The sequence below is a fragment of the Helicoverpa armigera genome, chromosome 12, assembly GCF_030705265.1.
Source record: "Helicoverpa armigera isolate CAAS_96S chromosome 12, ASM3070526v1, whole genome shotgun sequence".
In the NCBI taxonomy this organism is placed as follows: domain Eukaryota; kingdom Metazoa; phylum Arthropoda; class Insecta; order Lepidoptera; family Noctuidae; genus Helicoverpa; species Helicoverpa armigera.
This window is the reverse complement of record NC_087131.1, coordinates 8,446,111-8,518,199: the sequence shown is the minus strand read 5'-3', so window position 1 is coordinate 8,518,199 and position 72,089 is coordinate 8,446,111. Positions and strand designations below refer to the sequence as shown.

General features: G+C 36.1%; 1 protein-coding gene and 1 long non-coding RNA gene across 2 annotated transcripts; both read left to right on the top strand.

Annotated features, from left to right (window-relative positions):
- Window positions 1-38,684: 38,684 nt before the first annotated feature.
- Window positions 38,685-43,624, top strand: LOC110383956 (uncharacterized). The gene is made up of 4 exons (XM_021344946.3): window positions 38,685-38,842; window positions 42,631-42,799; window positions 42,908-43,064; window positions 43,149-43,624. Exons 2-4 carry the CDS (start codon window positions 42,637-42,639, stop codon window positions 43,528-43,530), a joined length of 702 nt encoding a protein of 233 aa, XP_021200621.3. The 5' UTR covers window positions 38,685-38,842; window positions 42,631-42,636; the 3' UTR covers window positions 43,531-43,624.
- A 14,590-nt stretch (window positions 43,625-58,214) lies between these two features.
- Window positions 58,215-70,011, top strand: LOC135117622 (uncharacterized). Its single transcript, XR_010277005.1, has 2 exons — window positions 58,215-58,328; window positions 69,763-70,011. It is a non-coding gene; the product is annotated as an uncharacterized LOC135117622 (long non-coding RNA).
- Window positions 70,012-72,089: the final 2,078 nt, after the last annotated feature.

The window sequence follows — 72,089 nt, the reverse complement described above, 5'->3', positions numbered from 1 at the left end:
GTGAAATAAATGCCTATGGCATACAGTAATCAACCTTCAACTGACACTGTTTCTGCCACCATCGGTTCAAGAGCTAGGAAACTAATTGCACTTTTGATTAACCTGTCCTGAAACATGACTGTGATTATCGTGATGTAGAAGAGTATCTTTGAAAAATTGACTTAATTTCTAACGCGATCCCTTTACATAAATAAAACAAAGTTAGGGTTAATTTACACAATCTCCAGAAATGTATCATAAAATTCAATTGTGAAGCAACACACATTTCAGGTTTAAAAGATCTTGAAGATAGGCAGTTACGTGGTACAAAAGTGTCAGATTTTAAGTGTGAGATCAATCGTTACTCTCCCAATAAACTTACACCTACAAGATATTCAATTGTGTGGTGTTTATTACTTATGAAAGTCGTCTAAATCGGTCTGGCTGTAAATTAAAGTGCCTACGTATATAGCAATAAATCAAGGGAAGATTTACGTCCACGTTGTGTGCTGACGATAAAACAGCGACTAGAGTTACCTTGTTGTTTGAGTATTTTTAAATATCTACCAATAGAATATAGAGATTTGTGATTCATGATTACACAATACAAAGCTTGGTGGAAAACCAAGCTACAGTAAATATTTCTTAAAAGAAATTGCTTGATATTTTGCGGAATAGTCTTTTGAGATTTATTTTTGAAAACATGTACTTGTAAATGGAGGGAAGAATAGGTTATAAAAAAATTGCAATTCAGTCATAATGGCTTCGTTATACCCAGAATAGAACCCTGTGGTACACCAAACACACCCCAGATTGCTTGCAGTCGATTTCAACCAGCCAAATTCTTTAGCAGTCATTAGAGGTTAACAGACTTATTCCACAATGAAAACAATTTATAAATACTAATTCCAAAGTTAAATAATTCAAGCATTGCATCATCGATGCGTCGATTACAGGTTAAAAGCGCACACCTTGTAAAAATAAACAGCCAATGTTGTTTGCAACTCGACGGGGGCTCGCTCCACATATTTTCATTCGATACAAAATCGATTAGTAAAATCGAAAGTCATATAAAATTACTGAAATAAAAGAAAACGAATTCGATACTGAAATAACACGCAGCGTTAACGCTTGCCATAAGGTAAACATTGCGCCTCCAGAAATAACGTTTGGTCAAGGTATTTAGAATGCACACCTTGTCTACGATTTCTATTTGAGTTTTCTACTGAAAATTGATATTGCAGCTTTTATCTGCGTAACAGTGATTGTATATTACTGATACATAGTGATTGGTACCTAATGTTGTAACTTAAGTTCAATTCAGAAAAGATTTATTTACATATTATTAGTATTTTAACATTCTTAATTTAACGATTGTAACAATTACACAAGTTGACAACTTCAAACAGAAAGTAACTACATTGTAAATCTGTCATAGCTTTGTAAAACGATAAACAAAATATTAGTTGCTCACAACTCCCGCTACTCGCTACTAGATGGCGCTAGCAGTCTGTTCGGTAACAATATTTCCCCTCCCCCATTTCACAAGTTGCCACCAAGTTTTCACACTACATTCGGTTGGCAGGCTGCCCCCGACAAGTTTGGAAAGCTCGGATTTTCTACGAAAGCTCTACACTTTCGACGTACTAATTGCTTAGTTTAGTACTGAGGGTTTGTGTACATTGGTCATTTTTGTTGTTTTGAATAATTTATTATTGTATAAAAATATTGTTCATTTTTTTTCTTAAAAACTAAAATGGGAGCTAGTTACATTTCAAAAAGGTATAAAAGTAGCCTTGAAGAATGTAGGTAAACGCACGTTTAATTCTTTCTTAATTAATTCAATAAACAAAACTTCAATAAAATTCTTACAAAACAAAAAACTAAAAGTCACAAGTAGCGCGCTAGTTTCGTGAGCATTTGACGTCACAGCAAACAAAATAGTTGAGCAGTTGCTGATATTATTGTGTGTTTAATATTTACACTACTACATTTAACTGAGCGCTATAAAAAGCCAATATAAACCTAAACGCCGCTAAGATCGGCCGCATTATCTTGTGATTATCGCGTGTCAAAACATCGCCACGCTCGCGATACTTCGCATGTAATCTGATAAACGATGTATTCTGCACGCTTCGCGCTCCTCACCCATCTCTTTCGTACCCGCGCAATGTGTGCAGCGCCGTCTCTGTCGCGCGGTCATCCATTTCATTCATGCGCGATACACCTCGCCAGGCCGCTGTTTACAGACACAAACAAACAGTACAGCAAACCGCTTAGCTTTAAGTACGAGACCGTGAAAGTGATATTGTCAAGTACATCCGTCTCTTTCTAGAAGCCGAGTGTTTAGTTCCGAGAGTGTGGATAGATGTCGCTGGCGGTTCCGTTCTGCGAGCCGTATGGTATAAATGTCACAATAATTTGGGTGCGACGTTGCCGGACCTCGCCACCCGGTGTGGTGGCGGGAGCAAGCAATAAACTGGCGAGCATGAGGTACGGCGAGAGGGCACTTATGAAGCTAGTGTTAAGGTTTATTTTTGCATGTGTTGTTGGTAGATATAAGTTTGTCTGAGTGTGTGCGCGTCACGTAAACGTAACGAGCTCGGTATACACACGTACGCGAGCTGTCAGTAGCTAATGCGATGCGCTGTGATCGCTTATTGTGGAGCGCCGCGCGGTTTATACCGTTTAATTCAATTTAGTAATTGATACGTTTGTCGGTTGACTTTATCACTTTTCATCAACGTCCACCTAATGCTTATTGTAATGTAATTAAAATTGTTTGTTTTGAAGATATGAGTGTTTTATTTTCGAAGAACAAAAAAATATTTACTATCAAAATCATGATCAAAGAAATAAAATTGTTAAAGTTTATTTATGTAACATAAAAAAATAAATAAATCTAGATTAGTACATAATTAACATTAGAGCAAGATAAAATTGAATTAGAATTAAAACATCTTAATCACCAACCTCTTTTAATCTTTTATTAATCTTAACAAGCGGCGCGAATCCTTACAAGAGCAAATTGTCAAACTGACAACTCCCTAAACACAGTAATTCACGCTCCGCATTCTTCGATACTCCGCTTGAGCCGTTGCGGTGCACACATACGCAAACACACACTTATTGCCTTAATACGTTCTTCTAAACATGCAAAAATGATCATTATTCCTTCGACGCTAGAGTTTTATTTCGCTTGTGTGGCGCTTACGACCTTCCTACAATCGATTAAGCTCACACATATGAAACATTTATGAGTACAGTAGTAGAAGTGTATACAGTATGACGTCTGCTATTGTACCTAATATTATAAATGAAATGTGTAGCTTTCACGAGGGCACACAAGCGAAGCGGGTTTCGTCAGCCACGGTACAATGGAATTTCAACTCTATAGCTTGGAAGTTAGGGTTGGTTGTTACAGTGGGTTCGTTGGTCGGGTTATAATCTTTCTATTTGGCACAAAAACGAGTGTCGGTAGTAGCCTGACCCGTAATTGTGTGTATTAGGTTGGTTTAATCACAATTTGGAGTGGCCGCAGTATGGCTTTTTAGCTGACAACATGGCAACAATACTGAATTGATTTTTTCTTTTAATGGATTTAGGATTAGCTGGGCAGCGTTATGGTTTATTAATTCAGTCGTGAAAAATAAATTAATAATTTTCATTATTTTTTTATTGAATCCCTATGGCTTGTGGACGCAAGAGTTGTTGCTGAGCGTGAAGTCCCAGGTTCGATTCTCGAGTTGGGATTTTTTTTAAGTGGCCTTCGTTTCCACCGCTACATCACGGAGATTTTTTTTTGAAAAAATGCATCGTGGGTGAATTTTACCTAGTTAAAATGTTTCCCGGTATTTTAGGTAGTATAAGGTCAAACGCTCATGTATGGGACACGGCGGTTAGACGCGGTTCCGGGTTATTGTGCAAGCATTGTTAGGGCTAATCTGATATGTTAGTCTAACAAGACAACTTGTTTAAGATTTTTTTTTTTACTTGACTATTATGCAAATATTTGAAAATTTTAACTTGAATAGGTTTTTTTTTAATTGAATGTCATGCAAAATAAATATTTCAAAATTAATGTAAATTTTTGGAAAGAATATAGATATTTTACCCCCTTTTTTCTAAATACTTTTTCTTTAAAAAATCAATAAAAAATATGAATGCATTAAGTTTTGACACATCAAATCTTCAGATATCAGATACATAACCAAATTGCAGCTTTCTTCAAATACATATAGATTTCAATAAAAAATCCAACCCGTTCATGTAAGCACAGGTTACACTCGTACATTTTCAAAAAGCTGCTCGGTAAGTTTTAAAATAAAAACAGATCTTTCAGCTGCGCGTGAGCATTTGTCACAAATGAACTCCCATTACCCAACAATATTGATCTTCAGATTCTTAACTTACGTAAATGTAATTGCACTTTTAAGAAGCTTGCGCAAGCGCAGAACGGTTAAGAGTTCGGAAGATGCACGGTGGTGCGTTACTCTTGGATTGATGGACATATTTTTTTTTTAAGATGCTTATATTTTTTCTGGTCATTATTATTTATTTGGTATTAAGAAAAATATACAATGGGTTTTATTAACTACTCACTGTGTTAATCTTATGTGTTTTTTTCCCTTAATTTTCAATGCTACAATGCCTTATATACTTAAGCAAGGAATCATATCAACATACATTTGAAAACTAACTTCAAACCCAGATCTAATCAAGTTCAACAAAACAGGATTATGTACCCTCAAAACAACAGTATTCTAACCTTTATTCGAAGCCAAAAAGCATGGTGTTTTTGTGTGCACAACGTTTAATAGTTGTCGGTATTATTGTGGCATCGGGTCCACTGGCGGCCGGCAAGTAAATTAGAGAGCGACCGGACTATAACTAAGAATATAAATATTGTGTTTTTTTTAGTAACATAATATTTTATTACTCTCTATATATAAGTTATTGAAAAAGTTTTGGAAGATAGTATTATATTGATCGCTCACTATTTTGCTTAATTCTCGAAACCACAATATACTTTATTGCTCAACCCTTCTCCATGTGAGAGGAGGCCTGTGCCCAGCAGTGGGACGATGAAAAGGCTGTAACAATATACTTTAATATATTGAAAAGTGCTTTGAAAACTAACTAAAATTCCAGATCTAATCAAGTGAAACAAACCAGAATTTTATTATATTATCTACCCTCAAAACGCCAGTATTCTAACCTTTATTCGAAGCCAAAAAGCATGGTGTTTTTGTGTGCACAACGTTTAATAGTTGTCGGTATTATTGTGGCACCGGGTCCACTGGCGGCCGGCAAGTAAATTAGAGAGCGACCGGACTATAACTAAGAGGAGTTCAACTGATGCGACTGGACGTTAGTGCAGTGTGGATGCGGTATGGAGTTAGGACCGTTGGAATTTGAAATAAATATCACATTGGCTTACACAGGTAATTTCGATTTTATTTTACCAGCTTACACCTGTTTCACGTGTAGGTCGTGGGAACTACTCCTCGTACCTGAATAAAATCTAGCGTAAAATCACGATTATGATCGTAAGATTCACGATAAATGGGCTATCGAACTCTGAAATAATTTATCAAATGTGTCAAGAAGTTCTGGAGATACCTACCTAACCGAACCTAATACTAGTATAGCTTTTTTTAATAGTAAATAACTTTTGATTTGATGATTGACACCAGCTTTTTACCATACGGATCTACTATAGGAATCGTTATTCTGAACTTCTATTTTTTTTTTAAATTCCAAATCATACCCGTTTCTCATATTGTAACACTCCAAAGAAAAGAACAGCGATGCATTATTAATATTTTTCAGATATTTCAGGAAAGTGTGCCTTATTATTAATATATTTTTTACCACAATAATATCTAAGATCCACCATTAAAGAGACCAGTAAATGCCTACTTCTCAAAAAGCACCCATCTAAAGCTCACGCGGTAACATCCACTCTAATCCCACGTTCGCCAGCACCAGGAATGCAGCTCTGCGACTGCAGTGATGCATATCGTTGTACTTATGGTGGTGCATATGTGTCCCCCTCGCCCCACTCCACGGCCGCTACCTGCCGTCTTTATCTTTGTTCATTATGCTTAAAGGGATATAAAAGTATGTGAGTATCTACTGCCTAAACTTACATATGAATATACTTAGTGTAGTTTTTTTTAATAAAGACAAAATTATTTATGATTATTTTTCTATGACAGATGACTTATGCTATTGCTTTATGATTTTGACAGATAAATGTTTAGTGAACTTTTTGTAGAATGACCCAATTCGGAGAAATAATTGACGAATAAATAAGTGGCTGTATTTCTTTTGTGTTGTACAATTTTAGATTTTTATGAGTGTCAGATTAAAGGCCCTTTTTATGTGCTCACAGGAGTTAATATAGTTAAATTCTAATTGGATTTTAATTAGTATTTTCAGCAGTATTTGTATGTACAGACAGGGTGCCGAATCAAAGAGTTCAACGCGCGGTTGTTGTAGCTATACGCCTACTCAGTAGTTGGAGCTATAGAAAATAATCTATTTTCTAACCAATACCCTTCTTATTACCCTGTATAGTAATTGAATAAACATAGTATTATGTTCATTATCACCACACTTCAAAAGAGTGTGATGATCGCAGTGTATATTGACAAGATGCTGACACTCTTGTATTCCTCATTTATTCCTTACCACACTTCTTCCAACTATTTTTAAATCACTATTTTGGCATAGAGGGCAGTAGTAATTTCAGACTTATTTACGTTGTTACATAATCATAATATAATAGCGAAACCAAACGAATCGTTCTATTTATTGAATCGAAATCATGAATGGAAAACCCCCACAACCTTGTGTCGTTCTAGTTTTTAAATCCTTATTATCTTCTATTTCAAAATTGTTGTACCATTTTTAATTTATTAATTTACATAATAGTTAAACAAACAATAGAATGTGGGATGAAATCGCTTATTAAACTATTTATGACGCCATTATTATTTAATGAATGCCCTTTAATAGTATTAAGAAACATTATATTACCAGAGATTTAATATAAGTATCCACATAATTGTTAAGCTATATTAATTCACATAATTATTGAACAAATTTGGTATAATTGGAAAACAAGGCAGTAAACTTTTTAATCAATCAGAAGTCTCGATAATGTACAAGCTTTATATAATTACTTAAATAAAATACTCGGCAATCTCATTAAAGTGCCTTATTTATAATTGATTCATTAACCACTTAACATTTAATTCCCCAATTACGTTGGAACGATTAAAAACGTTCGATGTTTTTGCAAACAGCTTTTCACTTTAAAAGACTATTCGTGTCCCTATAATCTGAAAAGAGAATAAAAGACACTATGGTTTGCATTGAATCACTATAGCAATATCGTTTCTATCTTATCATGAAACACGTAAACGCCGACATCACACACAATCAAATCTGCACTTTAACCCCACGTGATAAGGTCTAATTTACTTTGGCAAAGTTGTGTAGTTAAGGCGTTATGGAATCGAAAGGTGGTGTTGTGTGGGTAAAATTAAAGGGTGTTTTTCTGTTCGGGGGAAAATGTATCAGGTAATAATATAGCTTGGTTAGATGAGAATTTCAGGGGAGACGGGATTTATGTTTACTTCTCCCGTACATATTCGTATGATTTGCTAATGTATCTTTGCAAACAACGTATTAGAGGGTAGTCGAAAAATAATGTCAGATGGGGAGGACTGCTTTGTTTGTTTTATTGTTACGTGAAATATTTCCTCTTTATTTTATCCTAATGAATTTCTAAATCAAGCCCTAGTAAGTTTCACTGGATGCGAGAAGCCGAAAATCGATCTCAGTGGCGTGCACTTGGAGAGGCCTATGTCCAGCACTGCGATAGGCTGATGATGATGATGATGATGAAGTTTCACAAACTTTTTTGTAGTAAAATAAAATTATCCACATTGTCTATTTCAATATCTAGATCCAATAAAGAAGTTTCCCAAACTAGTTCTCAGACTTTCACACTATCTAACGCTATAAATGGCGACTTTCCATTTTCCACAATAAAACAGCACTATAAAATAACATATGTATGCGTTTGATTTGCTGCCTACCTCAAAAGAAAATGGACTAAAACGTGGAGTAAGGAAAAATGAGCGGATATGCCATAATGCAGGAAGGTCAGGCGCCTTCTTTTAGGTCAAATACGTACGGTGGGCATGAACAAAACTACTAGTGAACTAACGAGGCATCTGTCAACGATTTTTGCTATTACAACAAATGATCAGTTTTAAGGGCGAAGACATTAATGTTCCTCGTCTCTCACACTCGCATTTTGGCGCACTACTTTCTTAAGAGATTTTCTGTAATGGCACCTCCGCTAGTCATTTGTTCTCCGTGGACCTAAAGGATTCACAAAGCCACGTAAGCTTAGCATGGAGACTTGAAACCTCCTTGGTCCCGCGGTGAAATTAAAAAAAAAGAACGAGTACATTGTTCAAACGAGGCTTGATTACACGTCACTAGCTTTAAGAGCCCTTTGTCTCTTAGTTTTCCCTTTAAGATTTAAAAAGCAGACGTTTCATTGTTTTATTTATTCTTGTATTTTGAAATCCCTTAGTGGTATTCTAAATTTGAAAGCGATGAGGCTTTGTTTGTTGGGAGAAAATTAAACATGTGGAACTAATATTTTCTCTTTTTCAAAACACTTTAGAACTTTTTCAAAGTATGAAAAACACATTTTTAGAACACCCATACTAAGCGTACTTGTTTTAAAATGTTAAATTATCCATATTTTTACTTTCTTAAAGTCTCCTAATACCCGAGTCCCTATGCCTAATAACATTTTTTTAAAGATTTAATTGACTAAAAGATAAAGCTTTCCTTTGTGTCACAAAAAATAAACTGTACGGCAACATAAAAGTATCTCCTTTAAAAAATGCCAATAAAACAATTTAGAACCTAAAATCCGCTTAGCCAAATCGCGTCAGGTTAAACACAAACATACAAAGTTAAGTATAACTGCTCGCAACACAAGCAGTAACTCCCAAACCGCAAGCTATTATATATTAATATCAATCTCGATGTTATGCTCTGTATGGGAGAATTCGAGGTAAACTGAGATGAAGTGAAACTGTTGTGTTATGTACTGAATTATGTTATGTATTACAAGTAGATAAAACATTTAAAAGAGGATTTTTGATGACATATCTTTAACACACAAAAAATAAATTTAATTTATTAATGAAAAATTGTATCACTGACCCTGTAAAATACTGATGTCATTATTTGTGTTTTATACGTAACTAGCTTCTGCCAGCAGTTTCACCCGCTTCCCGGGGGAACTACTTCCCGTAACGGGATAAAAGTAGCCTATAGCCTTCCTCGATAAATGGGCTATCTAACACTGAAAGAAATTTTCAAATCGGACCAGTAGTTCCTGAGATTAGCGCGTTCAAACAAACAAACAAACAAACTCTTCAGCTTTATAATATTAGTATAGATAGGAATTTATATGTGTAGTCAACCTATAAAAAATTAAATGACCAAAAAATTTTTATTGATTGATTAAAATGACCTGCTGTGAGATAAGTTTATTTTTTAGAATATTGTTTGCTTTCGTAAGGAATGGATTAAAAAATAATTTCGACTTTATCAAAACACAACAACTTAAACAATACATAGTTAGACGCAAAGCTATGCCTTATTTCAAACGAATTGAACTTCTAATGGATGATTTATTAAGCATAGAAACGCTACACTCGAAAGAGAATTTAACAATCTGTCACTACCATCTATTACACCACTGAACTAACCGAATTCGAACCTCCTTCTACAAGCTCGGTTAACAAAGAAATCACAGTTAGCAAATCCTTTGCCGTAGCCCGTAGCCTGAAATATTCGTGTGCTACAATGTAGTCCGCTACGCCGCATCAACGCTACGTATGCTACGAAGTCCACAAATAAACTCCGGTGGAATCAACGTTCGTACAAAGCTACAATGATTTTACTACGCTGATAGTGAGGTGAAAGGATGGATTTCAGGTAGGAAGGAAAATGGTATGTACCTATGTGTGTTTAATGATTTGTTTGTGTGTTTTGCAGTCGTTATTTTTTAAATAACATTATTATGAAATCGTTTTTCTGTGATAAAAACTGTATTAGTTTATAAAGAACTATCATGTTACCCAATGTTATGAAATTATATTTTACTTAACAATTATGGTGAAATTATTTTCAGTATGTGTACCGAAGAGCTCATCCTATATGATGATATTATCATCCTATTTGTTGGAGACTACAGTATAATGTTTAACCTGATAGTGCTTATAATGTACCTATTTGATTACCTTACTCTTACTTACCAATAAATAAACTTACACCGTCAATTAAAACACCCACAACCTTACAGACCCAAGTACCAATTGTTTAGTTTACCCCAAACGTTGCATTAGTCCGCGGATAACGGTACTTACCCTAAAATAACTATGTAGAAAGCATTGATCCGCGCGTTTCCAAATATCGGCCCAAACCTTCAGGGTAGATTTATTAGGGTGAGGGCTGTCGTACGAAGGGCCTCGGTCTTTCAAAATGTTACTAAGTTTTTTTACCGACGGTATGGAGTGAATCTTGTGAGTGTCTGTTTTTGTGGACCTTACTGTATTGATGTGGGATTGTTTTGAGCTGATGTACTTTTCTATTAGAATATGCTTAATGATACAAATAAAGTTTTGTAAAGCATTGCGCTACTTGAGGCACGAATAACGACGCAAGAAACAGATGCTAAATATTCTATACGCGTTCCTCATAATCATGAAGTACTGCTCTTTTATTTTGTCACGCAAACATGACAACAATACACCAGTAATTTAGCCATAAAAAAATATCCATCTTCACCATTACATTTACGATCAAAGAAAGTCATACAAACAGCAAGTATATAAAATAAAACATAATAATAAAAACCTCTATAAACCGACCCTAGCATTACACATGAGCAACAAACTGGTAATAATCAGAATAATAGTAATAATCAGAACATGGGTATGTAGACTGAAAGACGGTAGGACATTTTTTCAGCAAATTACGCGCGCGCCAAATCATTACACACGGTACAGAGTCAAAGAGGCAAACCGAAACACTCGGGGAAACTTCCGAAGGCTTTCCGCCTGTCTGACAGAGACGCAAGATGTCGCCCCTACCATGGGTGAAAGGTTTATTTTATTAAGGGATTATTGGACGGATTAGAATATTGTTTTTGTGTTGATTTTCGTGTTTAGTGTACGATACGATTATACGATACGAAGAAGGTATAATTGTTTTGTAAATGGACAATGTGTGAGGTTAAGTTATGATTTTCATTGGTTATATATTTCAGAGAAAGTGGATTTATAATACTGTATTTTGTTGTGAAAGAATATTTTCCGTTATGTAAACCGAGATACAGATTATTATAGTATAACAAGCCTATTTTATGTACAAGATAATTTTACCCAATTTTGCTCCGTCTTTTAGTGATTCAAAAGAGCATCTACCACGACAAATAAAGTAAGGGATATCGCATTAATCGAGATAGGTGCCGTTAGTACGGGCGTGGGGTGAGGCAGGCGCTGGGGGTTGAGCGTCTGCGGGGGCCGAGAAAGTTATTAATTCTGGAAGCGAGGCGCCAGCCTACGTCCCGAATGCAACACTGGAGGCTCACCTTATACTCACTTAATGTTCCGCTGATATTATTACCGACCTATGAACGAAAATAACGAAAATATCAAAATTTTTCGCCAGTTCCTTCATTTGTTTTTGTCAACGGATAAAGTCTCGTATATATTTTTTGTTTAGGGAAGGGCTTTGATAAAAATGGAGTGACTGCAGAGGTTTGCGTTTTCCTTAAGGAGTAGATGGAGCTAAGAGCCAGATATAGGTAGGTCGAACCTTTTATAATTGCGTAATTTTGCGACCATTTTGTTTGTAGGACGTCATCGAGTAGCAAGCCAGATTTCATGTATTCCAACCTCATTGTAGAATATTGATACGGATTCACAGTAGATGATGCATTTTTGCTCTCATGCAAATAGAAGCTGACTGTTAAGGTTTCTATCCTGCGTGCACTAGATAGTTTCTTTAAACATTGCAGCTCTTTGGCGCGGGGCCAGGAAAACGCCTGACTAAAGTAGGAGACATTATTGTTACATGAGGTTTCAGCTGTTTCAAGTGCTCTTAGCTGGGATACAGAGAGACTTATTATCCTGCAATAAAATTGGTTATAAAGTCGTGCTGCAATTAGTTTTATAGGGTTTCGTATACAAAGGGTAAAAGGGGACTCTATTACTAAGACTTCTTTGTCCGTCTGTAGGCTTGTATGTCACCAATCTGTAACTCAAGAACCGTGATAGATAGACAATTGTCTTCATAGATGATGGCTCTTATTGTCGCCGCTATAACAACTAATACTGAAAACTAGAAAATAAATTTGGGAGTTCCTATAAACAAACATGATTTTACGGAACGCTTTGTTCGCGGATCCGACTCACACTTACCCGGATTTTCTTCGCTTTCCAACAATGAAAGATTTTTCAAAAACGGTTTAGTAGTTTTTGAGTTTAGGGGAGAGTGGGGGAATTGCGGACGCGGGGTAAAAACGGACTAGCATGTATCTACTCACTCCTTCCCCCCGCGGCAGCCCGGTGCTGTCATCTGTTTCTTTAAGCCATTTTAGTGCCACGCAAAAACTTACGACAGCCGGCTGCGCACAGTTTGAACGGTAGGTAATTTTTTTTAAAAAAGTGCATAATGATCTAATTTTCAGTGTTTTTCAATTCAAGGGACAAGTCTGTATACTAAATGATGGTAAAAAGTGATATTTTCTATGGATAGCTTTGTCAATGGGGTTTGCAGCGCCAATGTTTGTTTTTATGCAACGTTTTCATAACTTACAAATTTCTCTCTTTGATTTAAAAATACCCAGTTAGGTTAATTGCGGACAAGCCTCGTGGGGTAAATACGTACGTCCGCAATTACCCCTAATTCGATAAACTATTATGAAATTAATCAATAACTACTCATTTTTAAATGCCTGGGAAATATATTGTTATAAGAAAAAAATCGAATCATTACAAAAAGCTGTACAAGAAATAAAAAACCCGTGGATAACTTTTCGTCAGGCGGAAGAAAAATATGGTATTCCCAGAGCTGGGTATTTGTTTGACAAAGTGAAAAAGGGCAGTGTTTCTACAATACCAAAGAGAGGATAAAATCCGTTTTTAACGAAATGCAAGAAAACTAACTTAAAATCTTGATTAGATTATTGTCAGGAAGTGATCCTCCCACCGAAGACTGGATTATGTGTTGAAAGTGTGGGTAACAAGTGGGCTCATGAGAACTGCACTGCAGGAAGTTCTTCTAAAGACTTTTGCCAGTGATTTTTGCTAGGTCCACCTAGTCCGTAAATACCCCATGCTGTCCGTAATTAACCCAGGGTCAGTCCGAATTTACCCCGAGGGCTACGGGTAAATACGGACTGACAAGGTTTTGTTTTTGCTAAAAATATTATATTTATTGATTGGTCTCGTATAAAAAGTATAATTGATTTTGTAGACAAATAACTAAAGATTGGTAATTAATAAAGACAGACTGATTATTACTAATAGGACGAATGTTGTGCGTTATTTCCCTTCAGCGTCCGCAATTCCCCCACTCTCCCCTATCCATTACAAAAATTATTTTAAAAAAATCCTCTTTATAATATAGAGGTTATTGTGGATTATACAGCTGCATTCTGCAGGTCAATATCTACAGGGGTAAACATAAAGGGTTACCATTAAACCACGGTTTTGTAAACCGGTAGTGAATCAGTATCGTAACGTGGTAAAGCGATGAAGTTCTCCAAACTCGGGCTTGCTTACTAGTTAACTATTTGTTGGGCGATGTTGCACAACTTGTGCAGACACTGGTCCCTTATGGATGCAGCTAGATTTAATGATATCGGGTTTTATGGTAAACTGATTAATACTTATTAATGAGTAAGCGTAAGTATATAAGTAAAAAATCTATGTACAAAAATATAAAAAAGAGGTTATTTTTGTTTGTGTGCATCCGAGACTGCTGAGTGATTTGAAAAAATCTTTCACTATTGGATGGGTAGACTTTCCCCAAGTAGCTATAGCTATACCTATTATAGCCATAGACTATACTTTATGCTAGTCTGAGAAGTACCTACGGAACGCGAGTGAAACCGCGGGAAACAGTCAGTCAAAAATCACAATCATGAAGTAAATATGCAATTCGTTTTATGACTGATTAAACTGGTTGGAAACCAATAAAGAGGATTCTGCTGTGTCTTTTTTCAGCTTTAAGAAGGACCCCTTTCTCATATTTACTGAAATACTGATTGTCCAATCATATATTATGTTGTTAATGATGACTGCAGGAAAAAAGTCTTGAAGTACTGTTGCGGAAAATGTGATTGTCTTTCCTCATTTAATATCTGTTGCCATTGATGTAAATGTTTTCAAACGAGGAATTTTTGACTGCGGTCGTGCATAGTAACGCAGTTTTAATCAATGTCCAAGTTTGAGCAATTCCGTCATCAGTTTAATACATTACGTACAGAAAATATTTTTCCTTTTTCCTTATTAAACATACAAGTTTTTGGAGTTTTGACCGTCACAGTTAGTTGTTATTTTGTTGCAAGTTTTCCTCATTAAACAAAAGCTTGTCAGTGACATTTTCTTTTAATGGTTCTCCTGAAACTCACCTTGAAAACAGATATTCATTTGGCATCTTATTACGTGCAAAATCAATTGATTTACCTACACAAACTAGGCACACCAATTAGGCAATTTCTCGTCATTGTTAAAAACCCTTACCAAGACCCTAGAAACCCTTACCTTTTTGGAAATCAGTCTTTCTGTAGAAAGGTGAAGGTTATGAGAATGTAAGCGGGCGTTATCAGCATCATCCTTAAGTGGGAGGGGGACTCGGTGACCTTTCAGAGGGTTAAAGCCTTATGGAGTATTTTTGGTGCAAATCAAATAAAATTATTTTAAGGCACTCTTCAATCGTTGGTTATTAATAGATCGTTTCTGATGGTGTGAGGTTTTGGAGTAGGATCTCTTCCGAGTTAGGTTGCGTTCAGGTGCGAAGCGTACGCGCATTGACTTATTTACGTGGCATAATTGACTGGTAAATTAAAACGAAGTCATAAAATTAATCAAAAATATACGAAACAATATCATGTTGACTGATTTTGATTTACTCTGGTAGACGTTCACTTACAAATCATTATTATGTACTACACCCACATCCGAGACAATGTCACTCAAACACTTGCATTTCGAAAGGACCAAATTCTTAAGTTTACCTTTAACATTTGCGGCTCCGCATACAATATTAGATCAAAATTACATTTTGATTAGTATAGTTCGACCTCGAGGCTCTAGCAGGCGCATAGCCGTACCTACTCATATCGATCTTAGTATGAATATTTGAAGCGGGCCCGTCCTTGCAAGTGCCGCAGACTTAGAGATATATAGACCCGCTACTGCATTACACTCGATTGTCTTGCCTGAACTTTTGGCAAACACGAAACCTGTAGGTGTGTGTTAAACTGTAATGTGAACTTGCACGCGATGTCATTAAAATTAATTCGATTCACTTTAAACAAATGATAACAGCCGATCGAATAAAGAAATAACGATTTCTTTCATAAATTTTAAGTATATCTTTTTCTCGATCATCAATAAAAATTCAAGTAAGGTGTGGAATATAATAAATTATTTACGCTAACGAGTCACCATTTAGCGTTGAATTATTGCCTTGATTTGTACATTTTACTGCTTTGATCAAATAATTTACACTAAAGCCAACGTACTTTGCAAATCAGCATTAATTTACAAAGATAAAGATCTCCATTCGATTTTAATTTATAATCCGCATAAAGTCATTAATTTTGTAGGGCGTTTTAACAAATTAAAATAGTTTCTATTCGAGAAGTTTTGCGGTGAATGCAGGAGAGTCCGTTAATAAGTATGGGGAGAGTAACTGTAAGCCAGTTACTGTACTCGCTCGTGAAATAGTGAGTGTGCATTGTCACTGAGCGGTGTCAAGGATGTTTTTTGTTTACAATCTTGGAATAGAATGAAGGTTAGTTCGACTAGTTAAAGATAAAAATACAGAAGCCTCTTTCCGTGTGTGGTATTATTAGACAATGCGATGGCGTCAATTGAGTCATAATGCAATTATGTACCTAATAAATTATTACTGAAAAATGTACGAAGATGTATAAAGTATACGGAAACATATAAATACACAGCCTTCCCGTCTGCCTTGACCCTTCGTTGGTCATGACCTGGTGATGGTCTTTGTTCTGTTTATTGAAAATGCAATTCTATCACAAGCAATAGGATTTTGGAATAAGTCTCTAACAGTTGAAGAACAGGATATAATATGCAGGTCATTTCTCCATTGGGATTTTTAGATTCTTTTAATCAATGATATTTAAAAATATAAATTCTTACAAATTACCCATCATAAAATAGTAATGGCTTAGATATTGATTTATAATTTCCTTTTTTATAAACTTTTCTAAGTGCGTTTTAAGTTATGAGATAATTTCCACACTACATATCGATTTTCAGTGACGTTTCAGTCAAAGTAAATCAATAGACTGCTAGGGCTGGCCGTGGGTTTCAGAAGGTCATGAAAGATACCTACATATATTTTTTATTTTCATTAGCTTCCGCTAGAGGTTTTCATTTTTCAAGTAGGTACGTTCCTGAGATTAGCATGTTTTTAAGATATAACCGTTCCGTATGGACAATCTAATGAAAGTTTTACTTAAGGTACTTTTTTTAAGAAAACTATTTTGAGGTTGTTGACAGTGCTTGTTTAAGGTCAAAGTAGTCAGTATTAGCATAACAAATCATTAGACCTTACTGAGCACATAAATATTTTTCTGTCTGCTTTTTTTTAAAATTATATACGTATAGTTTTTTTTTTTTTTTTATAAACCCTTCACAACAAGTTACAAGTTCATTACTCAACACTCACATATTCAGTTTTATTTTCGAAATAAATTCGGTATAAAACGAAAGGTAAGTAAATAAATATATTTGGTAAGTGAATATAAAACTATAAAACATGTAATACATGGGTATCCTCCATCCGCGTTATTACGGGTCTAGTAACTATCCTATGTTTATATAGGTCGTATAACCCTTCCGTCTATAAGAGCACATTGCAAACTTTTAGTCGGCCGATAGTTTGTTTGGGCTCATAAATCAGTACGAAGATAAATGCACATAACAACGATCAGGGATATAACCGGTTGAACATTTTGATTGGAATCAAGATGTTCTCCTAAAAAATATATTTGCACACCATTGAGTCAACTGTCGGTCGACTGTTTAGTCTTCAGTGTGCGGCTACTCTAATACTTGCGGGTTATATATTGAGAATATAGTGCTCGTATATTATGTACTATTGCTAGGGGTCCGTACCTATCTTAAAATATATTAACCCTTGTATGGATAGTGCGGTTCATATGCGCTACAGTTAAGAGGCACTATATCAATAATACATACCTATTTTTCTCCTTATATGTTAATTCTTAATTTTTACTATATATAGTATAACTTTTTATAGTCTTTTGCTTATCAACTTAATCAAGGAAATCCGATCATCGAGAGAGTATTCCGTTAGAAAATGGTGATTGCTATAATTTAACCGTTTTCAGTTTTTTAGGATACATACATAAGTATATTAAATCATCAGACGATCAGTCGAAAAGACAAAAATATATTGTTTGATAGCCACTAAGTATATAGTTTTGTAAAATTGTTTATTATAAATTATTTATAACTGTATAATTGATAGATTATATTAGTAGCAATAAATTAGGCGATTCGACCTGGTTCGCATGCTTAAGACATAATTAATCAAATTATATTCATCAAGTCGTATTGAATTGAGTTTGTTTACCTGTTTCTTAGGTATTAATCAATTAGTCTTAGTTACTGCTACCAGTTTATAATCTATAATTATTCAACTATATCATTATCAATTAAAGATCTAAGTTGTTATGATAATGTAAATTTTTGACATTTTATGATAGACACTGACATCAAAACCTTTTATCGAATTAAGTCTGTATATTCGCCAAACTTTGACCGAAAAACCAAAGCACACGGTCATTCAGGTCAGACACGAAGATTAGAATTTATTTCAATACCTTCACATAACTTTAGCGTAACACTCAAATGCACCCTTTATTTGAATCTCTATCTTCAAGTAAGTTAAAAAGAAAAATGGCATCTTTCTTAGTACGAAAGTGTATGCCACGTTCACATCGCAATAATTGGATTATTGTCGGAGTATTTAGGTCGGGGGTCGTTGACCTCATGTGTTCACCTCCAGACTTGTTATTGAAGACTACTAGAGTTACTGAACCCTGTGTTTCCTATTATCTATTACTCAGCGTTTTTTGTTGGTGGCCGAATTAAGGCCTATTGATTTGGTTTGTTATGTAATTCTTGGAAAATATTCTTGTATCAGTTTTATTTTTTGAAGCTAGTTTTTGCGCAAAATAACTATGACATCTTTCGTTTTTTTCATAGAAGTAACTAACTTAAACCACCCTACATGATTGACAAAGTCATCCACCACTTAAATGACTAGCTAAAATAAAACACCAAAACGAGTCTCACGAAATTCACGCTGACACGAAAGAATCTTGTCAATAAAAAATCACAGCCCAAGGTATCAATTATACGACTGTCATAATAAGACGTAATTATTCAATCATAAATGCAGAAGCCTTTTAAATACGACAACGAGCGAACGAGTAATAAATCAATTTTGTAAATAAATTATTGGTAAACGATTTTTAAATTACTTGTATACTTAACCTTTAACGTCACGGGCGGGGTCTAAGCAGACCCCACGCGCTCTTTTTTAACTGTATTTTTTCAAATTGACAAGCTACGATCGCACTATTTTGGCTAATCTCAGTGCGCCGCCGACGCTTTCGACGGGTGAACTTACGTGGCGTTACCGTTAAGGTAAGTACATTTTTTACTCGTGCGGGGATACCTGTGGACCCCACCCGTGATTATACGTAGTAACTTTTTTCACTTTGCAAATTTTTCAATTTGTTGTTTTTTCATAATTACTGTTGAAAACTGCAAAAATGAGTCGCCAAATATCAGAAGATGCCATCGCACAAATCCTACAGGATATTAGTGACTCTGAAAGTGAAGATATTGATACAAATTGATCGACAAAGAAGAGCCTTTGCCTAGTTCAGATGAGGCTGGTCCTAGTGCTCCAAAAATGAAGCGGAGGTGCTCTATTTGTCCAAGGTCTAAGGATAAAAAGAGCACTATTGTTTGTAGATTATATGCAAAAAAACTATTTGTAAGCCACATTCAGTAGCAATTACTTATTGTTTCCCATGCCAACCGAAATAATTATTTTTTACTTTAGCGCCCGACAGTAATATTGAGGGGTTGTGATTTTTTGTATTAGTATGATTATTGTTTAGTTTTCCTTAGATTACGTTTCTTTGTTTCCTATTTTATTAGAAAGTAAGAATATATTAGTCAAAAGTTGAGAATTAAAAAAAAAATAAGAACATTAGTTAAGTGCCTTAAAAAATTACTATGTATAAGATGTCATTTCGTTAAATGTTTTTTCACCATGTAAAGACTGATTGTTTTGCTAACAATAAACACTTTTTATACGTATTAATATGTATTTTCTTTTAATCTAAATTAATATTTAAGAATTTTTCAAAAATACGGAGCATAAATGTAAAATACTTATGGGGATACTTCCGGACCCCACGCGTGACGAAACGTTACCATAAACAACGCGTGTACTTAAAGGTTAAATGACAGAATCAACGTCCGGTTGGAATCGTTTAAAAACCTTTCATCTCTGATTAATTATTTTTCACGGCGACGTGAAAGCCATTTAAAGGCGCACTCATATTGTTGGCGTGCCGTTGCAAATATTTTTGCCAGATGGGGATTGACAACATAATATTGAAACAACGGTTTTTTACACGCTTTTTATTAGCTTCACCTGTATGTTTGTATATTTGTATGTTTGTTTTTACCTATAAATACTTTTATATGCTGTTATCTGACAAGATTTTTAAGGGGGTGATTTATCTTTGTAGGCTATGGTAGGTCATTTAGAAAGTAAAAGTTACTTGAACTTGCTGGACGAAAATAAATGATAACCAAAAGAAGTCACAGATTTAACGAGAAGTGTTGTTATTGATATATTGTTCAGTTTGTTGTTAAAATTAATGTACAATGTTATTATATTTTTTAGCATAAATTGTACGTCTCATCTGAAACACAAAAACTCGCAAAAACAAAAGCCCGCGAGTTCGCAACAGTGTGGTCTCACCATAACCTGCATACGAACGAACACGCACCTTATACCGATGTATGCGCAGTAATTGGATTGAATTGAATTGGTACGACGATGTTCGCAGTTTATTTAGGTCATAGTAGCTTGTTCTGACGTCTGACCTTATAGTTTACGTTGATAGGCCCCGTGGTTCAATCGTTAAAATGGAATTCTAATGGTGATGGCTGGGGTAGGTATTGGTGTCACATTACCATTTTAATTTGTAATTATTGGATGTTTCAAGGCTTGTGTTGATCCTGGTAGGTATTGTTTGGAAAGTTCTTGCTTCTTGCTTTAGGTACTTAAGTTATCAATTTATTTTCGTGGTATTTTTTTTATGGATCATTCACATTTGTAGGCAATCCGAAATGAAGTCCTAACTGGATTTGGATGCAGTTTTCACCATCTTAACAACTGATTTAAGTTGGGCTTTTTACTTGAAGTCAGCCTTGATTTGATATAATAAAGAATAATTAACCCTTTTGTTTTCTTTGGAAAATGAGCTTGAATTTTGTACTTACCTTAGCTGAAGCTTGAAGCTGATACAAGAGTTGAAACCTGAAATAAAGACGTAAAGGAAACTTCTGAGGTAGTTTGACATAGTCACAAACTTCTCGAAACTACCAATATTCCCTAAAAACCGGTCCCTTCTCAGAAAACATCTTCGTAACATGACCCTTCACTTCTTCGTACAAACTTATTTCAGTTCGTGTATTCGTCCTTTTGACTTATAAATAGATGTTTAGAACCTTGTCTACGTCATCAACCCTTGGTCGCATTGTGGAGAAGTTTATTGCGAAATAAATAGAAAACATTATTTGGTATACACTTGGAGAATAAAATGATTAGCGGAGATGTCATAACGCATATTCTCCTAAGAAAGTAGCCGTACTAAGAACGTACTAGCTCCGACCTCATATGCCTTCTTTAGAACCCAACACTTAAATATATCAAGTGGTGGTGTGTTTCGGATGGCACGTTAAACTGTAGGTCCCGGCTGTCATTGAACATCCTTGGCCGTCGTTAAGGGTAGTCAGAAGCCAGTAAGTCTGCCACCAGTCTAACCAAGGTGTATCGGGTTGCCCGGGTAACTGGGTAGAGGAGGTCAGATAGGCAGTCGCTTCTTGTAAAGCTTGGTACTCAGCTGAATCCGGTTAGACTGGAAGCCGACCCCAATGCAGTTGGGAAAAAGGCTCGAAGGATGATGACTTAAATACATATATCAAGACGAATCTTTGACAGATTGGTCTTCACAAAGAACCCGAATACCTATTTGGTTCTAGTAACTGTTCGTTTTGATCACGCCTACCTTACGTCACTTGACCTACAAGACGGCGCCTACCAGCCTTATGGGATCTCTGTTCGTCTTTCTTTCCTCCGAGGGTACAAAGCATACAAGTTTACGTCTATATAAATGTGTGTTTTCTTTGTTTTCCTGTTCGCGAAGATAAGTTATAAGATTGCAGATCACGTATTTTCGTCGGGACGTTGTTCCAGCGATATTATTGGCCGCGTTCTGTACTTAGGTCATAATTATCGACTGTAATTAGTTTCGTTTTCCTGTTTCGTGTCATTTCGTTATCACGAATGTGGTTTGTTTATCAATTGTTTTTTTGGAATGTGGCTGTTGTAATAAGTATTATTGTTGTATTGAATGAATGTAACATCGCATGTATAGAAATATGGGTATGACGAATACTTATAGACCTTGAAATTAAAAGTGGCTCTGGAATTTTTGTCACCTGATAAAGGGATATAATTTCTTCGTGGGCTTTCCCTTCTATTTAGATATCGATGTATAGATGGCCTTTTAGATCTTATCGATTAATCGATAAAAATGATACACAGAACTGGCCTTTCAAATGACAAATAACCTAAGCATTTTAAAGCGAACTTATTAATTTCATAAAAAATATAACACATGAGTGCTATAACTTTAGCAATTGTTCATCAATAACTGTTTTAATCAATTAACAGCGTGTAGGTACATGGTTCTATATATACTCATAATAACTACCATACGTTATCGTGTTCGGTTATCGTTCAGTATTAACCAATAATATCGCTTTGACTGATTATTTTCTTTGCAATTGTAGACCTTGAAAGGCGTAGAAGTGGAAAGTGTTTGCGGACACGATATACAAATTATGGGTTTGGTGACGTCACTTTGCATGTTTGTTTATTTGTTTTGAGGTGAAAGTCAATGTAAGTTAAGTTTAAAGAAAAGTAATTGAATTTGTTAATAATAGGTAATTATTTTTGCATTTAATATTGTTAGCAGAAATAATTAGTTTAAATTACTGAAGAAGAACGGGACTCTGCCACAAAGAGGCCTAAAGCACTGCGCAAGAAAATTGAAATTGAAAGATTTCATTGTGGTATCTACCCTGAAAAAGTTATCATAAGTAGTGAATATTAATATCATAGAATACTGAAGCATTAAGCTACTGATGTGATCTATTATTTTTGTACTACGACTTTGTATACTATTATTAAGTCTACATCAATATCCGAACACTTGAACGTCACAGGCACGCCTGAAACGTTATTTAATTTATTTGAAAGCTTTTAATACGAGGATGGACGAAATGTGGGCTAATCTGCGTATGGGCCGAGCCCAGCCAATATACGCATATGTATTAACTACTCATAAGAAACTAGCGCTTCCCCGCGGATCCACCAGCGTTCCGAAGGAACTACTTACCTCGCCCTTATGAAAAGTACCCTGTGTCCATTCTCAGGTTCTTGACTATCTCAGTATCAAATTTCATTTAAATCGGTTCCGCAGTTTTGGCGTGAAAGCCGGACAGATAGCCATATACAATATATCGGGATTTATGCTATTATTTGTTTTTTTTTCAAGATTGTTTGACTTGCCGTGCAATCATTAATTTATTTTCTACAGTACATGAACGAAACGGTAACAATTAGTCCTTAAAAACCTTTGAACTATAAGCCCACGCTATCATAAATGATTACAATAAATACATTTGTATTTCACGAAATACATATATCAGTATTTTCTAAATATAAAAGCCAATTACGAGTCGTTGTTTTACCGACACAGTAGACATGTCGCGTTGACCTTTTGACCGGCGACGAATATCATGACGAAAAAGCTACTTCATTTCGTATCCAAAAATAAATATGAAACCTTTCCTTGTCAATTTTGGGATTGTAATATTTAACGTCTTTAATTAATTAGCTTCGTAAGTTCGGGTGAAAGTTTTTCAAATAACCTTTTTACCTACGTTCGTTTAAGTTAAAGTTATTTGAAAAATCAATGGAATGAAAAACTAAAGGACCAATTAATCTTGACGAAAACAATATTCTCTATTGTTTTAGAAAAAGAAAAAAGTGATAGAAAATAATAATAATATTTAAAGATTTTCTACACACGCTACTCCTACGCGGGTAGGTCAATGTGTATTGTGTAGGTTTACGTGGGTAGTTGCAAATATTTTCATGAATATATGTATGTAGGTAGTTATACAGATTATTTTTTTCTTTTCTATATTTTACTTTAACACACCCACATTTTTTTGCTAGAAGTGTCTGAAAGTATGGTGTACAAAAATATACTGAAGATTCTTTATAGGAAAATTTTAAACTCAAGATTGGCCCGTTTTGTAATTAATTTAATAACATATATTTAAATGTGATTTTATTAGTAGTAGGCAAAACTAAGGTGCATGTCTAAGCATAAATATTTATTTTACCTTTTGTTCAAATAAACTTACTAATAAAACTTAATTTAAAAATATAATTATCACATTAAATTTTAATGACTTTATATTAAAAAGAAAAAAAAACAGATTAATCCCCAAATTAAACAACAAACGAGCCTAAAATTACTACGGCTACTACACAATATTAAATAAACAAAAAACTAAAGATAGAGTTTGAACCGAAATAGTGCAATCTAATTATTTAGCATTCCCCACACATAGCAAGGGTCGTCGTCAGTCGATAATCTGTGTGACATTTCGTTCTGAGAACGTCTGCAGGTCGCAAAAGGGCACCCAGCTTATTGGCTGCAGCAAAAAATCTGTTTCAATTGAAAACAAGACGAAAGCAATTAAGTTTAGAAAGCTCGACATAATGTTGCAAATCATATTGATGAAGTATTAATTATTATGTATTGTTTTTATAAGCTTATCTGTGGGAGTTTTCAGATTTTTTTGACTTGTAGAAACTGGTTTTGTTTTACTTTTTCAGGCGTTTTTCAGTATTTATTAGTTTATTTTACGTACCTAAATATAAATTATAGGTTCTTCTTTATCTTCATATCGTTCTTTTCAGGTCCCTACTGACAAATTAATAATCAAAATTATTTGCCTCATTTTTTTTTGGTTTTTTAAATAAAATAAAACAGTCACAATACTTGCTTTTAAACTATTCTATTTATACCTATGTATCTACCTATTTTCTTTACACTGATAAAAACGATAATTTACACAATAAAACTCTTAAAACAGAACTTAAGTACTCTTTCACCTCTAATTGAATAAAACAATGATAGTGTAGAGCCTATGTCAAAGTTTAAATACCGCGATGAGAATGACCCCGCAACGTATTCTGTTTGCCCGCGCTAACTTTTACAGGAAAAGTTAACCACCAACGGTGTCAAACTATGAGAGCTAAATGACCTGAAATGAAACAGCTTTATTGGATTTGAATAGGTAAAAAAGCTTAATATATTATTCCTGCAAAATGCTTGTGAAAGTTTTTATTTTGTGAATAAGACCTACTGTGGAACAATACAAAGATTAAAATTAAGCACACAGACGCAGCTATATTTAAACACAAAGTTTATTCCAAAGTTTACAGATTACTTATCGCAAAAACGCGGGCCGATACCCATTGGTAAAACTGATATAATATTTTTTGGCTTCTGAATACCCGTAACGACAGCAAAAGGCGTTACAACGATGGTCAAGCATCCAGAAATCGACCACGCTAAGTACCTATTCCTTAACCTTTTATGTGGCTCAACCCACGACGTACTCAGCTTTAACCCATCACTTCAATTCAAATCCGTATTTCAAATTACCTTGAATATCTTCAAATCTTTTAAACTCATTACCGTAGTCTTAACTAAAGTATTCATAAAGCGTGGGTAGGCGATGAGTAGGCGTTTTGATTCCACCACACCCCTGCGGCAAAAGGGGTGTGATGTCCTAATTTCATAACTACCCATGAATTATTTTTATAAGTCAAAATACTGTGGCATTTTTGTTCTTGTGGAACATTCTTGGTGCAAATGGAAGGCGTGACCTGAAACCTACATAGTTTCTTAATGATTTATTAGTATATTGCTGTAGTTATGCGTTCCTGTAAACTGTTTTAAAACACTCTTGTGCAGCTGCTTAATACAACTTCTGATAAATATTACCTGCTCTTTGATATTTAGTCAGGTATAGACTAAATATCAAAGAGCAGGTAATATTTACACTTACACTTACTCTCTGTTGGTGCCTACAAGTCAATATACCTGTGCCAAAAAAGTTCGTTAAAAATATTTCATTCCGAGGGTTTTCTTTTGTTTGTACTTTCAGATTAGCATAAAAAATCACTTTTCAAATAAACACTAAATTAAATTTTCGTCCTTGGTTTACGAATGCCATCTCAATGACACACAATTATAATTTAAGCAATTTACTGTGCTATAACAGTGCGTGTAAGCAAAGCATTTTATTGGAGCCGTATATTATGTTTAAGTGTTTCATATGGCAAATAGTTGTTTAGATTCTTGAAGTACAATTATTTTTGAGCTCGTATTTATATGTGAAGAACATGTAGGAAAATGAAATTAAATAGTCTTTAGAAATGGGATCCTCTGAATCTGGTTTGTGATAATCTTCGGAAGACTTGAGTACAATGACCCCTTAATGCAAGGAATATTTGAAGGAATACTGATATGTTTAGTCACTTATCGCCTGTATCTCGATGAATTTCCAAAAAAATATATCTTGCAGCTTAGTAGATGACACCTCTAATCTCTGATAATGAAATTAAAATGTAATCTTGTCTAAAATTGTATTGAACTAATTAAGTATTCGTCAGCCTTTCAACACCTAACATTATTGTAGAACTACCTATACGACAAAGGGCACAGGTGTGTCTCTCATATTACAGATTCATATAAAATCATTCGTTAATTAAACTTCCAGAGTATAGGTCATGCCTTTGTATTCAGTGCGTCTGATGTCAGCGCGTATGCAGCTTAGAGGTGACGTCATGTTCTAGCCATCAAGTGTCAATTTAACCCCTACTATATTTAAGTGCATTATGCAATTATAAATAGCAGTGTTTAGGAAACAAAATAATCTGTTCTACTATAATAAAGAGGAAACTTTTTTGTTTGTTTTCTATTGGAAAGCTAGACTATCCACGGGTAACATATGCTATATTTTATCCAAACGCAGGAAAACGCATTTAGTAACCATACGCCCAAATTATCATTTAGACACTCTTTTTGCGAGCCTTCTTGAGCTATATTAAAATACAAATATTCTAACTTACGTATAAGCTGGCATAGTACCTCTAGATATAAATGATACCTACAATGTAAAAATTGATTAATTCATATTTGGACTTAGACGTAATTCCGTGTACAGTTGTATTTTTTTGTTCTTCATCAGTCAATAGACGTCACACTGGTTAAGTAAAAGTTCCGCAATACAATAATCTGTTTTGTATGTCTGTATTGTCCATGTCAATGTCATACATTGCGGAAATTGATCAGTCAGTCTCGTCGTACAAAAAATGCATTTTGCGTATGATTAATAGATAAGTTAGACGTTTTCATAAGTATGCCATTCCTTCCTGCCTCGTGGATAGTTTGTTTCCGACAATTTTGCTTTAAGCTAATTTATATGCTGTCAGCTTTCGTACTCATTTGTTTCTGAAAGGTCTCATTAAAGGCGTAACAAAAAGTAAGAAGGCTTTATTTGAATTAGTTTTTTTAACTTAGTAGATATCTACATGTAGAATAAATTAAAAATAGCCGTTTATAAAATGCATACCTTAAACAAAGATGTAAAAGCTATGTTTATTATTTCAAAGCTGCAAAATAAAATAATAGTATCTTCATTTATTCCACTTGTAGTGGAGAGCTTAATAAAGTTTTATTATCTATTTCACTCGTTTATTCACAAACCACAACGATATGCGTAAAATCTACAATATATAAAACATTTTTATAACACGATGATACTAACAATAGAAAACTGCTCGGATGTATTTTTAAATGAACATAGAACTCGTAGTAGGGGTAGGTTACGTCGTCCCCGACACGAATATCGGGCGGTGGGAGGGGTGACCACCCCCCCACTCGTTTTACGTGATTGAATGAGGAATTGTTAAAAGATCAAACTTTTTAAGGGTTATTTTTTATAGACCGCTGTGTGGACTGAACATTCGAATTATTGCTTTCAAACCTACGTTTTGTAACCGTTTAAGTGTTTAAATTTTTTTTGTTCGTCTTATTTGAAATTGGCTGGTAGTTGTCAAATAAACGCAAAGTAACAGTTCCTAGCCATGTTTCATGGGTATTTAAAATAAACGGCACTGATTATTCCACTCCTCTCTAGCAGACAATACGGCAATTAAGCAACATTCTTCAAGTTGACAGTCGCCACAAAAATGAAAAAACTCCACAATTGACGGGGAGGAAAAATCGCGGTTCGGATCGAGGGCGTTAGCGGACAGTACTTGTGTTTAATTAAAAATAATGTCTGAGGCAGTGTTTTCTCGACAATAACCGAGCCCGGACGAGATAGCTTGTTATATAAATTTCTGCAGACTCCTGGGGGACGTGCCGGGAGAATAAGGCGAGGAAGCGGCGGTAGTGTGAGTATATTATACCCATTTTCTGGGTCGTCCTTCCTACAAATACGTTTTATGCGGAAGCCAGTCAGACTCTGCCGCTCCAACCTAATACGATCTGTAAAACAATAGCCTAAGATTCAGTTTACAATGGCCCAGACACAGTCCCGGTAAAAGGTACTTATTTGATTAGGGTGTCAGGCGTATCACCGCGAGAGTGTGAGCGCGGATCCCGAGGTTTTGGATAAAATTTGCGTGTTTCGATTTTTTGCTTATACTACCGCCCCCGTACACGAAATTGACGTGAAATTGTTTTTATACGATATTACAAACACATATTTTTTATTTTATCAAACTACGGTGCATGTGTAAAGAGGAAGGGACACAATAGTTGTTATCGCAAAGCCGTATTAGAATTCATATCGAGTCCCGTGAAAGCCCCTTCATCTCTTTCATGGGAGAGGACCTCTATAAATCATCGAAAAAGACGTTAATATCTGAAGTCTGTACAAAAAGCGCGACCTTGTCGTTTGAGTCGAGAATGGGCAGTCGGGTCGGACTAGTGCGCCCGGCACGAACATTGTCATAGCCGAGCGCTGTATGCAAACTAACTGGTCGTCTCGTCAATATGAAATGTGAAAAAGCAAAAAAATATCGTCGAAATGAACGGTCCATCGATCTCCGGTGACTCGCTCCCGGATTTTCCATTGGGAAATGAATTAGCCGAGAGCTGAAGCGGCGAATTTACATTTTTATTGACAAGCAATCTATTTTCAAAGCAGATGGCAATGGAAGTAAGGAATCTTTTATGTAGCGGAAAACACGAAAGCATAATAAAATAAAAGTGCTTATTCATCTTGCACATCAGAGGGTTAAAACTTTACGGAATCGTACCTCACTATTTATAACTATGGTGCACTAAACGTTTAGTTTAATTAACCTGAAATAAACAGCTCGTGAGTATTAACACATTTACAAGGTAATAATTAGCAAAAATGCATAAAATAAGTACCGTACATAATAAGCTTCGTATTAAGTACTTATTAAAAAAATAAATAGGCATCTACCCAATTTACACATAAAATACTTATTGTCATAAAATCACACACACATTACACATACAAAAGCGAAACATTAATTCCCCAACAATATTAATTAACACTACCTCCACACGCTATGAAGTTAGCAGTAAAATATGTGACGTCATCATATTCAACCGCACTGCAAAAGTAATGCAAATAAATGTCAGCAACACAGATACGGCACAAGCTCATCTACAAATTGAGGCGAAAACGCGAAGTAATTATTTAAACCGTCATATAAATTACTGCTCAACTTTTCACGCCAGTTTTGTGTGCGTGTGTGCGTGAAATGGCCTGTAAACACAACGTCCATGTGTGCGTATCTCACGGTGGACTGAAAATGGTTCCATCATTCCATTGCTCTCTATCCTTTTTCAGCATTGTTACTTTTATGCAGGGTGAAGTAAATATTGGAAATCGGGGTTGATGGCCGGTTTTTCATGTACGTATTTAAAAAAAGATAAATATACACTACTAAATACATATATCGAAATATTTTTTGTGTTGTTTTATATTAACTGATGTCGAGTCTCTCGAATACAAACCGCAAAAGTGCAATCCACCCAATATGTTTACGCTCATCGACTTGAGAGCATCTTAAATCCTTATTCTGTAAATCAAGTGTACACTGTGCAAGGGTAAGTATCAGCTTGAAACATATTTAGCTTTGTTCCCTTCACTACGGTTAATCTGTCCCGTTTCCTCCCGTGTCAAGTGCAGATAGACTTTTTGGGTCGGGCGTAAGGGGTGGCGGTGGGGAAAGGGATAGCCGTCCCGAAGGGGGTCGCCACCCATCCTGATGATGAAATATTGTACACGTGGTCTGATTTTGAATGACAACGTTTCCTCGGCCGCGCGGGAGCACCCACTCTCAGCGCGACGTTTTATAGCGAATTGAGGATTTGCTCTTTGTAACAATCATCTTCTTTAATGTATCTTTTTACAAGCGCCTCCCTCCGTCCTTTCAGGAAGAATCTTCCTGTTGTCTTTGTTTATGCATGCGTAATATATTGATTGTTTACAATCGCTCCTGTTAAGCAAATAATCAGCACTTAGTAACAGGTAAAGAGGACAAGGAGAGAGCCAAAGGTCATGTGGCCCGTGCCCTTGGCCGGCTTGTTTATTAATTCGTGCTCGATGTCCACCCGCGCAGCGCCCACCACCCTCCCTAACCCTAATGGGCGGGAAACAACACGGCTTTTAAATTTCGGGCTTTCCTGAAATTTAATCAAGTGATTTTTTTCATTTTATGGCGTGTAAAATTAGCTTTATTATTTATTAAATCGGGACATTATGGAACCCGCACGCGTACGGTGATTATACAGGTTGACCGTTATTTCCCGAGCCAAACAAACATCAACATTTTCCTAATTTATATTACTCCGTTGATCCCTAACCACCAGAACACTTTAATCTCCTCAGAGTGTATCGGCGGAGGCCCTACTATTTATTCCCACTTCTTATTTTCACCTTGCTTGCGGTAAATAAAAATACCGCGTACAACGGAACATCAACCTATTCAGTGACATGTTTCGGTTCACATTTGTTTGTAGGAAGAAGTCCGTCGTAGGATCGGTCGTCGAACTAGTCAACTGATTAATTCGCCCCTTACCTCGAGAGGAGATTTATTGGTTCCGCCGTACGCAAAACTGCGGGTAGGTAAAAAATCTCTATCGAAAATTGAATAGAAAAGCCATTTCGGGGCCGCGAACGAATTCTGTTGATACGGCTCGCATTCGCTTTCACGGCTATCTTCATTTTATTTACCTGAGTGAAGTTAAAACACCAGCTTAATATAGGCACCTGAAGATGTTCATGTGGATGGCAAGCTTCCATTTTTATTAAGCTTCCCGCTTTTAAGGTCGGAAGTAAAACAAAGTTGAATGAGTACGTTTGGCATGTACTTACTCTTTTACTTTTATAGAAAGGAGGTTTTAAAAGGTGAGTATCAATACTCATGTTTTGTTTCTTTTCGCTATTGATTCAGGTTTGCACTTTACTCCTTCTGTGAAAACAGAAAATTCAGTCGTTGTTTATTGACCCGAGCGTGGTGCTGGATTTCCTTGTATATTCATTTCAGTGGGCATCCCTTGTAACGTTATGGGTCACGTCGTTCTGGGAAATTTTCGACCCTGTATCTATATTTTGTGGAGATAGTCATTTTATAGCTGATGATTATTCTTGACAAAGGTATGCAAGAAAACATGGTTGAGGAAGCTGGATTTAAAAAGTCTGTAATCCTCTATGCACCTTGAGCTGCTGTGGTGTTGATAATCATCATTATTGAGTACGTTTTGTTTCAGTATTAGCAACCATTGTAGAAAACAAACGGTACTTAAAAATCTCCAAGACAATGACGATATCAAAATGGCATTAAAACTTGAAAGCCTACTTATTTGTAGGCTTTACAAAGAATTTCCTTTAAAACAGCCATCAGAATAAGATTTTATGACACAACTCAAGTACCCACATTTTGAGTTTTAGCCACAATTTGCAATAAACCGCGACGGGAAACGGCCGGTTGATTATCGCAAAAAAATCCTACCAACATTCCCGTAATATGTTTGGGGATGGAAACCCTCGCGGAGGGTTTTTATTTTCGATCTCCTTCGTACCGCCCTGCGTGGACATACGTGCCTTAGCTTAGGTGCGTCGGGGGTTACTCAAAGACTATAAAATGACAATAGAAGAGTCTTTGAACCAATCAATAATGGGTGCAAAATTGTTTACTTAAGCAAGCTTAAACGTATCATTTTTCACAACGTATAAAAATATATTGTAATCTCCTCTTAGATCACGTTCAAACAAAAGGTACATTTAACTACTTACGTCAAAATTGGAACGTAAAGAACGCTTTAATCCAAAAGGCCATATTGGTCTATACGGTGTCATCACATGCTAAGGTTCTACTTAATAGAATTGAGCAATAAAAACATTTTGCGTAACCTTAAAGTCACGCGAGCAAAGCCAGGGGCAAGTACATAATTAAGAGCATAACTAATATAAGATTAATAACTTCTTTGTTGCTAATAACTGTACTGACATGCGTATTAAATTTTGCATTTGTTGTTAGTCATAAAGGAATGACGCAAACTGCATTTCAATAAGTTATTATAATTTTCAGGAGTGTCCAAATTGCCTGTATATGTGCCCATAGATTTAGCGGTGTCCAAGATGCAGCCAGTCTTCATCTTCGACTTCTTGAGGATAGGATCGTAGATGGAAAGTTATCGCATCAGAGGGCCCTTTTATCGGTAGTTACGGATAAATGAATGAATGATAAATGAATTGTAACTTTAGTACATGTACTGATCAGGATACTGCATACTATGTAGGTACTGTAAGGTAGGTTCTTACATAAAATGGTGATGCATAGCTGTCATGCACAACGTGTCACCAGAATAATTGCATGCAAATCGTAAAATATAGATTACCTATTTAATCATCAAGCCTTTGTTTATAAAGTAGGTATTTGAATGAGAAGATATGTCATCACGCGCCCTTGTAAGTCCACTGCTCGCTTTATCCATTGCATGTATTCTCGATATAGTTGAAATAGTTTAACGTCCACTAAAAATGGCTAAATAAGCTAAAGGTGGTAGAAATTCCTTTAATATAGAGGGCAATATGTGGAAAAGAAATTAGCACGTAAACATATTTGTAATAATTTTAATGACCAACGAATAATATATGAAAGCAATACACTTACGTACGTATGTATATTGTTACGTGAAGGCATTAATACTTCTTAACGTGACAGATTATGCAACAATGGAGCCGAATGGCAAACAACCTTCATGGTTGGCCCGTGAACTATTACATAACATAGTAATTGTATGATTTGCCTTATCGTTTTCTAACGTAATTTTCTTCCGAACAACAAAATTTTACTTTCGTATTGCGTTGTAGATTTTATTGTTTGTATGTAATTATTTTGGGAGAATTTTCAGTAGTTGATTAGAATTATTTCTAATTTGATTTAGTTTGGCATGGGTACAAGGCACCAACATGGGTACAAGGTTTGAAAAATTTTAAAAGGAAAATGGTTTTCAAAAGATAGCGACAAACAATTCTGTTTTAGAAACAATTTATGAATAAAACAGACTATTTCAAATTGGTTTACACAAAAAAGTTGAAGTATGTAGGTAATTTCATCAAATCGCGAAAATGAAACAGAATCACGTTTGCCTCAAAAATATAACGCCCTAAATACATCAATGACAATCGAGGCAACTAAAGTCGCAGGACGAATAAACACACAAAACAAATGTGATAAAAGTTCTAAAAATCCTTCAAAAGCGAACACTTCGGTCCTCGAACTGCTTTAAAAAGGTCAAGTTGGTTCAGGTCACAATGAAATGTTAAATATAGGATCGCATGACTACCAACAATGACGTAGAAAATGTAAAGTTAGCTTCCGTTACCGAAAGCTTGCTTATTTGCGTTGACTAATGGCAATAAATTACTCTTTTCACAGCATGTATACTGTCATTTAGTGTCCTAGATCCAATTTTGGCTGGAATTACCAGGACTCTATTACGGAATGGTACCTTTGTTTTGTGGAAACTAATGGCTTTATTTCTGTTCCTGATTTTGTTATTCTGAGAATGTTTCCTGACGAATAATTTTGAAATGCGGATAAAACTTATAAAGTAGCTGTTTGTTGCTTGTGTTATTAATTCTTGTTGAAATTTTGATTACTATCCCCACAGTATATTTGATTACATCTTGAACCATTAGATTAACTTTTATATCTTTGTGTACGGCTATTTGCTTATCCATAAAATATTTTCTGCTTTACTTTTATTTTAATAGCCTATCCTACTATTAATGCTTCGTAGAATTTGTGAGAGACACACCTTGCATTGAGTCTACCAAGCTAAATAATGCAGCAAAAGGGGTCAATTCAATGTTATAGAAGCCTGCCCTATAAAGTATATATTGCCATATTTTACTTTATTAAGTAATCGTTATGCTTAAAAATCTAAAACATTTCTCTTTGCTCACGAAAGGTAACAAAACGACCATTATGTTTTCCATAACAAATTCCTTTCACCGTGTAATTAGTGAAAACCGTGCATTTCTTCTACATAGGTACGTAACGCTTATTAGTACGAGAGCTTAAAAAATGGTAACACTGTAATCTACAATCACTTTGCATGCAACAGTGGGAATAAAATATTTACTCAGATCGATCACTGGCCCAGATGACGGCAAAATATGGCATTGTTCGAATAGGCGTCGGTTTTCTCACGTATCCAGCCTTTCACTTAACTATTACCAAACGTCAAAAACGACATCGTATCTGCTGTTGTCTAGGAATTTTCATTTAAATTTTGAGCTTTAAGTCCTACATCATTAAAGTCATCTTTGTCTATTTGAAGTGCAAAGGTAAGTTAGCAAACCATTCGAATTATTGTTGTTGTCCATGCGTGGAAGTCATTTGTATGTATGTAGATTAGAGGTCATCATACCGTTCTATAGAGAGTTCTTACAATATTTTTGGTAGACGGTTGACACATAGACGTAGTTGCAATGCTTTTGAAAGTTTAAGACTGCTACTCTCAATCGAGTTCTGTTGTAGCGGTTGTTATTATTAATTGATCTACTGAGATTTTTAGTTTATAGCTTGAGCATCAGCACGAAGTCTTCAAAAATACTTACAAACCGATGAAGCTCGACGACATTTCGAATATAGACAGTTTATTCAAAGGTTGACAAAACACACAGATAAAATATTTTAGTGCTTGTTACTGAAATTAATGAACACCTTTGAGCCCAGCATACTGCAGACTATGGAGTTTAGTTTGAATCTGATCATTCAAATATATCGCACATCCATACATTTGCATACTGATGAAGAGGCCGATCAATTGACGAGAGAGAAAGAATAGAACCGAAAAATAAACAATTGAAGACGACAGTTCGGAATACAGATAAAAAGATTTCATATTCGCAATTTACTGCGACTGGCTATGCTGCAATATTCAGGTAACTCAGATCATTTGAAAGGATAACGATTCCCATGTGAACCGTGGTACAGATGTGTTAGTTAACACACAGAAGCACGTACTTTTTCTGTACCTACGTATGACATTGACGAATTCTAACGTGCACAGTCGATGCGCGGTTACCTGGTGGCCCAATACTCCGACACTAACAAATGATCGTTTTTATTCGGCGCCCGCGCACCGGATACGCAGCAGTTCCTGTGAGAATGTTGAACTCAATTTTTTTTACCACCAAAAAGCGGATGTCCTTCTTTCGACCGGTTTATGAAAGGTGTTGAACATATGTCTGTTATTTTCAAAGTGTAACCGATTTGAATTGTTTATTGATTAGCTTTAGTTTTGATTGTTTGGTGATTGATTTGGGTAAGGGGGTCGTTACCTCTAAACAATGTAGAAAATCAAGTACATACTTACGTTATGTAGTGTAGAGGTACACACACTTCTGTCGTCTACACAGGGATGTAAATTGTATTGATAGTTTTATTGACGGTGATATGCTGGAAGTTCTGATAAACTATCATGAATTGAATGATTACGATGACCGTAAATTACCCTACTTGTACTAGTGACTTACTTAGCAGATGCATAAGTTACGGTTATTATTTTTCGTAATTACACCAGTTTAAGAATTGCAATTTGACTAATAAAAGACAAAATTATTTCAATTTCAACTTCTTACTCCACCACAGTTTGGGATATAGGTTGTTTATATAAAATAACTTATTTTATTATCAATTTCAAGCAAATGATACAAGATAGGCTTTGCAAAAAAACCATGATGATTGCGTTAAATATTACGATGGATATAGCTGCAAGTTATAATTTTGTTTAAAGCACCTGTCATATAATCACCTGCCGACGAAACGCGGAGAAAAGGATGCGTTTCCATGAGAACAAGATACGGTTTTTTTTTGTTACAAATTGCTGGCTGAGGATGGAATGATTTCGACCTTGTGGATATATCCCGCTTGCGGTATCGATCTTCCAGACAACAGTCCAATGTCGTTTTACCTTTACCTAATTATGTTGGGGTCGGTTTCCAATCTCTCCGGGTGCAGCCGAGGCCAGTGTGCTCCTCAACCAACTCACCCGGTCAACCAAATCGATATGTACTTACTCTTTGATAAGACAGGTGTCAGATTTTCTGCCTTCTAACTAGCTGCAATGACTACGAAAGATGATTGTTGTGCCTTACAGAATCCACAATTATATCATAGCTCTAGCCATTTTGTAACACCTACTCTATACATTGTGGAATGCAAACAAATAATATGAATATCAGAAAGTTAAGTTTAGAAAAATCAGTATACTCGAACTCTTATTTCAATGTGATTTTTTGGAGTTGTTCTCTTTGTTTCAGACCCCGTGTACAGAATGACAGATGACGAGTTGACAAGTTTTTTTCCAACACTCGGTCCAAAGGGCGCGTTTGACGGATGACGGGCGAGAATGTAAACACGCATCACAAGGATAAATGAGGCAACAGTCAATATATTTTTATTATAAACAATTTGCAGTGAGCAGTTGTTTATAAATTGTCACATTAATATAGAAGGTCAGCTCTTAGATATAGGTAAATTGATTACCTAGTTCAGAAACCTTACTAGGCTCGTATATCTAATTCAGATCTTTTCTTCGATAGATAAATGTTATTTGATTGATATCGAATTAATTAGGTACTTAAAAACTTTGATTTTATGAACAAGCTGCCTAGAGTTGGTAAGACTAAGTAAGTAGGTGACTACTACTCAGACGATTTTCAAAACGGTTAATAGCAGTCCTTAATTCTTGCAGAGTTTTTATGAAAAAAGTTTAGTATGAAGAAATTAATACAATAAAACTCGCGCATTCCACAGAACTCAACAAGTAATTTATTATCATTGTTGACTACTCGTACTTAAGGTGTCCCGCCAGTGCATTATTTGTGACTATTTCACTTTCCGCTCACGCAATGTCCACTATAAAATTGTAATTTTAGAACTGTGTCAGTTTATAAATAGTTTCATTGGTAAAAAGGTGGGTGCATGCGGTAGACAAAAGGTGTTCAGGCCACGTGCGCTCCTCTCCGGCAGATGTCGCGATTCGCTTGCATGTGTGCACCACGCACACACACGTACCCACGTCACTTATCGATACGTGTATAAGCTTACCACACGCTCAACTAATTTTATGGTAAAATACGATTTGTGGTTTCGCTTTTGTTTTTTTTCTGTCTCTGCTCCGTTCGTCAGAGGCTTCTCAATTTTATTGATGATAAAATTGCACGAATGTTGATGCATTGTATTTAAATATGCGGGTGCATTTGTACGTCTTTTACTTATTTTCGTAATAAATGATTTAATAAGACAAAACATCCCCAATTAACTTCAAATCTTAAAGATTTCCACGAAGATTCCTAAAGCTACAAGAACATCTACTTTATAAGCAAGAATAACTTTATTAGGAGCCAGCAAATTATTAGCTAAAGGAAGATGGTGTTGTCTACCCCTGCATAATCCCTTATTACTTCTATGACACCCCTGGGAACCGATGGGGTGGCCCTATACCAAACAGGGAACTGTAAGGAGCCGGCTAACATTACTTAAACATATAATTGTACCATCTTAACCCTTCACCTGCAATTACCCCTGCATCGTATGAGATTGAGATATTAATAAATAAACGCGTGTGTGTATTTATGAATGAGTAATTTGCAACTAAAGATACATTTAGTGTCAAAGTAGGTACTTAAAAGTACTTAAAATCGCGTTTAGCATGAGCAGGCAGGCCTAAAAGTTGATAAAATCGCTGGATATAATGACAGACTTGCAGACAATTGCCTAACTGCTAGGGCAAAAAACTTTTCCTCCACACGACTTTTACCTACACTGCGCATAAGCAGCTGACACATTCCACGTTTTTGTTTTACTCACAGCTGATCAATGCTGCAATATTTATAAAAATAAAAACAAAACTAAAACGACCTCAAAGGATAAATATAAACTAGCCTCTCTTTAGAACCGTAAAAATGTGCAATAAATAAACTCCAATTACAAACGCTGACAATTAAAATCTAATTATACAAAAACATTTTTAAGTAGTTGTACAACACTAATCTGTGATTATCCGGGTATGTATAATTAACACTAAAAAATACTCGTTGACAAGTAACATGTCGGCAGCAATACGACGTTAGTCACGAAGAGTTTCGCGCCAAACGGCTACAAACTCTGTCTTTATCCATTTACTCGCATTGGAATATAAATCTTATTGCTTATTGTTAAAGTCTATTTTACGTTGAGCGCTAAATAGTGTGTTGAACAAATAACTCGCGCGTGGGGGACGTAGAGCGGCACGGCAACATCGCTTCGCTGTGGCGTCGTCCAACCGACCGCATCGCTCCGTCCTCTTCTAACATACTGATAAAAGTAAGATGGAGGTATCGCGGCGTGGCCGTGTGGCGCGTCAGTATACTACGAGTTGAGAGGAAGGTCACAGTGTTTTATCGTGTAAACAAATATTTTCCTTAATCACAGCCTGGGAATAACAGAAGTAAGTTTATAATATCTTATTTAGTACTATGTACAGTTTTATCACAGTATCTATTGCATTTACCACAACGTTGAACGGAAATGTAATTGTATAGCTAAAGCAACAGCCACTATGCGAGTGAGTGACGCGTACATACCAAGTGGGTGTTGTGAATGGCGGCTGGCGGCCGAATCATCAAAACAAACGCGTCATAACAATCTGTTATCGCAGTGATAGGCGTGTGTGATTTTTATATCGATTGATTTAAGAAATCGTATCTCCTGATGTTAGATTTAAATGACTTAAGTAGGCATACCTAGTTCTAGTTAAACTTTGTGACGTCACAGAACATCGCACGAGTCGATGCGCAGAAACCATTTTTAGGTAGGTAGTGGGAAAGGTGCGCGTGAGGTTTGGGCCAAATGCGCGTAGGTACCTGTGCGCGGAAGTTGCGAGTAGTCACCATTGTGTTCGACCGGTACTATAACTAGGTTAGGTACCTACTGTAAATAAATGTCAAAGTAAATACCTACTAAGAAGAACGATTTTATTTATACCTATAGAATCAAATGCGATTAGGTAGGTAGGTAGTAGTAGTTTTATTTAGCCGATTAAGTATAAATTTATTATATGTATAGATATAGATAATAAATGTTTTTATTCATAATAATCAATATTAATCTATAATAGGGAAATATTAAAACTAGGTATCAAAATATTCATCCGCATCGCTGTCAGCTGGGATCGTGCCCAAAAGGCTGGCTGCATTGCCACGCTGGATGGCAATGCATATCCTTTGACCGAAGTATAGGCCAGCCCTTTGGTCACGAGTGGACTCCACTAATCGCTTACTAATATCTCGAAATAGTCTGTGGGCACTTGGGCCCCATGGTCCCAGGGTTTCAACCCCAAACGGCTCAAAAATGCAATTGCCGGTGAGGTTTACATATTTGTGCCGCTTGAGGTTTTCCGCGGCCGCAGCAGCTGCACCGACACAGCTCGCCGTACTGGGAAGGTGGGAAGGTGCAAGGGTGTCGACGCAGGTTGCGTCCCACACCAAAGACCTTCCCATCTTCCAAGGCATTATAGACATCCCGTCTGGTCTCTTGCCATCGTCGCGTGCCAAGCCTCTGGGTTCTAAAATGGCTGGCACTCCGGCGGTGACAAGAGCACGACGGATAATGTCATTTATGCTGGCGTGTCGTGCCATGCGACCAGCACTTTTGCTACAGGAAAGACCATGGTGCCCAAGGCGGTCCACAGATTCACCGCACTGGCAGCGATGCGGAGCCGCAGTGGGAGCGCCGAGGCGTAGGCATGTAGCGAGCCGGAATGTAGTGTCACCCAGCATGGTCCCAACGCTGGGTGACGGCAGTGCGTGAAGCCATAGCCCTGACTCCCACTCTCCCACAGCCAGTAGGCGGGCACGCTCAGCAGTATTGACAGATGTTTCAATTAGTTTATTTCTCGTCAATCTGCAGAGCGGTTCGTCCCACTGTCTCTGGGAAGCCGGGTTTTCAGGGAAGGCTGTGTTTGGGCAAGCCACTTTCCAGGCGTTCATGCCATCAGTCAGACACGGCACCTCAGAATCGACTAGTGAAGGGGCTAAAATTTTTCTGGTCAACTCCTTAGTGCCGCAGACCGAGGATAGGAACGCCGGTAGACTTAAACTGGAAATTTTGCGGACACCGAGGCCACCGAATCTGATCCGAAGGGTGGCTTGAAGCCACGCTCGGTCGTCCAAGGCCAAATTAAAAACAGATGTAAGAGTAGCACGGATAATTTGGTCAATTCTGTCTAAAAGATGTGGCTGCTTCCATAAGGGAGAGGAGCGAAGGTTGTATATAAATTTTGGGCCAAAACAACAGTATTTTACTAAGGTAAAAGCCGAATGAAGATTAATTTTAAAAAGTCTATCCGAAATGTCATTAAAATTTGAAATTTTGTTATCTATGAATGTTGTGAAACTTTCTTCCAAAATAGGTGAACCTAGGAGGTGCAATGATGTTTCGTCCAGAATTTTAATTTGAGGTGCTATGACATTAAATTTTGATATGATTGTCTGTCTGTCCGGGATGTCAGGAACAAAAATTTCACATTTTGATAAATTTAGATCCAGTCCAATCGAATGAAATTTTTCTTTTAGGAATATGAGGTCTTGGTAAACAGTTTCACTATCTCCTCCTAGGGTCCCGTCATCCAAATACCAGGCGTTAAATTTTGAATTTAGTTTCTCTATTATGGGGTGAATAGCCAAGCTGAAAATGACCGGCCCAAGGGGGTCACCCTGTTGGCATCCAACTGCAGATTCCAAAACATGGTCCTTGTAAAGTAATTTAGAAGGGTGCCTGTAACATTGCCAAAGGTAACTATAAATTTCGGGTAATTCTTTTTTGGCCTCGGCCAACAAGGTGTCCCTGTTAACCGAATTAAAAGCGTTCTTTATGTCAACCTTAAGGATGACCTCACCTATTTTTGAGTCTAAAAATGTGGAGAAAGCATGTATAGCAGCCTCACAGCCCCCTTTCGAACCAAATCCGAGTTGCAGGGGAGTTTTTCAGGTTAAAAAATCACGAGCGCGAAGCGCGAGTGATTTTTCCTGGAAAACTTGACGACTTTATTTGTTTGCAGGGAACCTTGAGGGAAATGCCAGATAATTTTGAAGCTCGTGTGGTATTCGGGGGATTATTTTTCCGTCCCAAATGTCGGCCACAACCTGTCAGTTTGACATAGCAACGACCAGAGAAAATATTCAAAAAAAATTATCAGTATAATACCATGTAGGTTGTACCACGTGACGTCGAATGGTGCAATTCTATTGGTCGATATTTGGGTCGGAAAAATAATCACTTATAATACCACAAGAGCTTCAAAATTATCGGGTATTTCGGGAAATGCCAGATAATTTTGAAGCTCGTGTGGTATTCGGGGGATTATTTTTCCGTCCCAAATGTCGGCCACAACCTGTCAGTTTGACGTGTGGTTAATTTGACTGGATCATGTTTTGTTTTTTATATATAGCAACTACCAGAGAAAATATTCAAAAAATGATCAGTATAATACCATGTAGGTTGTACCACGTGACGTCGAATGGTGCAATTCTATTGGTCGATATTTGGGTCGGAAAAATAATCATTGAAATATGGCATTCATTATTTTTTTATATTATTTATTTTAATTTTGAAAGGGTAAAAATTACTGAAATAAAATAATTAAGCACCAAATTCATCTGCAGAAATTATGATCTCATAGAGAGTTGTTACCACCAAAAACAACTCTAGCTTTGCATTCAAAAGCTTTTAACATTGGTTTTTCGCAGAATTCCTTTGACATTTGGTTTTAAAAATAAAATGTAATTACTGCATTCTGTGACCTTTTTAACACGTGGCTAGAGTGTAGGCGTGCTACCACGAGTAGTGACATAGCTTCATTGCTATAGTATCGATAGTTTAAGACAACGCGTGCAGAAATTATCTAGCATGCGACACTTGTAGGAAACTAAAGAATTACGTTTTGAAGCTTGTCAGTCTAGTCTAATATTCGAACTACACCTACTAGTAGCGAAACAATTGTGGACAGAAATGCTTAATTTCGGAAAAATAGTTTTGATCGGAATAATGCTGTAAAAAATTATAACCGATATAGTACGGATTAGGTATATAATCATGTTTTTTATTATAAATTTTATTTAAATTAATGATCATACCCAACCATTTTTGACTTAAAACATACTTGAGCACCTATTGATATAGGTATCGTGCAAAATTAGCCTTTAAGCCTTTTATAACGTTGCATTTTTCTTTCAACAGGTCACCATGAGGGACAACCCGAACCTAATGACTGGATTTGTTAAAATTATTCAGAAGTACCCTGAAATATACGATCCGAATATGGACACATACAGAACGAGATTCTCGGAGATGGCTTGGACAAAAGTGGCAGCACATGTTAGAAATGAATTACATGAAGATTGTACTAGTAAGAACACTTTTATCAAACTAACAGAAGCTAATAGTAATTAATCCATTTCATTCCAACTCCTCTTCCTGCTTTTTTTTTCATTTCAAGTTGTTTTTTCTATTCCAGTTGATGAACTCAAAGCCAGGTGGAAAGGTATAAGGTCATCGTTCACAAGATATAAATCCAAACTAACCCGCCAATCTGGTGATAATTTCCATGCTTGCAAGAAATATTACCTTTATGACCACTTGAGGTTTTTAGATCCCTTTTTAAGAATCACAGGGTAAGTTGTAATACTTCACCAAGAAAGATTTCTATATAAAAATGGAGACGAGTACATATTTATATATATTTTTTTTATTTATAGACCAAACTCAGAAGACAACGAAAATTCAGAAAATCCGCTTAATGCGACTTTTTTGCCTGCTGATGATAATGAAGAAACAAACAATTATTGCATTGTAGAAGATTGGGAAACTGTTGTGGATATCAAACCAGACGTGAGCAATACGAAGTCTCCAGAAAGAGAAGCATCCCAATCTACAAGTGACCCGTCGTGTAGCGACGGACCTAAAAAAAGAAAGTATTCCTCAGACGGCCCAACAGCAGTAGAAGAAGATAATGATGACTTAAAATTCTTCAAAAGCATCTTACCTGATATCAAGAATTTCTCAAATAGAGAGAAGCGCAAACTCAAAATGGGGATATTACAATTAATTGATGAAATTGAAAAAGAAAAAGAAGAATGAGCAAGAATATTAGGTTTATTCAGCATAAGTGTAGTACATAAGTCAGAACTTGGATTTTATTTTTATAAGCGACTGAAATAAAACTATTTCTGTATTCGAGTTTTTGATTTCTTACATACTTAATATAAGATAGGCTCTGGTTTTATCTCATGAGATATACATATACATATCTGCTTCCGTCGTATATTCATTGGATTTGGATTGAAAGATAATGAAATTAGTATAAAATTAAGAATTAGTAGTTGTAGTGAAAGTCGTGGTGGCCTAGTGGGTAAAGAACCAACCTCTCGAGTATGTGGGTGTGGGTTCGATTCCAGGTCAGGCAAGTACCAATGCAACTTTTCTATGTTTGTATGTACTTTCTAAGTATATCTTGGACACCAATGGCTGATAAAAAGGTGAAGGAAAACATCTTGAGGAAACCTGGACTTATAGTCTGAAATCACCAACCCGCATTAAGCAAGCGTGGTGATTAATGCTCAATCCTTCTCCTTGTGAGAGGAGGCCTGTGCCCAGCAGTGGGACGATAAAAAGGCTGTAACAGTAGTTTCAACAGAGCTAAAGTTGTGGGGTTTTAGAAACTTCAACGCGAAGATCACCGGTCCCCTAATTAAGTTGCACAGAATTTTATCAGTTTCTCCTCAATTATAGAGTTCGCAGCAACACATATAGTTTAACATTCGATTTGAAAAACAGTTTACAATCCCTGTTTTTCATTAAGAGTCGTATCAAAATCTAAATAGTGTGCGGCATGTCGAAGTCATTATCATAACGTATTACTTATCGATCAAGTATAACCCGACCGAGTTAGTGCGTCGTCTCGACGCCCGCTGAAGCTGTTATCGCGTCTGCCTACCGTCATCTGATGTATAACAAGTGCTACCCTCATTTGCATGGAAATGAGATCCGAGAACATTCTCCACGGCGCAACCCCCCGTCTTCTGTCGTCTTCGCCTTCTTTGCTTAATTACAAAGACGACATACTGTGTGATTTTCCTCACGCCATAACTCTTTAAAAATGGGTGTAACACATACTACCTACTGCATCGTTTGAATTTCGAATAGGGAATTTAAATGTAATTAGCTGACGGCGACGTATTTGCAGTTACAGGTGATCAGTGGCCGCTGATCATTTAGTAATCTAAAAGGTCAGATCCGACACGTGATAATTAATTGCTTCTGTTGATACTTAAAGGTCCTTAAACATACTTCTACATAGATATTGGAGGGAGGCATGTCCATAAAAAATCCATTTGGTTGATAAGTTGAAAACGTGTTGCGACCTACTTTAATTAATGGTTGTACAAAGCAACTGACCTATCAAGGTGCTTGTTTATTTAAGGAGTAGGTAAAGCACAGGTTGCTATTGATCTACGTTTTGATATAGGTACTTATTTAATATTTTGAAAAAAAAAACAATACATCAACGAATTTGAACTCTATAGCAAACAAGTATTGTTATGGCAATCCATTTGTACCTTAATACGTAAACAACTTTCTTACCGTATCGAAGACCCGAAAACCACACAATACAAAGTGCGTCGCTTGCCTAACTTCCTCAATACGCCAGCTGACGATAACGTGATCTTAACTAATTACCTAGCCAGTAAATCGCTTTGTTTCCGACATAATACCAAGTATTTATGTCTATACATAATTATGTAGAACTAACAGTGCCTGCGGTGTCACTCGCTTCCCTAAGAAATTATTTCCTCTCACCTGAATTAAAAATCCATGGATTTCTGATCATCTGCCTAGCTGTTTCCCAACCATGTTGGGGTTAGTTTCTTGACCTGGCACCTGAGTACCCAGTGTCCTACATGGAGCAGAAGCCTAGCTGCCCTCCGCAACCCAGGAACTTGGGCTTTGGTACAACTGGTTGTCAGACTTTCTGGCTTTTGAAATACGGATGAAATGACAACTTCACCTATTGGTGGGCCCATCGCACCAAGTGCCCTTATGATCGATTGTCTTGTAGCTGTAGTTATTCGAGAAAGAGTAACAAACATTCATACAGTCAAACTTTCACATCTATACCTAGTGTGATACATAATTATACGGAATTCACATCAGTGTTTCGAAGCACGTGAATTCCCCCTGACCACCCCCTCTCAGGCTAATACCATTACAGTAATTAGGATATGCTTAAGCATAATTAATGTAGTCATAAACTACGCACCTAGTGTTGCGGTATGATGAGGAAGCCGAATTGTTTGCTTTGCTGTTTACCTTGATTTAGTTATTGTGCATTTGGTTTCGTATATCAGCTGTATTATTTTGCAAGATTATTGAATTTTACTATGACTTACCTGATCTGCATTATCATCTTATTTCGTCAAATTATTTTGCAACAGTTTTCTTCTACAGCTTTCACCAGTAAATTCACCGGTATCCTCAAAGAAATATTTCGCTCTCCTGGATAAACAAAATAAAATTTGTTGTTAGTCGTAAGTTGGTAATTTAACACTGAAATATTTTTTCGAATCCAGTATTTACTGAGACCAACGCATTCAAGCAAACAACCAGCTTAAGCTTCCCTTCACCTATTATAATTAAGTACCTAAGTAGATATTAGTAAGTATACAGGTTGTTAAAGGTCGCACATACGTAGGTACTCTCATCTATACATATAATAAATCTGTAGAAAAGTAATTTTTGTACATTGAAGAAATTGGCAAAAAAAATAGCCAGCATGTTAAAGGATAACTAACAGAACCCATTTCCATCATTTTTGTCATTTTTGTCTGTTTGTCTGTTTATCTGTTTGTTCGTTCGGGATTCACGTAAAATCTACGAATTCAATGCAGACAATGCTTATATACAAAAATTCTACGTAACTTGGGGTATTACTTAGTTTTTGTTTCATCGAAATCGATTCACTCTATCAAAAGATATGATTAATTTTGTGAATTCAAGATGTAAAATATTACGACACGCAATCTGTTTGTCAAAACTTTACATTTGAATGTTGTACTTATATTAGTTGATCGGCCTATTATTAACCTTTACACAGAAAATCACACCTTCATAAGTAACTTCGGAAGAAAAAAAAATGAAAATTGTGTTTAGCCAAGGTTAAAGTAGCTCCATCTGTGGTAATCTGTGTTAAATAAAATACATAAAATTTGTCAAAGGAGCGAGGTGGTAAATGACAATAAATTACCATACATTCTTTATAGAGGATTATTATTTCAACAGATGGAGTTGTGTATTTTCCGTAATTCACCATATTTTAACACGTAGTGTAATTTTTCGATAGACATTTCAATAGTGTTTGTCAGTTTGCCGTGCCACATCAAAATCCAATTATAATTATTACCTTGATGAAAGGAAAATAATAGTTCTCAGCCAAATTTAAAACGGTGCCATCTAAATTATTTTTGAATATTATGTCAAAATGATGACTTTAGTATAACAATTAATTATCATTTAAAGTTACAGATGGAGTTTATATCAGGATTTTTTCATAAACATAGTTTAGCTTCTCTTCCACTAATGTGGTGGCCTTAAAACAAATTACTTTGAGTGAATAGTATTAAGTAGACCTTCATTATTTTTTCTGATGCAAAGTATGTAAACTTAATCCTAGAAGAAAGGAGGATCTGTCTCTCGCAAGTGCTGCTCAGCGTGAGGTAGGTAGGTAATGTAGGATTCTGTAGCTTTAAGAACAAGCCCAGATACAAAGTGCAGATAAGAAATGGGAGCTTTCTCGATTTAATACCATACACACGTAAAATGCTTTATGCGTCTGAAAACGTACAAATTGCGCGTCGCATACCAGAGACATGCTTACTTTCAACTTCTGATCGCAAATACACTGGTCACGATTACGAACAGTCTCAGTAAGACCCGAGCCAAGTCTAAAAAAACACCTTTTAGGTATATAAAACTACGTTTGATGTCATTCAATCACAAAGACAGAATTGTTTTCTGTTGCAAATCCTATCCACCTGTATCCTATCCTAATCCAGCATGCATTGCAGGTGTGCATTGCACAAAAACCAATGGTATCCTATTCGAGAAGTCAAAAGAGTCGACCTGCCAACGTCAGCTTCTGCGCTAAGCAAGTGTTCTTAATAGTACCATCAGAATTACATTCATCGTTGAATGAGGTGAATAAATTTTCAGAAACCACAATAACAGTAGGAGCCAAAGCATATGATCGCTTCATAGAGCTCTGATTGGCCCCAGGTGACCAAGTCAGGTCTGATTTGTTCGTTCATCAGATCTTTGAAAGTTTTTCGGTGGACTTTTTTTACTTACTGTCGTCCTGTTTACGTGTGACACAAAATATGGTATATAAACGAAATTTTCCTGGTGTGCGGTAGTGACGCCCAGTATACAACACTTCTGTTTCTTTTGATTTGCTGGCTCCACCAAGAAATGACAAATTGAGAGCGTACATTTTGAAAATCTTGGCAAAACTGCAGGTTTCAAGTACGAACACATGAAGTGGACTCTCACAGATACGTACATTTTGCCTATTCGTGAACTAATGCAAACATTTCGGTGGAGTCCCGGCTTAGGCTTCCCCCACATTAGGCGTGCGCGATCCTCGGGCGTGTGAGTAGCGCGGGCGTCGCGAGCACGCTGCATGAACGTCGCGTTTTGCTGCCCTGCGGCATTTACCTACAGCGAGGTCGCGGCGCGCACGCGCCGCTCTCCTTGACGTTTAACTGCTAAGGCGTTTAGCGGGTGGCGGGGATAGCAGGCGAAGGGGTAAGAACGCAACTCGAGCGCCGCGTCGCTTGCACTCTTCACACATGCCGCAGGGCAGCAAAACGCGACGTTCATGCAGCGTGCTCGCGACGCCCGCGCTACTCACACGCCCGAGGATCGCGCACGCCTAATGTGGGGTCAGCCTTACCATAGTGAGTAAGTGCACAGAAAATCCCCGTCATACAAGTGTTTCTCCCCAGTAGTGAAACTATCCTACCTCATGCGCCTGCTGATGATGATGACTCATTTTATCATCCATCCGGCTATTCCCCAACTATGTTGGTGTTGGCTTCCAGTCACCGAATCTGTTTGAGTACCAATATTTTGCTTGGAGCGACTACCTATCTACCTATCTTCAATCCAGTCAACTATACAAGCCGATATCCATGGTAAGACTGACAGACTTTCTGGCTTCTGATTAGTCGCAGCAGCTGCAGAAAATGTACAAATGACAGCTTTGTCAGACTCAAAGCATATCATCATCATCATCATCATCAGCCTATCGCAGTCCACTGCTGGACATAGGCCTCTCCAAGTGCACGCCACTGAGATCAAAGCATATAGACATAGATTATAACTGTTTCCTGTGAAAATTACTTACGCACCATAGGTAATAATTTTCCAAATTGGCTGACTAGATCCAGAGATATTCACAACGTCACAAACTTTACTTCTTTTGTTTAGATAAATGGTCACATCCACAACACAACCTTGATCAATGAATCTATGCGACTGCTAAGTGCTAATCCTAATTATACTGTCACGTGAAAGAATGCACCTACGGGATAAGTAGTATTTTGACTATTCTATATTGCCCACGCAGACGAAGTTGCGGGCAACAGCTAGTGATTTAATAAATCTTCAAAGTTGAATTCTAGTAACTATGACTTTCATCGCAATATCAAAGGAGTCTAGTAAACGTGGGGACGTTTAGTATTAACGAACTTCTGAATACTTGTAAGTGGATTGCCTAAGATGAGATCATAGACCTTACTTTTGAAATAATTGTAATTCATTTGAAATGCATAAGGCGAGCTTTAGTTAAATTACTTGAGTAAAATAGTTTAAGCCTGTCTAAGTTTTTGTCTCCAAATATTAAGGGCAGCTACATTTTCAGTCCTCTAGTTCTAAAATATATTAATAGTGCAATATAAAACTGACTAAGAAAAGCACAACTTTATCGAAAATCAATCTTCTGTCTATAAAGCAGCAAATGTGAAAATAAATAAAATCGAACATCCAAAGCCTATGTTTGCAGGCAGGTGTTATAATACTAATTACGAAGTTGTTAGCCTCCTTCTAATATATCTGAACGGTACACTGGTTTACACAGAGCTAGTACTCGTTATCTCCATAAAACGTAATTTACAAGACGCGAAATAATTTATTAAAACTAAACATAATAATGTATAGAGGCGGCTAGCGTAACAGCGGGAGGCTAAAACGTAAATCTTGTCCGCGAGCTCACTCCTACCACTTAACGTGTTCTACACAAATATTTATGTACATGCATGTGTCATTATTGATGATTATTTACTTGCTTTTTATCAGAAATACTTTGGTATCCTCTTGAGAAAAGCAATAGGCTTACCTCCCAAAAAATCATCGTATTTTCATCATAAAAGCATATCTATAGGTCATCTCATTCTTCTAGGCAAGCAAGATACTCCTATAGCGTTTAGAGAAAAGCCATAGGCTCATAAAAAACTGAAATGTTCACCATATTTTCATCATAACAATTACTGATCCAATTCACAACAACGCGTTAAACATCCCGTTCTCTCAGTTGAGATTAACAATAAATTACAAGCTTCTCTAACCAAACATGAACACTACAAAATCAAGCAAGATTATCGGGGGTTAAGTCACCTAATTAACAATACGAGTTCCATCCGAGTCACAGCGTAATAGGCACTGCTAATTCGATTATAGGTATGCGAGTGTGCACTATATATAATCACGTACATGGTCTGTACAATGGCCGTGTGCTGAAGATCAATACTAGTTCATTAGTGTGCTGAATGCATTACTTAGTACTCAAATGTCAACGGTTAAATTGGTATTTCTTGCAATTTATGACTGTTAATGTGTACTGGGAAACTGTTCGCGTTGTGATGTGGTTTGCCTGAAAGTTTTGAAAGGAATTAGGTTAATTTCTGTGGTTATTTGTAATGTTAATTAGTAATGGTCATAAATTGTATTTTTTGCGGAATTTTCTAGACTCTTTAGTCAAATCACAAGACTTTTTCTAATAGTCTTGTTTACGTCTATATATTTCTGAAAAACTTATAAAAATACTGATATTCAGTAGGTACCTAATGCTTTTGCCTTAGACAAAAGCTTCTCCTAAAGTCATTGAAGGAGTTAATGCAGAACATATGAATCCATTTCACTTGGGGTGCAAAAACAGTTTCAAATAAAACTGTGGCCCTCCACTTCTGAAAAATATTGACTTGAAAGTGTCTATCGATTATAGGTCTTTGGAAGTTTTAGCAAGAAAGCCAAAATGATTAGAAAATACCACATCATTATGATATTCACCAGTTAGTTGAATGTGCAATACGGTAAGTTCGAAGCGGTGAAGTGTGAAACCGGTCCGGGACGATGTCCTGAGTCCCGACATTCCTGGATGCGCTCACGCACTCAATTGCACTATTTCGCTTTGGACTTTTCGACGCGCGGGAGATTTGAATTTTGCTAATTAAACTTTTTCTTATCCTGCCATAGAAATCGCTTACATTGCTTTTTTAGGTCATCGTTTATTGCCATGAAATATTTATTCCCCGGATTTTAATCAGTCAGATGATTCGGATTGTGTAAAACAAATTTTTGTGTTTTCTCTGAAGAGGACTTGCAATTTGTTTTTATTTTTGTGCTGCAACGCCAATTTGGAGGTTCTCGGCGCAGCCATTAATTCAAGGAAATGATAATGACTATTGATCGAATTATTCCGGAATGGAAAATTTTACTTTAAAAATACGCGGTGTGGCCAGAATCTTCAGTGCATACGAGACAGTTTTTAAACAGAAATTTAAACTGCACCATGTTTCCAATCACGTACTTAGGTATTGCAATTCTTTGCCGTCTCTTACGACACCTTTTATTTGAAGGCCCTGGTTAAGCAACACAAAGCTGAAACTAACATAAAATTTTACCTGCTTAATATTAACATAAGTTTTATACATTTAGAAATCACGTAGGAGGAGTAATAATCTTAGTTTTCCTCGGTAGGATGTTACGACCTGTGTGGGATGACGAATAGCTGGTAGACTGCACACTACCTACACTTTTCTCCATTCGCATCATAAATACACAGCGTCGTAAACCGAAGGATCTTATTTTAAATTGTTTGATGTTATTTAATTCCAAAGTAATTTGTTGGGAACGCAATTTGCCGCTTAAATGCCAGAATTAATAAGTTTGCACATTTTCAAAAAGTCGCTGCTGAAGTAATCGCTTTACTTGGTCCAGATGATTTTAGATATGCCCAGCCACAACGGGCAGGCAACAGGGACGGAGGATTTTAACTGCAACTGGTTCGAAAAAGACAACATTTTCCTTTCGTAAATATAAAGTGCCTTAAAATGAAGCCCCAAGTTACTTGAATAACAGCCTTAAGGTTGCTACAAACAAGGTTGAGTTTGAAACGCAAGGGGAAAATGGATATTGCAATTTCTATTTGAACATTGAGGTGGCTACACATTTTTATTTGTGGGAAGAACGAGACAGAGCGTGTCTGTATGTACTGGTGGAAAAGGGATGGTGCCTAGCATTTATATTCTGGGTACGTGTAAGTTTCAGGCAACGGTCGCCGTGAAACTCGTAAATGGGAAAAAAGCAACAACGGAGAACTCAACTGTCTATAGTGAGGGGATCGACTTCAAAACGTTATCATAATTTTGATAGAAATCGAATCGGATTTTGTATGTTCAACTACAGCACCTATAACTTAATACAGATCGACATGTAATTGCACCACTATGTATGCATAGTGTGGTTTAATTAAAGTGCAAAGTGGGCACAATTAATTTACATAGGGTTAAATGAGCGCTTTAAAAGTATGGCTTCATTTAATGAAGCTTGCGAGTCATCTACCTTCGAACATTGGTCAGGCTATAATTAGCGTAATGAAGTTGGAGTGCCACCTAAGGTTGATCCGTGTCGAAAATAATGATTAATAAATCGGATCACGTCTGCTCGGGCTCACGAGTGAGGTAAGAATTATATCGGATACAATGACACGCCATTGTCAAGTGCGTCGGGTGTGAGAAATACAATAGCAATTATTTCGCTGTAGTCACCTTCATTGTCTTTAGCGCTGGCAAACAAGTAAACTATAAATTATTTAAATTGAATCATCGTTTTACACTTCAAAATGTTTGCTGTTGTCGTAAAATAGTATCTTCTAGTTGTTTAAGTATTCATGGAAGGATAATGATTTTGGCTCTGGGTTTTTTGTGCCTTCAATACCTAACCATTGTTTTTTGTCACGCTGTTGGTATTGGAACCTCAGACATCGGTTAAACTTCGAAAAAAATACCTACATGTCCCCAGTGAGTATAAAATTAAAACTCTAAGTGAATTTAGTCAGTTTTACTTTAAAATGTACACAGTTTTTAACTAAATGTATTCTAAATTGTGTAACGTTTAAAGTGTAATTTAATTCATCCAATATTTCACACATCATTCGCCAATCTGTATCGAAAACAATCGATGATATTATTTTACACGTGCTGCTGTTACATAAATCAAGCGCACTTGACAACATAGAAGGACAACCGCAATAATAAATCTATGGAATAAACATGAAATAGCTATAAAAGTCATATTAAACCGAAGTCGGAAAATCCTTACGATGATTTTGCACTCAACTATCGACTGCAAAATATCGATATTTGGGAAGGTTTGACGCCCATCACTAGCACTCGTCATCAGAGCAAGAGCCGCGTTGATATTTCCACGTAGATTTCGCTCCGTAAAACCTTTGCCGTTTATTTTTGTATACATTTTTGGCGCATCTCTTTATATTTACTACCGCAACTGAGTTGTACGGCGTTTGTCAGTTGACCGTGTGTTATTCAAACGGTGTTAACGTATTAAACAATAATGGGTTTGCATGTTATAACAAAGGTAAGGTTAGCCACGAGTGTGGTAAAGAAAACATAATTATGGATAATGATTATAATGGGGCTGTTACGGCTATTATACTTGGAGGTGTTGATTTATCGATTGATGATCTAGTTACGTTCTGAGCTCGTGCTAATGTTAAATGCTAGCACGAGATTTTATCTTTCATTTTTTTTAAGTTTTGAATTATTTTACATTACAGCTTTTAGACACCCATCCTTTTATGAAATCATCAGTTTTATACTTAAAAAAACACTACCTACTTACTTTATTTTAAAAAACGATACATTATATTATAACTTGCTTCTTCTGCCCACAATTACTTACTTTAAGAATAATCATGTATCACCTCTCAGTACCTACGTACCTCTAATTATTAGATTTCCATTAGTACCAACATATGTATATTGACACATTGCTAAGCCTAGTATTACCTACATCGCTTTCATAAGTGGCTGCTTGTTGGTACTCTCCACGTATGCTTGCCAAAGAGGTTGCATAAGTAGAAGACTGCACTGCACTGATTTCGTCAACGAATGCCAGCCGTCATTATGTAAGGAGAAAGCTTCTCTTTTTAATAAACTCTATGGTCTGACCTGCATTCTAAACAAGTGAAGTACGGTTTTTAACTTTTGCTTTAGCAGCGTCGTCATTAACGTGGTATGTGTGTATTTATTATATCGATGTAATTGTGGGACTTTCTATTTTTTTTTGTTTTGGAAAAGAAATTCTGAAAGTAGGTCACGTTTTGTTTTATTTTGTATCTTTTAATGTAGTACAAAAACCATAAAGTAAGTATTGAAATATAAGAGGTTGTTACTGAATAACACGCTTTTTTCTGTGTATTCATTCATTTGTTTAGCATTTTTATAGTGTCCAAATACATGATAAAAAATTACTATTATTTATTTGATAGGTATAAAATTGAATTTTGAAGCTTTAAACGCTGTTAAGTATCCAGCTAATCCTGTAATCTTCATATCTAAGCGAGGAGCGTATGAGAGGGCCGGTCGAAGCAGCGGCTATCGACGCAGCCTCCGCGCCTCAATGTACGCCTATTAACTAATATCTAATACAGAGCATGGTAAACAGACCAAACCACGTTACTAGATAATAAAGATATTATGATGTAAGTAGATAAATCTGAAACTAAGTTTTTGTTTAATTTTTTAGAGATATGGTGTTCAATAGTTCTTAATTACCTTAAGCATGGTATAGGTAAATCGTATTGTTTATCACAATACAATAAAAAATATGAAACATTTTATTAGGTATATTATTTTGCCTTTTGTAAATATGTAAGTAGATTTAATTTGTTATATACGTATGTGTTTGCGTAAATAGGAGTTTGTATATATTATATCTATCTATAATGTTAATGTTAATACAGATTTAAATTAATTAATATCATAAATAAAAATTATATATCCATGTATTTTACATGTACCTAGGTCAGGTACATTTCTGAATTACCAAACAATAAAACAATTTGGTTACTTACATATGCAACGTAAAATTTAACTAAGGAAAATCTTCCATGACAGCATACTTTACCTACCTACAAATGCTTACAAATATTCCATAAAAAATATCTACAAGTGCACGCTAGGCAAGCGTGTCATCGTTGTCATTGTTTAACCGCATCGCTTATCATCCAGCCAGATAGTGGCCAGGCGCATTTAGCATATTAATTTAGGTATACAAATATATCTAGGTATATACCTATCTAGATTCCTCAATAATTATGCTGGCAAGTATTCGATGTTAATATTTTTTACGCATTGTTTGAATTTGGTACCTATTAGATAGGTACTTTGAATAAACATACCTAATATTAATTGCATATACCTGTCTACAACATTTTGTAGGCACATAACCTACCTTCTCCAAATCCATCCAAAGGTTGTCTGTAAGACTGCCATTGTTTCAAGGACTTCAAAATCTTTAGTTTTATTATTGTTTTATTTTAATTGGTGTACATAATAAAGAGTATACCTATCTATCTATCTTCTGTGATTGTCACACTAAAACACTAAATTGTCACACCCCCACCAGCCCCAAGATACTCATGTGGACAGATCTCGGAGCGATAGCGGGCGAGATGTCGGTTGCACTGTCGCAGCCTCTAACCCCTCCCCGCCGATGTCATTGAACGTCTTGAGGACCGGCTCATTGCAATCTTAACGAATGCAAAATACAATGTGAGACTAAGGGCACCCTAATGACTTTCGTGTCACTTCATTCGCCAGATTAAACGATAAATTTTATTGTAGTTGCTGCTAATAGTTAAGTATAAGTATGTATAAAGGGAATATGGATGGTACGGCACCTAATGTAACCTATGTAAACTGGAAGGATACACTTAAATGTACGTAGTTATTAAAAATGTGCCCGTTATTACAATTTTATAAAAAAATTGGCACATTTTAGCGAACTTGAGCTACAAAATTTCGTCGATTTCGCCAACAACAGAAACTTCCAAAACGCGAAAATTTTGAACCAGAACTCGAATTATTTAATTTAAACCATCAAAAATGTATTCTCATTAAAAATACACCGCTTCTCGAACTTTCCAAAGCTTACCTCAAGTTGAAGCGAGTTGTCACCAAAATACTTGGCCATCAGAGTCGAGATAAAGCTGTATCCGTCCATTGTGAGTCACATGTCGCGTAAGACGCAACGTACGAGATAATTTCACCTGACCTCTGCAGTTCATTGACTGTGTCCTGCATAGACATACGCATGTCTAGCATAGAGAGGGAACTAACTTGGAAGCGAACAGCGACGCAATATTAGGACTAGGTACGCCGTTTAAATGTGAACTGGCTACGACCTAAAAAAGTAAGTAAAACGACTTCAACAGTACTTCATCAAGAAGGACTAAAACTATTACAGTAAGATCTATTTCTCGTCAGAGATTGAAGAACAAAGTAGACAAAAGCTCCGACATCGTCGTCTAAAAGTAAACTGATCGATTTGTGTCCTTGATTCTACATATTATACTACAGAAATTTTAAAGCACATACGAGTAAGTGTTTTTAATTTATACCTTTATATGTAGCTCTTAACTTGTGCCACACGCCACCTAACCGAGAGCCTACTGCGTATAAAGTGCTTCAATGTAAAAAGGAGACATAGAAACAAGAAGGAAATTTATCTCCCAGCCTGTGGGCGGGGTACTATGGGCCTTATTGTTCCACAGCTAGCCAATGATTTTCTAATGATGAAACGGTTATACTCATTTATTTAATGCTGACTCCGTTAAATAAATGAACCAGTAGTGCCTTAGAAGACCTGTGTTTGGAAGTGATCTCGAGAAAAGATGTCGTTATTTAAGATTATGGCTTAAGTACTTGAGAATGATAGAGTGGGCACCTGAACTGATGGTATGAAGCTGTAAAATAAATTACTAATCTGTCGTGTTATTGAGACATGGCTTTCATCAGAGTAGGCGCTAAAAGGCTTCGTTGGCGATCTATGTAGTCTGCCGAACGTAATGACTGTGTCAACATTGGCCACCAAAAATCCATACGATATTATTCAAACGCTCAGTAAAGCTATTTGAAAGTGGAACAATGTAAATTCCTGTTCTGATTTCAAAATAAAATAATTGCTAATAACATGAGCGAATTACACGGGCGTACAATAATGACGACGAGTTGTATACACACTACATATTGTAGTGGACCGGTGACCGATATTTGGGTCTGATCCCGCATACCGAAACAATGGCGAATCAAAGCGATCGATAGTTGATCGGCCTTTAACACTTTTAGGGCTTGCACAGACTGTCGAGGTATCGACTTAGTAACCCGTTTTGATTATGGTAACGACGCTAATGCTATTTGTATAAGTATACCTACAGTTCAAAATTGATTCGATGAAGTTAGATTGTTCTATCAAGTTCTCGTTGTGGTTCGATTTCATGAAATTAAGAAAGCGAGCAAAAGCTGTGTGTAGTAAAAGTCAATTTGTTGAAATAATAAACCCAATACGCAATTAAAAGGTACCTAAGCTGTAGAGTAATAACACTAACACCCTGCCAAGTCAGACATTTACTGAAAAACAGTAACTATTTAAACAGTAAAAATATCGCACACCTATAAAATCCGAAAGCCAAACACGATCTAAAGCAACTAAGTATTTTCTCCGAAACTAACCCCAATACAGCGAGCGACACCTTACGGTATTCTACAATCATTTGACAGAAGTAAGTACCTGTTGATTAACTCTAACTTCGTGTGGAAACCGGGCCCTAGTTCACATTGCATTCAGACAGAAAGCTTTTCTATATATATTTAGTGCAACAACTGAGAACCGGCCAGCCTACCTCTAGGTGACCAAAGCGTGCTACAAAATACCATAGAACTATGAAGATTTTGTCCGCCTATCAGAAATTTAAAGGACATTGAAATTGTGGCTTTTAATAATTTTTATTTTGTAAGGTACTGAATAGGATCGGTTCTGGCTCATTTTCCCCCTAAAAGATTACCATTTCATAACAATTCCGATTCCTGAAAATCAAATCAGGTAAGATTTTAGTTGACAGTCAATGAGCCATAGTTTGTCATACCTAATTTACTTTATTTATTGAAATTCGTTCAAATATCTGAGCTTTTTGAAAAATGGACAGTAGAGTGACTATTGTGGGAAAGTACCTAAAGTATACACGATAGCTACGAGTGTAGGTACAAGTTACATGGCCAATTCTCTAACCTATAGGTACGTATATCTTCTCATTTAGATCCTTAACTTAATCTAATTACCAAAAACTAAATCTCCCACTGCCTCCTCTACTAGTTTCAAAGTCCACCGAAGTCATTTGTGTTTGTGTCTCCGTTGTGAGTTTACGAGCGATGTCCTATCGTGCTCTCCGCAGCCAGCGAAGATTCTAGATTCAAAACACTGGGATATTTCCTACCAAGTCTGCTGGCTACTTTATATCTCGGCTGGTGAGTTCCGTACTAATAAAATACGGATGTCAAGTGTATGTGTAAATATCACACATTAGTTGCTGTGGTTAGAGGTTACTGTTATTGTTATTGGTTTTTTATTAATTGAATATTAGGTTATTTTTTTTTTGTTATTAATTGAACAAAAAATATTAGGTTTTTTTTTGTATTCGAAATACTGTCGAAAAATCAATCAAGAAGAGCTTTAGTAAAAACATTGCTTTTATGAAGCACCCTCTGCATAAAATGAAAATCAAACTTATAAAATTAAGAATTAAAATTCTAAATAATTTCATGGTTTTTTTATTCGATTATTTCAAATTGTTATTTGATAATTGCGCTTGAGTTTGATCAGAGAGAATAAAATACTAGACAAACAGCGCCTCTTACGGAGAGTAGTGACAACTCTAAGGCTGTATGAACTACTTAACTGTGGTACCTAGTAGTAGTGTGTGTATATTTTTCCAAATATGAGATTTTATCAAGAAAAAGAAAAATAGTATGTATGGCTGGTTTTTTAAATGATTTATACTTCACACTTTTATATATTTTTTGATAAATTGAACAAAGCAAAGCAATAAGTAGGTAAGTACCTACCTAAATAATTAAGTACCTACTGTAAATTCAATAATTTGTAAATTTGTAATTTTATTTTGTCGTAGTGATGTAACACAACAAAAAGCTGTCATATTCACAGAATAATGCAGTAATCCTATTTACGTATGATAAAAAATCTTCGTCTAGACGAAACGGAATGTAGGTAGGTAGATAGGTATCTTACAATCTTAATGTTAGGTATTATTAGCCGTTTCCTGGTGTTAAAAAAGTAAGAACGAACTGAAATAGAAGCAGTTACTTTCAAAAATATAAAAATGTTGTTAGAATTTTATTGATTGCACCACACATTTTTATCGTATGCAAATTCAGTAGGCTTTAGCATTAAGGAAAATAATAATTTATGTGGGCACGTAAATAATTTTCTCGAAACAATGGCCTGCTACCTAATGTATCGGGTTATTTGCCAAAAAGGAACTTTCCTCAGAACGTACTCAACAACAAACGTTCCACAGTTTACACAATCGTCTCGCTAGATGGCGTTAGCAGTTGTCAAGAGCGCAACATAGTATTAATTTTGATTTGCAAAATATAGTAAAATGTTTCATTTATTCGTTGAAGTGATAAATTATTATCTATATATAAATAAATGAGTTTAATTTGAGCAGTTTCCTGCTGTGAACAAGATCTCTTTGTCTGATAACCTCAAATAACAGAAAAGGCGCCAAAATTATGGAAGCACATTAAAATATATTCTACATAAATATGAACTCATAAATTATTAAAAAATACGTGTTGTTAAGAAACTAAGCGGTTGCTGATCACTTCTTGTTACCGTCAACGTAATTAATGTGTTTTATTTGCAAGTATTTGAATAAAGTGTTATTTATTGTGGATAATAAAGTCATCGATTATTCAGAGTTTAATTTATTGCTTCTAACGTTTATAAGTAGTTGTCTTAGCGAATGTTTTTCTATAGTGATACACCCACTTACTCTCAGACTATTTTTGTATCGTTTCTGTTATTGTCTTGAGATTTTCTTAAGTTTTTACTGAGAGATTATTGTATTTTAATACTTAGGTAGGGGATTTTATTTTTAAATTATACGCCTACAATTCGTATCTTGCAAAAACTTTCTATAAGTCAATGTCAAATAAAATCAATATCTATGAAAACAACGTTATGCGATTCGATGTTTCCAGATTTACGTTTATGTTATCTGTACTTAAAACCATCAGTTTATTTAATATTTCAGGCATAGCTACTTAAAAATTATTAAAGGCATGCTTAAAAATTTATAAATGTGTTTAGGTACCTATCGGCATTTACCCTTGTAGCCATGTTATTCTGTCATTACAACAAAGTACTTTCGAAATATCATACATACCTACAGAAAAAAACTGATAAATATATTTGCATACGCGTATTTGTTAACCTAACTCGTTATTTATACCGACGATATTCATAACACTGTTATCAAAGGAACGTTCCGAGTTGGAAACATACTACCTAAGTGTGAATGTATTTGTCACTTCACTAGGTCAAAACGTACCTACGTATCTCGCTTAAAAGGTATTGTGAACTAAAAGGCATTATTTTTCGATTTATTACTAAGATGGCTTCAACCGCCATTGGGGCCGCCTACCACCTATGTTGCTATGGCCAATCTGCATAATTTTATGTTTCTATCAACCGACAGACTCGTTTAGTCACAAGCGTATATCAAGTTTCTAATATTTGCTGATTTAAATCAACTAAATTATTTTATTCATTTAAATACGACATGATTATGAATTTGATTGGACATTTTTGATTTAACGGACGTTAATCGAGCCATTAATTCAGCTAAACAAACAGTTACACCATAACTGTGATGTTTTTTACATACGGAATCTTACCTATACAGGTTTATCAGTTTCTGCGAGGTTATATCAACGCTCGTTCATTTTCCCGCGCAAATATTCAAGTCCCACAGACAAGGGCTACCTACAATATTCATGAATATGTAAGCGATGACTCGATGGGGCATTTAATCTGTCATTGGACTGTCGCAGCATCTGACATTTATTTGACTTCAGACAGGACAATAACATCACCTGCAATGCAACCGATACTTAGAACTTCATTTACCTCCTAAAAGATGAATGATACAAATGAATCAACGTTGTAATTAAAAATCAGAATCAAAATCTGGCAGATCAAGTCTAATTACGTAGCATACGACGTTTTAACATTAAGCCGGTGTTGTTAACAGAATAATAATTCATAAGTTGACAGCACGTGAATAATTCGCGACGCGAGTTGTTATCAGCAGCACTTGCGCAGTATGATCGCTCTCTTGTTCGCGCGTGCCGACTCCAACACACGCGTACTACACAAACAAACAAACCACCCACACTAGCAAGCCTTTCGATGAACGTGATTTACATTGACGCTTCAAATTTTCATTAACCATTTATGCATACAAATCACACATTAATATGAAAGTGTAATTAGTTATGTCATACTGTTGACAGTGTTAATGCTGTTAACAACTTTTTGTTACATAATTGTTTGTTTTTATTTTAAAATTTTATCATCTCTATACATTGAAGATTTCGTATGCATAATAATAGACAATCTTCCGCCTGCTAAAACGTAAGATTTTTTTTTTCAGAACTATAGTCAATGTATAGCAAATAAGAGACTGCGTCGCTGTTATATTTGACGTGAGCCACGACTAATTGCCCGATAAGTCGTCGATTCGCGTCTCGTTTTAATAAGGTACGCTGTCTACATGTATGTGTGGATACCGATGGAATGCCACGGTCATGCGGCTTAGTGTGCGTGACTCCTCTCTGTGTGCAAGTGACGTCTGCCGAACGCCTCATCGACCAGTTTCCCAAGAACTCCGCCCCCTCCCGCAAACGTACACTTTCCACGCCACAGCGGAGGAAACATACGATTGTACTAAGGTCTGGACTCCCTGGTCAGGTTACAGTGTAACTATGTGTTCGTTGTTGCCACGTGAAGGCATACTGTGGTGTGACGCTTGTTTGTGTGTAACCTCGATTCGGACACACTACGATCCGAGGCATTATGGTTATAAACACAGAGTAATTCGAAGAATATCATTATCCAAATGAATATCCAAGTCGAGACGAACGGTCAATATTCTTGATTTGATTTTATTTTCAGTAAGAAGTTATAAACCAATTAGTCGTATCAAAAAATTCGCATTGTTTACATTTTTATAAACAATTGAGATGATACTTAGATTATGAGCCGTTGATAATGTTGATAAAAAATACACGTAATTGTGGAACAAAAGTGCGAAAGAATTCGCATCAAAATAACAAATGAATGCTTTATGTTATACAGTTCACACCGTATACGCAGGCTTTTCCCACGGTTAGTTGAGTGTGTGCTACCACCCGCCCCGCCCCGTCACATCGCCCGCCCCCCTTATTGGCCTGTGTTTGTAGTTCAGTACGGGTTTAGCATTCAAAGCGGTATCATGCTCCCCCGACATTATACTTTCATATTTATTGCTAAAACGCCTCGTTCTACATAATACCTAGATGCAGATTCGGCTATTGTAAAAGAATAAACGCAATGGAGCCAGAGTTCTTAGCTCGCGTCCTCACTAGATTTTCTGTTTACACACAGAAGTTATTTCTAATCTAATAAACTTCAATGTGTACCAAATAACTTTACAAACCAGATACCAAAGTTGCTGTTTATTGCATACTAGATTTGTTCATGCAAAATTATTTCTGCTAGGAATATTGATACACTTGATGGCGTATATTAACCACTTGCACAAATTCCATTTATACAAATTAGTTACCTGCCTACTCGTTTCGTAAAATATTTAGCCACCTAACGACTTTAAAAATGAAAGAGTTGTTTTGAGTTAGATCCAAATGAAATGAAATAGAAGTATGTAGGACCGAGGAATTCTGAGACACCAAACAAATAAGCCAATTCATCAATATATAAATAAAATTAATTTGTAAGAAAGCGCGGGGGAACGACACTGTTCGTCTCACACGTTATTTTAGTCGCCACCTTACGCGTCGACAATTATTCGGGAATTTCAAAAGATCACCCTGGAGCACGGGTCGTTGGCATCACTGACTCATTCTTTTGTTTTAGTTACTAACATTTAAATCGAGGATAGAATTCAATTTGGATTAGGTGCCATCGTATTAAATACATCATTTTGTACTCTTCCAGTGTAATCTCTCGCTGTTATTATCTAAACTAAACATTGTAAGTCGTTGCCCTGTCTCTGTAGTAGCTACTTTGTTAAACATAAAAGAGGAAAAAATAACAAAACACTGATACAAAGGGTGGTAGCCCTCCTTAAAATATGGTAACATTTTACAGCCAAGATTCAAATGCAACAAATTGCCAAAAATTATTGGAGATCGATTTAATAAATTGACGAATCAATGCATAATAATATGGATAACAATGGCCGGAGGATCGATCCAGCAAACAAAACGTTAGGTCCGAATCGAGTAGCCACACGTAACATCGATCTGGCGCAACACGTACACGCCACGAGTAATTTGGATGTTGCTAATTATAGGTGCTATTGCGGTTATAATAAGATCCTCCCAACTTCCCAGAAACGAGGCCGGCGCGCTTTATTAATATTTATCCGATACACGCCGAATGCTTCGGTCCCAAGCTAACTGACGCAGTCAAAGAAAACATGCTCGCCAAAAATAAAGTCGTAAAGTACCGGAACGATTTCAATCGATGTTCTGGGTGTATATCGGGTTATAAATGCGCAGAAAGTATCGATGGAGTACCGATTGAGAAAAACGTTTCGCCTTTATCGGCGATAGTGGTCGCGTGTAAGAATTTTTCTCAGCGGGCGCACGTGGCATGTGACGTAACATCATCACGGAGGATTATTGAAGAGTTTTGAAAGGAACGTACGGAATGATTTCTGTTAGTGAAGCTATAATGAGTGATGACTAAACATCATCGGCGTTGGTAAGTATAACGTAATATATGACGCATGATAAAGCTTCTAAACATAATAAACATAGCTAATCACGTGAGTAGATAAGTCTTTGCATATCATTATCTTGGTCGGAACTTCTGATCAGCAATCGTAAATGAGTCATTGTGATGCTCATAGATATAATATGTTAGCCGCTGATAGCGGTAACCAATTAAGAAAGTCACATTGCATCCGACTGTTATTTTATTTATTAAAAATTTATTTACCATTCTTATGAATTAAATGTTTTACGCTGATCAGTACAAATTCAATAGAATGATCATTACCTAATGAGATGTCTCTAAAGTAATTGTACATCAATCCATAAAAATATATGCAGACAATGTTAAAAGTCACCAAAACGAAAGTGCACCTTCACTCACAACTGACTTAAGAAAAATTAAAACTATTAAATTGAAAACTGAAACGATAAAAGAAAACTTAGACACGAGCAATCAGCCGATTGAACGCGTATTTTAACATAAGTAACATTTACAGAGCATTGCCTGTCTGAGAGAAAAATTGCTTGCTTTCATCTATCTTAAGAGCTATTTATTGATTTCTGGACTTTGTCGCATTCGCAATAATATTTCGTCATTTCATCACTATTGATCGACAGTCAAGCCTTACACAAGGCTTATTTGTTTCAAGTGTGTAGGCACGTGTATAAATTCATTCCTTTTCATTTACCTACAAGGAAAATAGAAACGTCATGCCTCCTAATACATATTTAATACAGATTTCACAGAAAATGCTAGTCAAAGTTTTCCTGCTTGCTTTCCTAACTTTTGGGAAAATCAAACTGAACTGATGATTTTCTTTTACACCTTATTTCGAGCTTTATCACTGTTTCTTAGGAAACTAATCATTTTTATGTTTATTTGTCAGACGTCAAATTCCTGAAATAACAAAATTCTTTTCCCATATTATAGATTCGTTGCTAATTTGTGATTTATTACGATTAACATAAAATTGCTATTTGAATCATGCTTTAATTTCAGCTAATCTTCGCCAACGGCTTCCGAAGAAGCAGAGTGAAGCACGCATAACTCACGCGCACGCAATATGAAATTATTGAATTGCGAACATATCTAGAAAATGCCCTTAAAGAATGTGTAAATTGTTTTGTGTGCATGACTGCATGCAAACGTGCTTATAAAGTCCTTTATTTAATGCAAAATATTGAGTTTGGTCGAAGTAAAAATCACACTGAAAGAGACGAAGAACACGATATAACGATAGAATAATTTTACCAAAACCACTTTTTAAAGCAAGAAAGAAGGAAGCAAGAGAAAAGAAAGAGAAGTAAGATAATAAGGCTTCATACTTAAAGAGTATTGTGTATCTAATGTTCAAAAAGCTATAGCTGTAGCAGCTGTACTAAAGTATTCCTTCAAAATAAGCTTGATTGTGAAATACAAATGGCACCTGGGAGCAAATATGGCAACAAGAAAGATAGAAGACAACCGAATTTGGACACACCAATATGGTATACTGAAGAAACTTGAGAGGCTGCATGATGTCCAAAGCAACTTCAGTCCAACATTTTCTTCGCAATCCCTTTCAAAACCAATCCTATCCTACTTTTCCCATTATATTTTTCTGCTTATGAAATTAGAAATCATTTAGTTTGAGAAGAAGCCTGTCCTATAAATAGCCTCTCCTATAAATAGACAGGCTTAAGAACAAATAAAATTAAGCGTGTCAAGATCATGTTATAAATAATTTCATAAACATACTTATTGACTGATAACTGAATGGATTCCTCTTTATTGTTATATTTGCTATCGGGTATATTAAATGGTGTTCTTTAAATCGTGTTGTTTACATTATCATGCTCGTGTTTTGGTCTTTATTCAGCTTTCTCACTTTTGATTAGCCGAAGTGAATTATTTTATGGATTCAAAGACAGACTTACCTTGGTTTCGTTCAAATGTTTCGTAGTTAATATATCTAATTTAACTATCTGCCATAATTATGACTTGGAATATGACACGATTTTATCTGAACACTTTCATCTTCCCCGTTTTCAAGACATTTGCATACCTCGTAATGAACTTGTTGAGTTTCTCTAAAATGACTCGATTTAGTCACGGCAGTAATATATCGAGTTTCACTCCATTTTGTTACAAGAGACCAGCATGTTTTATTAATGTTTATTGTGTGTGAGGAGGAAGTCTGTCTTGTGTTATTAATTACAAGCTTTTGTTTGCAACTACGTTCGCGTAGACCACATTAGTAAGCTGACAGTTTTTCTTTATTTGAGCTTTGTGGCTAGTGGTTCAATGTCGTGGTTATCTGGTAATTTTCCCACATTCCAAAAAATAACTAGTTTATATTAGCAGTGTTTCCCACGAGCTGCAGTTGGTTGTTGTAGTACTTTTTTATTTTTGAAACATGATTTTTGACGATGTTGTTTACAAATGAATTCAGTTTAATTGATTTCGGTCATGCAAGAAAAATCTATTCTTGATCCTGCTTTGAGTGGTTGGTGACTCAGGTCTTCAGTTGGCTTCAATTGACATAACCTCCTCCTAAAACATAACTCAAGGTAACAAACAAATTTTCCTGGACCAACAAATAGATATCGCACATGAACTCGCGCCACGCAACCGCAGCACACAAGGACTCTATAAACGATTCACCTGTATAAATCAAAATAGATGCACTCTAAACGTTTCGTGATTGATGTACGTAGTGTAGGTATTACGTATAATATGCAGGTTTGCGGTTGTCGGACAGCGGACGCCGCCTGGCCACTCGCCAATACTCCGGCCTCAAATTGATTTTGCCGCTGCTGTACCAAAACTCTTTGCTCCCGTTGCATGCATTAGGAGTGTTAATTAATTTTCGGTCAGTAGTTGCAAGGCAATTATTGAATAATGTAGAGTTGTTTGCATAGCTACCTGAACAGGATCATGGCTTTTGATTAACATCGGAATAGATGTTCAATTTCAAATAGGTAGATACATAACTACTCTCAGTATTTTCATGAATAAACTGTTCGTAGACTCTTTTGTGAAATGTACGAAATGGACTGAATTGGGAGTGGTTTTGGCAAACGATTTTAAAATAAAAGCAATAAAGGAGACAAGGAAACAAAACTCGACGAAAGATGCACGTACATTTGACAAAATAAAAGTTTCATACGCAAACCAACCACAAAGTCTCGAGAAGACGAATATCATCAAAGATCAAAGTGAAACGGATGTTTAAGTAAGAGATGATATAGTTGGAACACTTATCTGCGATGCCTAGCATTGTCGTAACCTAAGACCCGTTGGACGGCTGGCTTTTCGCCAGGTTACTTTGGTTTAAATTGCTTCCACCCCTCTCCCTCACATGCTTTTGGGGAATAACGTCACTACTTTTTTCGATGCACAGATATGAACTTAAAGCAAATAGTGTGTACTACATTTATCTACCGTCTTAAGCAGGACCAACTACAGTGACTTAAAAGAATTGGTCTAATGGAAGTCGTCTTTTGTGAGTAAAATCAAAGATTAGCTTAAGGTGACTGCAGAAGGAATTTCGATAGCATTCCTAGCAGTAGGTGCCAAAGAATGCGCATACGCATTAGCAACGCTGAATAAAAATGATCGTTAATGTTATCTACTAATAAAACACCTGTGATTTGTCGATAGCCACTTTAAAATGACCAATTAACTGAGTAATGAAGATTCAAGGAGCTTTATATTTGAGGAGACATGTGTAAGTGGAAATAGAGCAAGAGCAACTAAAGTGTTAGAAACAAAATCATAAAGGTATAAATATGAATTAAGTTGGTTAGATCACAGGCTGTATGTAGTGGTGCTCTCCGGGTGTCGTAGCAAGCTTATTTCTACTGGCCGGTTGCCAATAGTCTCCGCTCGAAATTGCTTTTGCCGTACACCGTACCAATGATACCGTTGCACTGCATATAATACTTGGGCGTGATACGCGCGGATATCCACATGTGAGGCGTAAATACCAACATATTCAATGCGTTTGGCTTGTCCGAATCTGTAAACGTTCCTGCCATTGTTGTTCGGGTACATTTTGGCCTAATTGTAGTATACTGCGCTGTCCACAGGATAACAGGATCGGGGATTGTAAATGGTTGTTGTACTGTTCAAACGTATGTAGGTAAGTGTACCAATCATAGAACTTCAGCTAAATTTAGCAATGATAGTAGGTAGTTACAGTTGCTTTATCGCCTCACTGACGTCAACATTAAATTGCACCTATTTTGAGAAATCTTATCATGAGAGGAACCTTAAGTCAACGTTTCGTAATAGGCTGCCATAACAATGCACCCACTAGAAAGTAATAGAAACATCTCGTTCCTTCTCTAGCACATGAATGCGAAAGTTCCAAACAGTTACCAGTATCAAAATAATAACAGTTCCGCATGCTTATGTAAAATATTTGCTGTATTTTACAATTTTGACGTAATCTGCGCGAGCGCAGTGCGATACGTAACGAGTTGTAGCGACGATTCAATAATCGTGATTGTTGTGTAAGCGTGTAATTACATTGTTATTGGCTAACGTTGAACGTTCTGATGGATTGGGGAATGATATCAAACATCACTACTAACATGTATTTGAAAAATTCTAGAAGCATTATAGCTGACAACAGGGTCGTAGGAAAACATTGTAGCAAATTTTTTATTCACGGGTATTTCTTAGTTTGGATCCTCAAATGTAGTAGTGGTAAAATGATGCCCCTGGCCTTCAAACACTTAATAAAATATCTGAGAGCTTTGAAAACGCTAATACAACAAACAAAAGTGGCGGTGCGCGTCCGATCATTACTGACCCGAATTCTAATGACCCATTTGAATCAACTCCTTTTCTTTTTCGCCTCGAATTTAATCAAATTATAGGTTGAAGCGTATTATAATATTTCAATACATCTCGTCCTATACCGTTTGTGGAATTTTAGCCTTTTATTGTTCGAATCGGTTTCGTCTCGGCGTAATTTAGAGGGTCTAGACGGGTTAAAAAGCGGTTTCCAAAAAAAATATTTCGAAACGAAATTAATCGGTATCGTTGGAAACTTGAGTCTTTGTTTTAATTTCTCATGGGGAGGCAAATCAAACCAGTTGAGTACTGGATTGTGAGAAAGACTTTCTTCTTATTCTTTTTACATAAAATATCGTGTGCTTTTTCTGAGGCTGTTCAGTAAGAGGCAGGGACTGCAAACATTATTTGACAGTTATTTGTCAACAAAAAGCGTAATAGTTAGTAGTTAATTCAGTGACTCCACAAGAATTACTCGCAATGCTTTTTACTGTGATTAAAGATGTTATTTTAGATCGATCGCAGTAGAAAGCTACCCTTAGGTACTAAAAGCCTGCATTTAATAAATAATAATAGCAAAGTTATCACAAAGATAAAAGGGCGATAATATATTTCAATATTAAAATAAGTTTCAAAGTCGTTACAATTGCAGCGACAATCGTCTGGACTCTTGAAGGTGAACAAAAATTTAGATAGATTCATACGAAAATTCTAGTGCTAAGACCTTCTCAGTAAACAAAGTAAATGGTAGCAATACGTACACTCCACAGTGACTTAATGTAATATCGTACCCTCTCTCTTCAATCTGATAAGTAAAAGAGGGACAAAATTTTCATGGCATTTTCATCTCTCAGCACAGACGTGATGGAACAAATAAATGAATATAATACTAAAAATCTAGAAATAATTCGCGGCTATCGAAAAACCAACTCAATTGTACGTAATACAGAGTACAGATTGTTTTGATAAAATAAATCTTTTTTGAATTCCAAAGGTAAAAATTGTGTGGTGCACTCCAATAAGGACCTTAATTTATAAGTCAATAGGAGTCAAGCGAGGCAGTGAGTTGGTTGGTCTAAAGCCTTTTTGTTACAGATGTCGGTGTGTTGTCCCTTTCTGTTCTGGTGTGGGGTGAGAGGGATGGAGCGAGGGTGAGCCTCCACCTCCGGCCGACGCGGGAGGCAAAAGATTAACCCAGTTTTGTTATTTGTCCACTGTCAGTTGAGTACCTATTCACAATGCGGCCGGAGTCTCCTCCAGTGGATCCTTGGGCCGTTTAACGTAATTGTAAATGATTAATGTGTCTGTACCTCCATGTAATAGCAACAAGAGATTGGGAACCGATGCTCTTGTTTTGATTTATGACCCCAACTTTAGTAATCAAAGATGTTCTATGGAATGTTTTAAATAGTTTTAGGGGAAATATTCATAAATACTGCCTAGTGGGTTTAGCGGTAGCAAGAACTCGCTTACCAAGGGTCTTAGGCTTAAGAAAAAGTCTATTATGAAGATTTTCCCCCCCTTTAGCGAAATAAAAAGACGTGCCTTAGTAACGGTCTATAAAAAAAAAATCATACACGGAAATGCATTTATTTTCCTTGCGATAGGCAAGGTCCGATAAATTATTATCTACAATCGGGTATTCACCCACACTATCAGTTCCATAATGGTTGAAATTAATCACAGTTATGATAAAGTATTGCAACGATTACAAATTACCTAATCTTCATGAAGCGGAAAATTCTACAAATTAACCAATATTTTCAAACTCAATGAAATTAACTCGCTCACGCATATCGAAAGAACAATGAGACTTCTAAATTTCCAAGCAGAAAAAGCTATATGTAAGAATATTTTGTTGTGTTGAAACATTTGGGAAACGTTCATCATTCTTCCGAAGTAATTTTAGAGAACCTTTAGCTTTCCCTGCGATATTTGTCGAAGGAAACATATGTCCTACAATCCTATGAAAGTACATTAAATACTCCCCAGGTTCGAATTTTACCGGAAAAGACCTTTTGATTAACAGGAACACCGATATCAAAGATTTCACATTGACCTCAGTATCTGTAGGCGTAAAGGCAAATTATGTCAATAAGGCGACACACAACACAAATCTGACTAGCCCTATGTATGTCCAACTACATGTATTATTAATTCCAGTTTCAATCGATTTTACGCTGGCTTAGTATTCTAGTTATTTTCTCAAGGTCGCACAATATTGACGGCCTCCACTCATATTATTGACAGTGAGTCAAGCTTTTTTCTAGATATTTTGTGTTAATAAATTAGTAGTTACCATCAGCTTAAATGACCGTTTAATTTTTTAGGACCGTGACTTTCAATGTAGGATACGTGAATCACAGTCCCTAAAGGGCACATAAGGGCTGTACCTAATCATTTGGCATGACACTACCAACATCAAAAATTAACTGACCATAAATATCCACTTATAGATAGACAGAACGTCCATACATACTTAATTTTCGAGCTCTAAAGTCCAAATAAATATATACCTATAGGCAACTGTAATCAAATTGATTGTATCAGTTGATGATTAAGTATTTAGAAAAGATATGGCGTTTGATAATCATCAAGATGAAAAGAAAGAAGGAGTATAACTCATCGTAATTTAGCAAGTCGTAAAGTCTACTGAACAAAACCTGCAAACAGTAAAACTCACGCTCAAAGGACTTTTATGTGGTGGCGTGTGGCGCAACTCGTAAACATAATTATAACGACCACTAAAAAATATTTTACTGATTTTCTGATGACAACAAAAAATGTAGCGAACAATCAGTTAGTAGTAAAACACATTAGTTACTAAATAACATTCAACAGAGTTGTAAAAACTTTAAGCTGATTGAAGCCCATTCATGAATTCTCCTATTTGGTTTCGTTCGCCATTAATTTTTTGTACACAAGAAACAAAAGCCTGCGCAGGATTGGTGTTTCTGTGAAACTCTTAACACATAATTACGGACACTTTAAAACTATAACCATACTCAAACCTTGATCTTTATGGGTCTTACTACAAAAACTTTAAACCCTGTTTTACACTTGTCTAATAAAATTTTGGCTGCAAAATGAACCATATGTCAACGTCATAATTTGACATTTTTTTAGACAAGGCATAAACTGACGTTTAAAAGTTTTTGTGGTAAGACGGTATATGTTTAGGAGGAAGCAAAAACACTCTGCATGAAACCCTGTAAAATGTTCCGAGGAAAACACATGAGGAAAATAGTGACGTCATCCTGTATCGTTGTGTGCAGATATCAATTGCTGTACACAAGAATCGTATGTAAATTGGACTGCACACTTGAGAGAAACGGGAAAAAACATTGGGTGTATTGCCGCTTTAAAAACAGAGGGTCGATCGCAACAAGTTTACTTTTAGACTTTGTACGTTATTGGTCTTT

Coding starts and splice junctions, on each gene's coding strand:
- LOC110383956 (XM_021344946.3), top strand. CDS start 42,637: ATGAGGGACAACCCGAACCTAATGACTGGATTTGTTAAAATTATTCAG. Junction 42,800..42,907: donor ATTACATGAAGATTGTACTA/GTAAGAACACTT, acceptor TTTCTATTCCAG/TTGATGAACTCAAAGCCAGG. Junction 43,065..43,148: donor CCCTTTTTAAGAATCACAGG/GTAAGTTGTAAT, acceptor TTTTATTTATAG/ACCAAACTCAGAAGACAACG.